General features: G+C 42.9%; 2 protein-coding genes across 5 annotated transcripts; both read right to left on the bottom strand.

Moving 5' to 3' along the window:
• Window positions 1-9254: 9254 nt before the first annotated feature.
• Window positions 9255-24922, bottom strand: REELD1 (reeler domain containing 1; the record flags this gene model as incomplete). Of its 2 annotated transcripts, XM_084625486.1 has the most annotated exons (7): window positions 9255-10157; window positions 15522-15585; window positions 16325-16664; window positions 17810-17982; window positions 20580-20802; window positions 22692-22911; window positions 24914-24922. In XM_084625486.1, the coding sequence occupies 6 exons, from the start codon at window positions 22897-22899 to the stop codon at window positions 9522-9524; spliced, it is 1644 nt and encodes a 547-aa protein (XP_084481612.1). In that variant the 3' UTR covers window positions 9255-9521. The 2 variants fall into 2 exon arrangements, with proteins under 2 accessions (XP_084481612.1, XP_084481611.1); XM_084625485.1 differs by lacking the exon at window positions 24914-24922 and having other exon boundaries at window positions 22692-22935.
• A 15991-nt stretch (window positions 24923-40913) lies between these two features.
• Window positions 40914-53843, bottom strand: LSM6 (LSM6 homolog, U6 small nuclear RNA and mRNA degradation associated). Of its 3 annotated transcripts, none has more exons than XM_084625823.1 (4): window positions 53729-53843; window positions 50079-50190; window positions 43204-43317; window positions 40914-41221 (listed from the first exon to the last, which is right to left on the bottom strand). In XM_084625823.1, the coding sequence occupies exons 2-4, from the start codon at window positions 50170-50172 to the stop codon at window positions 41187-41189; spliced, it is 243 nt and encodes an 80-aa protein (XP_084481949.1). In that variant the 5' UTR covers window positions 50173-50190; window positions 53729-53843; the 3' UTR covers window positions 40914-41186. The 3 variants fall into 3 exon arrangements, with proteins under 3 accessions (XP_084481949.1, XP_084481950.1, XP_084481948.1); XM_084625824.1 differs by having other exon boundaries at window positions 53742-53843; XM_084625822.1 differs by lacking the exon at window positions 53729-53843 and adding an exon at window positions 52871-53005.
• Window positions 53844-56136: the final 2293 nt, after the last annotated feature.

Raw genomic sequence — 56136 nt, 5'->3', positions numbered from 1 at the left:
GCTTGCTGTGAGCTATCTACAACCTCAACATCATCATCTTTCTCGTCCCCAAAACCTGCTTCCGTGTTGCCTCCATCTCCACTGAAGAAGTCAAACAACACGGCTGGGATAGTGGTGGCCGAACCCCCTAAAATGGCATGCAGCTCATCAAAAAAGCGGCATGTTTTGGGCTCTGACCCGGAGCAGCCGTTCACCTCTCTGGTTTTCTGGTAGGCTTGCCTCAGCTCCTTAAGTTTCACACGGCACTGCTTCGGGTCCCTGTTATGGCCTCTGTCCTTCATGCCCTGGGAGATTTTGACAAAGGTTTTGGCATTTCAAAAACTGGAACGTAGTTCTGATAGTACGGATTTCTCTCCCCATACAGCAATCAGATCCTGTACCTCCCATTCGGTCCATGCTGGAGCTCTTTTGCGATTCTGGAACTCCATCATGGTCACCTCTGCTGATGAGCTCTGCATGGTCACCTCAAGCTTGCCACGCTGGCCAAACAGGAAATTGAAATTCAAAAGTTCGCGGGCCTTTTCCTGTCTACCTGGCCAGTGCATCTGAGATGAGAGTGCTGTCCAGAGCAGTTACAATGGAGCACTCTGGGATAGCTCCCGGAGGCCAATACCATCTAATTGTGTCCACAGTACCCCAAATTCGATCCAGCAAGGTCGATTTCAGCTCTAATCCCCTTGTCGGGGGTGGAGTAAGGAAATCGATTTTAAGAGCCCTTTAAGTTGAAAAAAAGGGCTTCGTCATGTGGACGGGTGCAGGGTTAAATGGATTTAACACTGCTAAATTCGACCTCAACTCCTAGTGTAGACCAGGGCTGAGAGCAGATTCTGACCCAGTGACTTTCATCTCTGGGGACCTGGGTACAAAGACTAGCTGAGGTCCTGCCAGGGAATGAATGGTCTTGGCAGGTGCTAACTGCCTTCAACTCCCACTCCTTTCAACTGGAGATGCTCAGTGCCTTGAAAAGATGTGTCCTTGTGTTGCAAGTGAGAATTAGTTTGAGACTCTCAAATCATACTCCATAATGGACACTTGGACAGTATTATAAAATCACAGCATAATTTTATGCTTGACAGACACTCGCAGGACTGAAATAGCCAAGTGGTTACAGGCTAGCATTGAGATGCAGAAGCCACTCAAAGCAATCTGTCGCCCTAGGCAACACTTTAGTGTGCTGCTCCCCCCCGCACCTCCACCACCACCACTTAAATTTGGCCCATGACAGAGGAGCAGCTGCCTAGCTTGCCTACAGCTAGAACAGCCCCTGCTGAGGTTTACCACGTGGCACAGCCTTGTGAGCAAACTTACATGTCTTTCTCAGTGCCATTAGTCTCTCACCTCCAGGTTGGGCATTACATTCACACCCAGATTAAATACATACAATGGAATTCTGTCAGAAGCTCGTTAGTTTGTCTTTGGTTTTAAGGATACTGTCTGTGTATTGTAAATACAACATAGCATATTTTGGCACTTCGCACATCGTCAGATCTGTGTCAGAGCACTTTCTGCCACAGGATAGTCTGCCTCAGTTTCCCTGTTTGTCAAGTGGGGATTTAATTCTTATTTACTTTGGTAAAGCACTTTGAGAGCTAGTGGTGAAAAATGCCATCCAAGCTCTAAGTATTATTTATTAGACAACTTTATTAAAGCCTCATATCTTTGCTAAGATTACCACGGAGTATTTCTGATAAACTACTCAAATGAGGCCAAATTGTTACAGTAGCTAACAAACTAGCACTTCAACTCTGAAGACAAGAGTTCAAATGTTGCCTGGTTAACATGACTTTAGTCATGTAAATTATGTGTATCCTCCACATCACAAACCAGCTGCACAAGTGACCGTCTCTGTTCAGGAAAGGCAGAAGACTGGACCAGCCCAGCATGTTGCAGGTAAGAACTGAAGTGCAGTATGGTGTCAAGAATCTTTCAGAACGCTATCTGTACTATTCCTGGTGTCAGCCCCTCACTTTCAGCTGTATTAAATTTTATCCCACACCTACCACAGGGCATCTGATTACTCTCCCTTCACTAGTGAGGGGATATTTCACAAAACGTTTGTGCTCTACTTGATCTCATAGATACAGGACACCCCCAAACCAAATAATCTGTGTATCTTTTTCTTTCTTTGTAATACACTTTTTAAAATGTAATTGATATATGTAGAGCTAGAACCTGTGTATCATCAACCGTTCTTTAGGGGAAATGTTATCCACATTTGCAGTTCAATGAGGTTCATCTAGAATTCCAACATACGTAACCTGTGGCAGGCTTGTTTCAAATGACAGAAGGGCTAAGAAACCACCTTTTGGCCTGTATAGCAGATGTCCTAGGGAGATGACTGTCAAGCAGGCATTTATTATTATTTATTATGTGTATTATGGTAGTGCCTGGAAGCTCCAACTGAGAGCAGGGCCCCGCTGTGCTAGGGCTGTAGCTGGAGATAGGCGAATGTACATTATCATCAATGCTTTCAGTTTGTCACAGCAGATTGCACTAATATGTGTATGAAAATCTATCTAGGTTATTTCTACCTCTTCCTTCGGATTAAATAACAGATAATTATATAGCATTGCAACTCCATATTTGTATATTTCAACTTGGAAAGAGATACACAAAAAATGTTGTTTGTTAAACACCTTCGTAAAGATTTAGGAGCTGATTCTTAGGTCTTTAGGTCTCTTTACACCACTCTGGACAGGTAAAGTGAGTGTAAATTACATTTACATCCACGTTTAGGCTGGTAAGCTTGGAGGAGGATGCTCACTCCAGATGGAACAAAACCTTCAGATCTCATCCAGAGTTTCTTTGGGATCTCTGGCCTACACGCCTTTGACCATATCTTATCTACAATTCATAGCTGCGTTGATCATAAGAGATGAATATGCTGCACTTTTCCCACAGGAGAGCTTCTCATATTTTTGTTGTTGTACATTTATCCCTTCCACACATATTTCTACAGAAAGGGTTGGGCTGTGGCTAAAGGAGAAGATCACAGATAATGGAGTGCAAATGATACTTGTAAGACAAGTTAAGTGTTGGGAACTACTGGTGACATTTCACTTGACTGGGTTAATTATTTTTCCACTTTAGGCTATGTGTTTGCATAATAAAGATCAGCAAGTCACATTTTTTACATATCCCTTTACATCAAGAGCTTACCGTCCTTGGTACCTGGATGCCACTTCCTAACGTACATCAGTGTACATTGATATTCAGTGATTCTGATCTTTGACTTGCCTTTGAAATAGAAACACATTTCAGAACAACAAATTATGCTTTGACATTAGAAGATGCAATCTGTAATGGATATTACAAGCTGAAGATTAAGAGAGACCATCTGTGATATTTGACCTTAGCTTGATAAACTGGAGTCTCTCCTTCCTCCTACACATTATTTGATTGTAGAACAGAACCTTGGAACATACTAATAATAATTACTCAGAGCTGATATATCCTTTATGTACCCCAAATGGTAAGAAAGGGAGATGTTCACTAGAGCAACTGTAAATCAGCAAAGCATACACAGAAATATACAATAGAGTGTACTTTGAGATAGAGTCCTTCATACACTATCAAGCAGCATGCTTTGTAGAGAGAGTCAAACATAAGGAATGAGAAAAGAGCATTCTGGAAATGAGATCTGAAGAGGGGAAGTGATTCAGTGACTGAAAGGGAGGTGGGGGGAAAGTCCAGATAGGCAGGGAGTATTGTGAAACCCCAACTGAACAGAGCAGAGGTGGGCAAACTATGGCCCCCGGGACCATCCTGCCCAGCCCCTGAGCTCCCGGCAGGGGAGGCTAGCTCCCAGTCCCACCCCTGCTGTCCCCCCTCCCCTGCAGCCTCACCTCGCCACGCCGCCAGCGCTCTGGCCCACTGCTCCTGTCGGGCAGCGTGGCGGCATGGCTGGCTCTGGGATGGTAAGGGGGCAGGGAGGGGACAGGGAGCAGGGGATGGTTGGATGGGGCGGAGGTTCGGGGGGGGAAGTCAGGGGAAGTTGGATGGGAGCGGTTAAGGGCGGGGGTATGGATAGGGGTCGTGGCAGTCAGGGGTTAGGAAGCGAGGGGAGTTGGATGGGTCGGGGATTTTGAGGGGGGCAGTCAGTGGAAGGGGGTGGATAGGGGGCAGGGGGCAGGCTGTTCGCGGAGGCACAGCCTTCCCTACCTGGCCCTCCATACAGTTGCGCAACCCCGATGTGGCCCTCAAGCCAAAAAGTTTGCCCCGCCCTGGAATAGAGGGAACTAGCAAGATTAAAAGGTGCTTCTCTGCTGCTGTGTGACAAGACAAGACTTCACAGCATGGCACATCAGGGAGGGGGTTAAGGAATTGAAATGGGGCTGCACATAGGTCTTTACTCATTAACAGCCCAAATTCAATAACCTTCTGAACATGCTGCAAAAGCCATTTATCTGATAGGGCTCTGGGGGAAGGTTGAGGGTCTGGGGTTTTTTTGGGGGGGGAGGGGGCTAAAGGGGCTGTTTTTGCTGCTTCAATTTATTGGCTGGTTGGGTTGCTTTAGTTGTATACAATTCGGTTTTGCTGTTGGGTAGTTAGTTGTGATTGTAGATCTAAAGAATTGTTAGGGCACCTGGAGCTCTTTGCATGGGCATTTTTAAATGTCTGTGTGTAAATAAAGGCAACTCCTCAGCACAACATCCAGACCAAGTAGCTGGATTGGGCACTAGGCAGATTGGCAGAGGAATAGGAGGAGAGGAAATCTCACCCCCAGGTTACTCAGCCCATATTTTCTTCTGGACTTGCATGGCATGAACACATTGAATGCTTTCGTCTTCAGTATGTGTCCTCTTTTGCATCTGAGGTCCCATAAGAATAACATGGCTGCTTCACCTCAGCTGGCCTGTGTTGTAATGAGTAGCCTGGAGAACTGAGTCAATCCCGGGCTGGCAGAGTCTTCCAGCCAGATCTCAGTGGATATTTCTACACAGAAAAAAAAAAAAACAACAACACAGCAGCGAGTCTGAAATCCTGGGCTCAGGCTCATGGGGTTCATGCTGCAGTGCTAAAAATAGCAATGTCAGCATTTGGCTTGGGCTGGAGCCCAGGCTCAGAGACCCTCTTCCCTCCTGGGGTTTCAGAGCCCAGGCTCCAGCCCAAGCCTACACTGCTAGTTTGAACAGTGCAATACGAGCCCCATCAGGCTTTGTCAGTTGATCCGGACTCAGACTCTCTGCTGCAAGTCTGGTTTTTTTGCCATGTAGACATACCCAGTGACAGAGGCAAAATCTGGGGGGGGGGAGCTCATTCAAAATCAGTTTGTGAATAACCCTGCTTTTGTTGATGACTGCATTCATCAGCACGAACTTGTGAAGCCTTGTTGTACCAGCCACTAGAATTATGGTTGTAGCTGAGGTCAAGGGGACTGGCAGTACATTTTGACCATTGGGGGTGAAATCCTGGCTCCACTGAAGTCAATGGCAAAAATCCCATTGATGTCAGTGGGTCCAGGATTTCACCCTGGATTCTTTCCTGTAGGGTTGGTCTCCCAGATAGTCTCCCCAGGCGTGTTTTCACTGAAATGGTGAGGCTAGGATGCACTTGCATCCTTGACCTCAGATGTTTTCTCCAATTCAACAACTTCCCAAAAAACAACATGACTGCACTATGTTCTTGGAGCCGGAGTCTTTACCCTGCACTACATTAGTAAAGCTGAGCCAACAGGGTAGCCAAGAGTTCTGTGGATGCTGGAGAGCCCCCCGGTGGAGCAGAGGTAGCATAGCATGAAGATCCAATGTCAAACAGTCAGGGGCAGAATTATCCAAAGTCTTGAAGGTGAGCTGCAGTTGAGGTTAGACCGTGACACTGGAAAAAAGTGAGCCAATGAAGGGATTCAAAAATAGTCAGATCACCATGCCAGAAAGGTGATCTGAGCAGCAGTGGTTTGTATGGGCAGGAGAAGGATGGCACGGGAGGTGTCAGGGAAGAGACATTTACAGTAAGCAGGTGAGGAGAAGAATGGGTGTATTTGTTCAGAGGTTAGCTTGAAAGAATTTTTTATTGCCAAAGCTTTGATTTTTTTTAAATGTAGACCAGATAAGGTCAGAGGATTGTTGCAAAAGCTTTGGACAACCAATACAGGTGGCACCGGAATCGTGTTTGTTGTCCTCTAGTTGTGTAGCCCAGCACGACAACTTGGAATGGATACTTATTATTAGAACTGAACTTCTGCTTTTTGTTGCTCTTCCACCAATGATACTCATGCAAACACCATCACTTTGCTGCATGATGCCAGCATAAAACAACATACAGACCATCTTCTGCCAACTTGTGGTTTAAGCATTGGGATCCTGTAGTAAAAATAAAGTCAAAGGCATACATTCAAGTTTTTTGCCACCCCCCATGTTAATATCAGCAGTTTGTTGAGAGAGGGGAAAATAAATTTTCACTTATTAAAATTCAAATCACATTTTGATTAAGAAGTTAATGTACTGATATTTGTAGATGACAGAAGAAAAGCACTGTATGTAGGTATTAAATATTAGAGATTCAATTATTAATAATCATACTAACACCCTTTTTCACAGAAATTATATTAAAAGAAACATTCAGAAGCACAAAAACAATGGGCTCCTCAGGGGCCTAGCAAAATGCGCATATTCACATTAGTCATTCCCAGTATCCGTTTAGATGAACTCTTGGTGTGCAAATCTCACCACCAACCATCGCAGTGGACAACCAGTGGGGAGGGTGACAGTTGCTTCGTTTGCAAGCTCTGTGGGACAGGGACCATCTTTTTGGTCTGTGTTTGTAAAGTGCCTAACGCAGTGGGATCGTGGTCCATAACTAGGATTCCTAGGCACTACCAAAATGCAAGTATTACTACAATACTAATAAAAAATGGATTTGCGTGACTGTAACAAAGTAGGATTTGGCCCAGGTCTCCACCAAATCTTTCCCAACTCTGGTGTCCTTCGCCTTCACCAATTAACCTGCTAAAAGGTGGGGGTGGGAAGGTTAAGCTTCCTAAGCTATAACTATCTGCTAATGTAAAACATAGACAGGCAGAGAAATGGTGAGAGAGGACATAAGCATTTGTAATTTATTCATAAACTGCTAAGCCGTCATAGGAAACTTTTTAAATAAAATGTGATAGTTGTTTAAATATTTACTAGCTTGTTGACCTATTTTCTCAGTTAATTAGGACTTTTTTGGATGCATTAACAATGATTTGGATACAGTCAGCTTTAGAAACTACAGTTCACCTATATTGGGTTATATAAAGTTGTAGGGTTTTTTTAAAGGGTGACATAGGACAGAACCTCCATTGGATATACCAGAAAAAGTGTTCTGCATGTGGGACAAATGAACTTTTCCCCCTAATAGATAATGTATAATCATCCTGCTCATCTAACACAATGAAGGTAAGAACATTCACTTCACAATGAGTGCTGTTTAATAACAGCTTTTACTGAGTTTTGCAACAAAAATATTTCACAATAAGTGTTTTATACCCAAGATTTGCTTATTCTGCAGCGAAAGGATGCAGGCATTGTCATTAGAATAATTTCCTTGTAATAATAAAGAACGATTCAGCCTATCAAGAACAGGAGTACTTGTGGCACCTTAGAGACTAACAAATTTATTTGAGCATAAGCTTTCGTGAGCTACAGCTCACTTCATCGGATGCATCTTCTCTTTTTGCGAATACAGACTAACACTGCTGCTACTCTGAAATCAGCCTATCAAGTTTACCTTTATAAGTTTTTGTGTATTTGGATAGTTCCACAGAGCTAGACCTTTCTCCACCCACTGTGTCTCTAGTTCACTGTGCGTGTGAAGTTGGTTTCAGAAGAATTTGGCCACCTATGGACTGCAACGTTTAACACCACTGATCATAATATTGCAAAAATCAAACTCCTTCTGCATAGAGAAGCAGGATACGAATGTATAGGCAAACAAACTAAATCCATTATGCTCATCACATTTCAAGAATAGGGATAGTTGGGAAACCACATGCTGGACCAATTTCTGGGCTGACTTACCCCCCCCCCAGGCATCAATGTTGAAGACAGTGTGCAAAGCAAAATGAAACTGTACAAAGTGTAAGTCAGAGTATAATCAGTCTCATGGTCACTATCAAAGATAAGATGGTACAGTTAGTCTTGGGCTGATCCATTGAGTTCTAGGTGACACCCTGCCTGCGTCCTCATCTTTCAATAAAGAGGTGTGGCCCATACAGGTCCTGGCAGAGTCTGCTTAGGTTAAGATGGAGCATTGCATGCTGTGACATGGCCTCTTCACGGGCTGTTCCTTCATGTAAATGGGCTTCATTTAATGCAAATTAAACATGTCTCTGATAAGCTCCCAACATGGCCCTAAGTAAGGGAACAGTTGGGCACCTCTACATTAGAAGCATAGGCAGGAGGGGACTCTTACTGGCAAAATTACGTAAGCATGCTCTAAAATTTGCATTCTTCCAGGGTATTGTTACTGCTTGCTTATTCAAAGCTTCATTATACAAATAATTTGCTGTTGCTCATGTAGCTGTTCTACCTACATCTTATTCTGAAAATGTTAAGAGCATAATGCTGTCCAAGTGCCCATTCTGTTAGCTGCCTGCACCTAACTGCACCTAACTGCCTGCACAATCCGAATCAGAGAAAAGTTTTGCTAAAGTTCAGAGTACAAAGATGGGGTTCCCTGGAAAGACCTGAGGAGGATACTCAATAGCAGCACTGAACTGAATTGAGGGGGGTGGAAAGGGAAATGCTGGCTGTTAGCCTTAAACATGTCTCCTCATCAGGTGTAAATGGACAAGAAAGGTTTTCTTTCCATTTACACCTGCAAGGAGACATGTTTCTCCCCAAAAGCTAGTATTTACTTCTGTGTGTTTCATTCCTTTAGATCTCTTCAATAATGCCAGCCAGCTGCTGCCTTCTTCAGATCAATTTTCTCAACTGACATGTCATCTCTTTGTATTTTTGAATAGGAACTTGAATTCAAGTGTCAAATATTTTACTGATTTGAGAAGTCTCTCTCACACAGTCAAAATATATGAAGTTTTAAGTGAGAACTGAGGTTAAGATCACCTTTGTCTGTTTTCTAGAAGAAGAAAATAAGACACCAGAAACTTTTGCCGAGAATAAATAAGAGACGACACCAAAGTGCAGTGGAATAATTTCTATTTTTGATTATACCTTAAGGCAACAAAGGAAATGTAATGGCTACAATAGCACAGTTAATGAGTAGCTATACAATATTTATTGTGTTAAGTGTAACACTTTAAACAATACGTCTACTTATATTTTCGTAGCATCTGTAATTTAGAACATCTGATTTTCATAACATCTGTAACTGAGTTGCATGCATTTGTACTGTGATCAGAACATGCATCTACTTCCATCATTTTTCAGTTCGAGTATATTTACTGAGATGGTTTTATATATAGGAGCTACACTACAACAGCTTCCTGTATTCACATTAGACATTCTGATTAATTTTTACCATTTGCCCTACATATGACGCTACCTAATCTATAAAGCACTATGTGGGATTTTCAGGTATTTTTAGATGACTGTCTTTTTTCCACTGCCTGATGGGCTGATCCAGTTGTACTCGGCCTGCACCAGGACAAAACTGTTTTCCCGTATCTTCCTGAATTGCATCATCTCCCCACCTTCTCTCATTGTGATGACATCATTGTCTGGTTCACTAAAGGACACTTCTGTTCGCTTGTGACAATACTGGGCATGGATGCAGCGCAGCCCAGCAGCCAGGGCCATGCCGAGGGCAGCCGTACAGCCAAGGAGAATGCCAAGTTGGGCTGCTATGAATTGTGTCCCTCTTCTAGGGTGTTCTGCTCCTTTCCCAGGAACAGCAGCGTCAGGTATGGGTCTGGTCACCCATGGAAGTGTATTCCCAGCAACCTCCTCTTGGTTCTCCTCCTCCCCTCCGGAAACTGCTTGTTCTGACTGCAGCAAGAAGTTTGCTGAAGCCTTCTCTGTCACTGACCGCCTCTCTGTCATCCGCCTCAAAGCTGATGATAAACTGCTGGAGACATCCAAGTCAGCCTCCCTGTCTCTATGCTGTGACACTGTCCCTGGAACTGCAAGCAGGTAAGTGTACCAAAGCTGGGTGGAAAGTGAAGCTGTAGCATGCAACACAGGTTTTGTCATCTCCTGGTTGGAGTTCACAGCAATCTCCTTAAAAGCAAAAATGTGACAAAACATCTGATGAGAGTCTAAATAGCTTGTGGGATTTAACTGGCTCTTTCAGCTCCTTGCCACTGGTTCAAGGACAAGGACTCCTTGCCGCCTAGTTTGGGAATAACCAAGGACAATAGCCAATGGTTGTTTGTTGGTCTTTGTGAAACGAGTTGGTGCATTCAGCAGAGTTCCTAATGGACACAACTGACACCCTTGCTTGATATCTCATCAGAGAATGCCATAGATGGAATAGACACTCTCAGCTGGTCCCATTGCTCAGAGAGGAAGCAAGTTGGTAGGGCAGAGTAGGAAACTTACCCCATCAAGGTGCCAGTCTCTGTATAAAGGACTCCAATTTCTGGGGCTGGTACCTGGCACCTTTCACCAGGCCTACAGTCACTTAACTTATCTTGCTCAAAAATGTAAAATAGGCACCTGAGCGCACCGAATGATTACATTTTGCTAATGCCAGGATCATGCTGCCACATCAACAGAAAGATGCCCATTAACTTTCCTGGGCTTTGGATCAGGCCTTTGGGGCAGGGGAGTCACGGAAGAATTTAGTTTACCTCCCCCTTTGCTACTGTTTAAATAAAAGGAAAAGGCCCCATAGGATTTTAAAGTTCAATAACCCAGCCCTGGCCTAAAATTGCCTGCTTTCCCATGCTGCACTGTCAGTTGGAAAACTACCACCTGTAAATAATGCTGAACCATCCCAAACAATGTGAATTAGTATTTTGTTAACACTCTTGTTTCTCAGTTTCTTCTTGTTTCAAAGCACCTTGTTTTAGCAGTCACAAAATGAGACCCCAGGCTAGACTTTAGCCTAGACTTCACTATAGATCTTAATCAAGACTGACTGCAGAGGCAATCTGAGGATTTTAGAGATGCCCCTGAAAGAAATGAATCTGAGACCTACACTGAACTCTTACCTTCACATTGCACAGTTGCTGCCTGATCCAGAACCAGTGGTGTCTATGGGTGACCAGTTTGAGTTTGGATCAGGCCCTTACTAGCTGGTTTCTATGGAACTTGAGCAGTCCAGCAGGCTCTTTAGCACATCCATCAATTACACCAGAAAAGCTCTTGGCCTCTGATGTCATTAGTGGATGTTTAAACAGCTTGCTGGGTAGCCAGTCTGGCAGGAGTCCTGGTGAGCTGTGAGGCAAAGTAGGGGATAGACAGCAATAGTTCAGATTGTGGGAGAGGTTACCACTGAAGAAGGTAAATATGACAGTAAAATGTAGACAGCAAACGAGAATTTCAGTGATTAAACTGCAGAATCGAGAGTCGCTAACTAGCAGTTTCAATACAGCACAGATACTTGGAACAGCCAGCCCAGTCCTTTCCCCCAAATGGAAAAAGGGCTATCTACCTGGAAAATACTATGGGATGCAGAGACTTCTTTACTACAGAGGAGTAGCCGTGTTAGCCTGGATCTGTAAAAGCAGCAGAGAGTCCTGTGGCACCTTATAGACTAACAGACGTATTAGAGCATAAGCTTTCGTGGGTGAATACCCACATCCGACGAAGTGGGTATTCATCCATGTAAGCGTATGCTCCAATACGTCTGTTAGTCCATAAGGTGCCACAGGTCTCTTTGCCGCTTCTTCACTACAATTAACTAACCTGAAAACATGTCTTTTCCTGCAGATTCCTACCTCAATTATTTCACCCTTCGTTTCTCTCCTTCCATTTTGGATTCATTCTGTCCTTTCTTTCCTGATTTGTAAAATTCTCTTCTCCTTTGTTCTCCTTTTCTTTCTTTCTCTCTCCTTTCATTTTTTCTTGCCCATCCCCTTTGCCCAAATGATCCACATTATCTCACCTTTGACTCCACTGCACCTGTTCTCTTGTCCAATTTCTCACTGCTCTCTCCTCTATTTCCCTCTCTTCTCCTTTTTCTCTTCTGGATTCTCCTAAATACTTCTCATTTGTTCTCTCCCTTGATTCTCTGGGTTCCCATGTTTCTCTCTCCTTATGGCATCCTCTTACCTCCAAGACCCGGGACTTTATTGTCCCTTGTTGCTCCCCTTCTCTGTATTCTGCGTAGTGTTCTCCCTCTTACCACATAACCTCTCTATTCCCTTTGTCCCCCACTCGAATCCACTCTCCCTCTCCATCTCCTGCCCTAGTTCCCATCCAGGTCCCCAGTTCATCTATCCTCCTCAACCTCAGGCTCCACCTGTTTATCTCCCGACAGTTCTTCTTTCCCCAGCATCTCCCAACAGCCTCTTTCCTTCCTAGTTAATCTCCCGTTTGTCCCCTTCCAAGTCATTGCTCCAGCCACCCAGCCCCAGTTGATCTCTCCAGGCCTTCCTTTTCCCAGTTCATACCTCTCCAAGTCTCTGTCAGTTCATCCCTTCAGCCCTCACTGCCACCACCTCAGTTCAGGCCCTGCCCTCACCTCACCCCCCATTCATGCAGGACCCCTCAGTTCATCCACCACCCATAACTTTCCTAGTTTATCCAAACCCCCAATTCAGACGCTGTCTCCAATTACACACACACACACACACACACACACACTTGTTCTCAGTGTATCGTCCCTAAATCCTACCATCTCTGAAACACGGGAGAGGAGGAAACATGCTGCTACTTGTATGGGATGGGACAAGCGCTGTACCTAGAATCAGCTCTTCTCCCTGCTGCTTGCTTTCTGCCTCCCCTAAAGCACAGAGACACCAGGGAGACAGCAGGAAGCAGCAGGCACAAAACAAAGCAAAAGCTGCGTCCGGCGGCACCACTGCAAACCCTGGCTGCCGAAGGAGGATGCTGCACCTGAAGTAACAAGCTGCAGTTGGAGGCCTCCTGCAGCAGTGCATTTCACAAATTGGCTAGGGTGACCCCAGCTGTCTGGTCAAAGCAGGAACAGGCCAGATACCCATAAACACAATGGGTTTGAATCCAGTCTCGCCCACAATGCTTTTACATTAGTGTAAATGCTTTGACTTCAATGGAGTTGATCCTGTTTTACATCAAAGTAAGCGATAACAGAATCAGCCCCACTGCCTGGGTCTGTACACCTCATTCAGGCTAAAGAGGATTTCAGGATGTTGACTGCCCTCTAAGAGGTACAGCTCAGAATAACAGCTCATACAATCTCATCACTATGTCTGAACATATACTGAAAGGAGAGAGCGGAAATGACCTGAAATGTTTCTAGCTGGTGTACTTTGCTTTAAAACAAGATGTAGGGCATTTAGCTGCCTAAACAAAGCCAAGTTGTCCTTGTACATTCAGAAGCGCTACATTCCCATGCCAGAGTGCCTGTTTAAGCTTACTGTACTTCCTGATAAATTTATGTGAGCACTTTATATATTATGATTTATTTTTGTTGTTTCAGAGTTCAAAGGAATAGTAAATTGCTGTGCATGTGCTATATGTTATGTGGGTCAATGAGCCAGACCATGGGATATGTTCTGAAGTCAGTATTTACAGCGGGGTAAACTAGAACCCTTTTAAAGAGTTTTAGGTTTTGCAAATTGTTTAAAGCTAAGCAGGAAAACAAAGCAGTAAACTCATCCATTTCTGCAAGAAAAGATCACTGCGAGAAGTGGTGTGCAATGAAAACACAGGTAGTGCTCAGCGGTAATACAGATTAACATAGCTCCATCTCTGGGCCATGCTTGGATATGGGGCTTTGGGTCAGGCTTGTTTCATTAATTCATTCATATATAGAGAGATAGATAGTGTGATACAGAAGGGCCAGGGAGCAGTGGGAGAGGGGAAATATATAAGCCCTAGGCTAATTAAGGCGTGGTTCCCTGTAGACTAGGAAGGGTTGTTGCAGGTTAATCGGAGCACCTGTAGTCAATTAAGGCCCTGTCAGGAACCTAATAAAACCCCCTGCTTCAGGCAGTCAGGTTGTGTGAGGAAGGAGAGAGGACTGGAGCTTGGAGGTGTGTTGCTGAGACTTGAAAGACCAGAGAACTGAAGTAAGGGAGACTCCCTCCCCCAGCCTCTAAGGACCGAGGGTAACCCTACCCAAGGGGGAAGAGGGTAAGAAACCCGCAGGGGTTGAGAGGGGCTGGGGCTCAGGCTCAGAATGTAGAGTAAACCCAGACCCCTCCCCTGCTTCCCTCCTTTACTACTTTCCTGGGCCACTAGCGGGGTCCTCACCACCCCAAGAGCTGCGGCAAGGGGTGATGTCTTAGCCCCCTGCCAAGAAAAGCACGGGGCCCACCATACCAACATAAGCCGTTTTGTCACAATAGATAGAGAGAGATAGTGGCATCTCCCCCAAAAGAATACAACTGCCTGATTTCAGAGTAGCAGCTGTGTTAGTCTGTATCCGCAAAAAGAAAAGGAGGACTTGTGGCACCTTAGAGACTAACCAATTTATTTGAGCATAAGCTTTTGTGAGATACATTAATGTATCCGATGAAGTGAGCTGTAGCTCACAAAAGCTTATGCTCAAATAAATTGGTTAGTCTCTAAGGTGCCACAACTGCCTAAGACTCAGAACAGACCATATTAAGTCTTAGACACTGACAGCTTTAATATGTCAGCCTTTCAGGGCTAGAAACAGGATCACTGGAAAAAGGAGCTTTCCAGCTTCCCCATGGCAACCAATGCAGGGTTCTAAACCAAAAACATCTCAAATTGTTGCACTTTAAAATCATGTCATTGCTATGCAGTGAAAAGGTTTTTTAGATCATTTTACAGTTGAACTCCTAGTAATCAAGGCACATGACTCTACTGGTAGTGAAAACATTCAAAACTCTAACAGTGTTAAAATAGCTTTAGTAACATGTGGCATATTCAGAACACATGTTGCTGTTAAGATGCAAAAGGTTTTATTGTCATCTGCTGCTAAAACTTCCACCTGCTTCCAATAATTTTCCATTTCAGCAGATGCAGGCCTGGTTTGATGTGAGTAATTGGACATGGGTGAGGCCTCGTTTCTTGGGAGATGGGATTAGGGAGGTAAATGGATCAGCAGGCTGGAAACAGAACGTCTGTACTAAGCTAAAATAAGGGGAAACATCCAGGGAATCACTTAAATGGCCAAGATAAAAATGGATCAGATAAGCCTAGAATGTAAAATGAGCTTAAGAGTAAGTTGTCCATGGACAGCGTGTAGGTAGAGCATGCTGTACAGGGATTGGTTCCTACAAAAAGACAACGCCAATCCCAAATCATGTGATGCACTGTAAGTGTATATAAAGGAATAGGGTTGGATGTGTGGCATACCCTGTACCCAACCCCTATGCTTAAGCCCGGTCAACTCAAATGTAATTTGATTCTATGCTGATAAAGGAAGCTGAGTGATGAGACTAGAGCCAAACTTAGTTTTTAGGGAACTGAAGAGGTCTTAGGGGAACCCGAACAATAGAAAACACCCCACGCAGTTCTTACCTGTATATCTTCCTTACATGTCAAACACAACTGTGATGTGGAAGCACCTGAGATGCTTGGTGGTCTAAAATATTGGAAAAGGAAGGATAAGTTTAATATATTTGGTCTAGCTGTACAAATTGCAATGAAAAAACAGAGTCTGTACTTTATTAAAAATGTTGCCCGCTAGAATAGCCTCATGAGATGCACATTTATTGTGATGAGAGGGGCCCATAGAGACAGCAGTCATGCAATCCGACCCAAGTACTGTACAGATAAGATAATGCAGAATGTTCAGTACCAAATTTATCTTCCTCCCCACCCCAATTATATAGACGCCTATTGGACCCAATCCTGCCCAAGTCCCATTGAATCCAAACTTTTGCAATCCACTAGTTCAGTTCTCCTTTTCCTTCTCCACAGTGATGGAAGGATAGCCCTGCTAGATTTGTAATTTCTTTGATTATTTTTAGAAAAATCTAAATATAAGTTGATTTTTTTATTACATCTTGAGCCTTGTAAGTCTAAACACTCTTCAGTCTAGTCTGTCCATCTAGGCATTTGTACTGTGCTTATCACTGTGGTGTCTGAATAACTTCTCCACAGCTCTATTTAAAGAGAGTCCGATTGTTGCATTAGCTTCAGTTTACATCACACCCAGCCCCAAAAGGGGCTGAGTAATTTTCAAAATCTCAATATGCAAATACCTAATAGGAATGCACAGCTTGCCACATGGGCACCACTTGCCCCATGGAGAAACAGGTGCTAATTTACTCCTTCCATAACTTTTGGAGAAGTAGTTGTATTCAGATTCAGTACGTTACCCATCAGGTGTGCTGGGGCTGGAGGTATAATCTTGTAAAATGAAACTTCGCAAGATGTTCGCCATGTCCAGCCCTTGAAATTCAAGTGATGGCTCCAGGCTTTGATCACTGTGGATGCTGCTTCTGTTGGCTTGCCCTCCTCCATGTCTGCTGCTGACCCTCAAGGCTACTGAATCCACAGAGGTCTCAGGGTGTTGCTTTCCCTTATCAAGTTGCTCTGTGTCTTGTCCGCTTCCAAAAGCAGGCTCCAGTACTTTTGTCACTGCAATTCTAGTCAGTCCGGCAGGCATAAATTTTGCAGACTGAGTAAAGATAGTAATACTGTTGGGTGTAGTAGAACCTTAAGAAACACAGAAAAGTGAACAAGTATATTTTCGTTGTATTGTTTGTTTCAAACGTTGATTTGTAATGACATTGATTAATATATTATCTGCATTCATATACTAAAAAATAATAACTTTGATTTCTACAGCACAAAGCTAAAATAGAAATCTAGGCATCTCATGGAAACTGGAGAGTAAATCAATAAAGCCCTCCCCAAATTAAGTTCAGATAAAATAATTAAAGTCAAGGTGCCATGCTGAATACTTTCAGAAACAAGGCTCATTTTTTAAGTCTAGATCCATGGTTTACTCCATCTTGGAAGGAAGGTATTTTCACTCACCTGAGACGGCTGAAGCAATGATAAAATTGTTATCTGCTCTTCCTAGATGTTCATTCACTTTGAAAAAGCCCTGCTCAGTCCAAACTGAGAGAAACGACATCTGACCTGCCTTTTGTCCAATACACATAGTTGAGGTCATGCAAACAGTCACACTGACGATAAATATAGAACTTTCTCTTATTTAGACAAGAACACCACACCCAAGCATCCAAAAACCATGAGTCAGGCCTCCAAAATCATGAGACTGGCTTGAAGTTTTGAGATTTAAAAAAAAAGTACATTTTGAGTTCTTTTTCTTTTCATTTGAATCTACAGAGTGTACTCAGGTCATGTTTTCATGCTGTTCTTTGCAACTGTGAAGGCTAGAAACTCTCTTGTTTTAAATGAAAGCTGAAATTCTCATGAACTCATGTCTCCAGGAGCTGGGGCTTTAAGTAAAACATCAACTGTAGCAAGACTCAAGATAAAATCATGGAAGTTGGCAACACGCTTTGCATCCGACGAAGTGAGCCGTAGCTCACGAAAGCTCAGGCTCAAATAAATTTTAGTCTCTAAGGTGCCACAAGTCCTCCTTTTCTTTTTGCAGATACGGACTAACACAGCTGCTACTCTGAAACCACTCTTTAAACTGTATATCGCCACCATCATTCAGACGAAAGCCCGGACCCTGAATGGTGATGAGTGCTGTCACTTCAATCAGCCCCCAGTAACTATGTAAGTGAACCCCTGAGGTTAATTTATGTCACTTGTGTTAGGTGGATGAAGGAATATACCATAAAAATATTCTACTGGAACTAAGTTGTCAGTAAAATAACACATACCTTTGCTTGCTGTAACAGTTACTTTTAGATCAGTAGGTTTTTGCAGTGGTGTTGGCATTATAATGCTGGATTTCTTGCTACTATCAACAGGTGTTCTGTTCTGTATTTGGTGGGATATAATAGCAGACTCAATCCTTACCCAGTAAACAAAATATGACTGGACTACCGATAAACTGTCAAAAATAACATATGTTAGTCAAGAATTTAGTCACCCTGTACCATTAATAGAATATCATAATATTCTGCTAATCAGAAGGCCTTTAAAAAAAACCCTAAAAACAAACAATGCAAAAAATATTAATAAATTAGCCCGTCACACTTTTTATATTAAAAACAAAACACACTAAAAACCATAGGGAAAATGTAGTGTAATTATAATTAGGGCTGGTGAAAAACTGAAAGAGAAAACTTTTACTAGCTCTGCTTCCATGGGCAAGGAGGCAAGTGGGAGTTACTGATTAAAAAGTCTCATTAGTTAAATTGGATATGATGGGGATCAATAGGAAAATTGATAGGTGGATAAGGAATTGGTTAAAGGGGAGACTACAATGGGTCCTACTGAAAGGTGAACTGTCAGGCTGGAGGGAGGTTACCAGTGGAGTTCCTCAAGGATCGGTTTTGGGACCAATCTTATTTAATCTTTTTATTACTGACCTCAGCACAAAAAGTGGGAGTGTGCTAATAAAGTTTGCAGATGATACAAAGCTGGGAGGTATTGCCAATTTAGAGAAGGACAGATATCCTACAGGAGGATCTGGATGACCTTGTAAACTGGACTAATAGTAATAGGATGAAATTTAATAGTGAGAAGTGTTAGGTCATGCATTTAGGGATTAATAACAAGAATTTTAGTTATAAACTAGGGACGCATCAATTAGAAGTAACGGAGGAGGAAAAGGACCTTGGAGTATTGGTTGATCACAGGATGACTATGAGCCGCCAATGTGATATGGCCATGAAAAAAGCTAATGCGGTCTTGGGATGCATCAGGAGAGGTATTTCCAGTAGGGATAAGGAGGTTTTAGTACCATTATACAAGGCACTGGTGAGCCCTCACCTGGAATACTGTGTGCAGTTCTGGTCTCCCATGTTTAAGAAGGATGAATTCAAACTGGAACAGGTACAGAGAAGGGCTACTAGGATGATCCGAGGAATCGAAAATTTGTCTTATGAAAGGAGACTCAAGGAGCTTGGCTTGTTTAGTCTAACCAAAAGAAGGTTGAGGGGAGATATGATTGCTCTCTATAAATATATCAGAGGGATAAGTACCGGAGAGGGAGAGGAATTATTTAAGGTCAGTACCAATGTGGACACAAGAACAAATGGATATAAACTGGCCACCAGGAAATTTAGACTAGAAATTAGACAAAGGTTTCTAACCATCAGAGGAGTGAAGTTCTGGAATAGCCTTCCAAGAGAAGCAGTGGGGGCAAAAGATCTATCTGGCTTTAAGATTAAACTCGATAAGTTTATGGAGGAGATGGTATGATGAAATAACATGGTTTTGGTAATTAAATATTCATGGTAAATAGGCCCAATGGCCTGTGATGGGATATTAGATGGGGTGGGATCTGAGTTACCCAGGAAAGAATTTTCTGTAGTATCTGGCTGATGAATCTTGCCCATATGCTCAGGGTTTAGCTGATCGCCATATTTGGGGTCGGGCAGGAATTTTCCTCCAGGGCAGATTGGAAGAGGCCGTGGAGGTTTTTTGCCTTCCTCTGTAGCATGGGGCACGGGTCACTTGCTGGAGGATTCTCTGCTCCTTGAAGTCTTTAGACTACGATTTGAGGACTCCAATAGCACAGATATAGGTGTGAGGTTTTTTGCAGGAGTGGTGGGTGAAATTCTGTGGCCTGCGTTGTGCAGGAGGTCAGACTAGATGATCATAATAGTCCCTTCTGACTTAAATATCTATGAATCAGTTTTACTTTTATAATAGTATTCTAGCAGGGCTGGCAGCACCACCTACAACTGAGACTGTTAGACATTTTCTATTGTAAGTCCCTCTATTCAGTTGTTTATAACTTTGCCATGCTTTAATCATTCAAGTTCATATTTTCCATGCTGCTTTTCTGCCAGAGGAGGACAGACAAGCTTGGGGATGGACAAGAAAGGTCTAAAACTACTAAAAACGCTCTCCTACAGACCCTGAAATTGAACCTAGGAGTCCTCAGTCTCTTGGGGTGTGGCTACACAGCAATTAAACACCTGTGGCAGCAACAGATCAGCTGCCATTTCCTAATTCTGGAGTATTTCACTTTGCAACTTTAGCGTTCTTTTAATGACTGTATTTTTGGATGCAATATGTATTAGTGTAACTCATAACTTATACTGCCTAAACTGAGCTATATTATCTTATCTTGGCTATCTGGTGTCCTCTCTGTTACTATCTGATGCAAGACAATAACTTGTTCTGTGAACAATTCTATCTATATTTAACTTTTTAAAGGAGGTAAATAAAAATCAGTGAAATCATATACAACGCTACTGATTTCCAAAGTATTTAGGCTGTCATTTTTTCATCTGCAGAATTGTTTAACAGTAGGAGAAAGCTATGTAAATACAAAGGAGCAGTAAATTGCCACTGAAGACAATAAATCTGACAATTTACAGCAGCTGAGAAATTACTCCAATATTTGGTGAATTTCAAGCAATATCTAACCCCTGTTCCCTGCCCCTCCCCAACTGAACATGGCAAACAAACTGTAAGGGCATTGGGACTCCTTTCCATAGATATGAACTAAGGTTAGGAACCATATATTCTTACAAGAACTTGATGTCTCCAATGGGCTGGGCAGGTGCCTTCCACACAAATGACAGGTTTCTTTTCAGTGATTTGTCGGAATGGGTTACAGAATCACCATCTTCAAAACAAGTCAGCAGTTTGGAACCCGGAGGAATGAAAACAAAAGTGCCAGCAACTTGATCATTAGATACCCTGCGAGCTTGAAGTAAAAAGCCCATGAAATCACGAGTGCTCCTCACTGTCACTGCAAAACAAACCATGGTACAGAAAGAAATTTGTCCACAGCATCCACTTGCATTTCTGACATGAATCATTTTCAATGGAATTTTCATTGGAATTGATTAATTTAGGAGGAATCCGTATGGAACCAAGCTTGCCATTTTGCCTCTACATTTCTCTCTTAACATAAGAACGGCCCCACTGGGTCAGACCAAAGGTCCATCCAGCTCAGTATCCTGTCTGCCGACGGTGGCCAATGCCAGGTGCCCCAGAGGGAGTGAACCTAACAGGTAATGATCAAGTGATCTCTCTCCTGCCATCCATCTCCACCCTCTGACAAACAGAGGCTAAGGACACCATTCCTTACCCATCCTGGCTAAAAGCATTCTGAAAATATCAGAACATTCTTTAATGTTGACTTTTTTTTTTCCCATGAAAGTTACATGGAAATTTTGGCTGAGTCATTTTTTTAATTATGAACTAATCATCAGTTGATACTTGGAAAAATACAGCTATCTATACACTAGTAATATATACATCATATTGATTGATTTTGAAAAGAACTCTTGTATAAGAACTAAACTGTCCTGTTGAACAAAAGAGTGCATGCTCCATTTCTGTTTAAGACCTAGTCTTTTGAATAGGAATGAGTAGGTAGGATGGATGATATGTTTACAGGCCAGGTTCCTCTTCATTGCCATTTAAAATACGTAGGGCCCGGTCCTACAAAGTTCTCTGTGTGAGAATTTCCCATTATATCTATGGGTCTGATTGACTTTAGTGGGGATTATCTCAGGCCCAGCATCTGTAATATGGGGACAATCTGAAGAAGACCCCATTGAAATGTACAATTTCATTCTCTGAATTTACCGAAGTGTAACTGATTGCAGAATATAATCCTTTCAGTCTTGATGAACAATGAGGAAAAAAGAATGCATATTTTACATAGCAACCTCCATTTATGGTATGTATCTGTAATTACATTTATTCCTTGTGAGGAGAGCTGCTATAACTCATTCATGGCATTTCCATGTGTAGATTATCCCTCTTCTCCTTAACTCACAGATGAATGTCTTAACTGAGATTAGCTATCAGGTATTTTTTATAGATATGAAAGTTTCCTCTTAAATAATTACTCCTTATGAGTCAAAAGTGCAGTCTAGAAAACTTCCCTGCTAGGTACACAGTAATCACAATCCGTGCTGCTGTGCTTTGTATTTTTCTGCTTGACCCACAACAGGAGAGAACGACTAGCAGCACTGTGACTTTTTCATGAATGTTCTATGTCAGGTGTGGGCCAACTTTTTTGCCTGAGGGGCACATCGAGGTTTAGAAACTGTATGGAGGGCCGGGTAGGGAAGGCTGTGCCTCCCCAAACAACCTAGCCCCCGCCCCCCATCCGCCCCTTCCCACTTCCCACCCCTGACTGCCCCCCTCAGAACCTCCAGCCATCCAACCCCCCCGCTCCTTCTCACTTCCCCTGAGTGCCCCATCCTAGGACCCCCTGCACCTATCCAACCCTCCCCCCACCCCAGCTCCCTGTCCCCTGACTGCCCTCACCCCTATCCACACCTTTGCCCCCTGACAGGCCCCCCGGGACTCCCACGCCTATCCAACCATCCGTTCCTCGTCCCCTGACTGCCCCCAGGACCCCCTGCCCCTTACAACCCCCCGCTCCCCACCCCCTTACCGTGCCACTCAGACCAGCAGGACTGGCAGCCGCGCTCCCAGCAGAAGCTCACGGCCCCGCTGCCCAGGGCACTGGCGGCACAGCGAGCTGAGGCTGCAGGGGAGGGGGGATAGCATGGCAGGAGCTGGGAGAAGCCAGGAGCTCAAGGGCTGGGCAGGACAATCCCATGGGCCGTAATTTGCCCACCTCTGTTCTATGTTGTAAAGTTAATGAATACTCCTTACCTGGTACCTTATCACCTGGAAAGTAGAAGGACATATTGGTGTGGACAGTGATATAGTTGTTCCGGGGGTTCTGAAGCTGAGCTCTTATATGTTTGGGTGTCATGTCACCACAGGCAGAAAGACTCGCACCATGGGAGAAGGCAGCAGTGTACGAAAGCGAGCACAAGATTGTGCATGCCCATCCAATGATAACTACTTGGACTTTCATTCCATCCTCCACCTTGTTATTCAAAATAACAGGCATTACACTCCAGGTTAAGTTCAAAGTAATAATCTCTAGGAAGATACAATCAGTAAGCACGGCACATGTGTCATCTTTGAATTCACTGAGACACGCAATAATACTTCCCTTTCAATTAATTAATTAATTCCCTTTCAATTAATTAAAAAAAAAAGTTATCCATGACTCATGGAGCCCTTCCTAGTAACCCACAAAAAAGGAACATTTTAAGAAGTGGTTTGGGAGGTGGGGGATGATCCATAAGAGGATTCTTTTTCTTGTGAAGTTGTCCACAGAGCAAAAAAGCTGGAAAACCATCGCTGTACCGAGTCTTGTTACCATTAGTGTCAGCAGAAAGGATTCTGCAAGTTCTCATTCATCTACACAGAGTATAAAATCCTCAAGTAACAGTGCAGTACGCAAGATGGAAACATCTATCTCGCAAGTCTGTAGAGCTGCTCCATGGAAACTACTTCAGGTCCATCCCAGTGAAAGATTCCATGTAGCAGCAGATCTTCTGTCCCTGCTCCACCTGCACTCTGATACCTGGAGCCCACACCAAGCTGGACTCTGAATCAGTGGCAGTGGGTGTGGGAAGAGCACATACATACCCTGACTCCACTGTGCACAACAGAACCACAACAATTTTGCTGAGAGCAAACCCTTCAAGGCACTGGAAGTATGGGTTGTATTGACCCCAGAATGTCTATGCTAACTATGTCCATCAACGTTTAATATTTAACTATTTTTCTAAATTTTCCTCTTCTGTTGACATTGTTTGGTGATAGTGAAACATACAAGATGCAAAATCTGAAATCAACATTTGAAGCCCAAGATAAATCCCTATTTATTTTTGGTTAAAGATCAAGATTTCATCTTTAAACCCTAATATAAATATGAGGAAGCACTATTCACAAAGTTAACGCCTGCTATCTATCCAGGAACGTATAGCTCTCTTTGCCCAGAGTCTACAGTAACGGGCATTAAATAAATGCCTAAAACAGACAGAATATACTTATTCCTGTTTCTTATCATCGGTGCTGTCTCCATGTAGTAGTGTGCAGGTTTGAAACGTAATAACAGAGAATGTGTACACAAATATTTATCGCACATGTGAATGAATGTGTACATGAAAGCAGGCTAGCCCTATTTTAATGTATATCTTCAAATACCTCCTTTTCAACATGTAAATTATATTGGCTTCGCTTTCTTTGGCTCATGAATCAGTAAGTGGATGTATAAAAGACAGAGGGAGTCTGAGACTAAAGAAATCTCGGTTACATCACCTCAGAAGTTGCCACAGATTCTGAAAAATTGCCACTGAACGTGGAACAGTTTGTTCCCAGCCTCAAGCAGAAAGCAGCTCGGCAGTTTAGCCTTCTCTAGAGCTCCATCACTCCAATCACTTAAGTGCCATAAGGAGCTTGTGGCAGCGAGTAGGAGCCCCTCTTAAAATTCCAACCCCCAAACTGAAGAGAAAGTTGGTGTGATACCCCTGGCTGGGATGCCACTCTCCCACTCCCTGAGTACGCTTCAATCAGCAGTTCTCAAACTGTGGGTCGGAACCTCAAAGTGGGTTGTGACCCCATTTTAATGGGGTCGCCAGGGCCAGCGTTAAATTTGCTGGGGCCCGGGCCTGAAGCTGAAGCCAAGGAGCTTCAGCCTGGGGTGGCAGGGCTCAGGCTCCACCCTTTTGCCTCCCGCCCAGAGTCCTGTAGTAATTTTTGTTGTCGGAAGGGAATCGCGGTGCAATGAAGTTTGAGAACCCCCTGGCTTAAATCATCTTTACAAGAGATGGTTTCTCCCTGGGCCTCAAAAAATACTGCTGAACTGCAACTTTTTGCCTTTGGAATTCACCAGATTCTACTCTCTGCTTTTTAACCCTGGGGTGTTTGTTCCCCATGTATCTCGCCCCTTTACAAGCGTCTGTCACTATCAGCCAGGGAGGCCTTAGTCCCCAGTACCATTTCAGCTCTGTTCCCTGCCATTGACATTCACTTACCTTGGGATACATTCCTTCAGGCTCACTGTAACTGTTCCCCCTCAGCCTGCCAGAGACGCATCCTTTAAGGCAAGTTCTTCACTTTCTCCTCTAATGGGAAGTGCACCAGCTGTTACTCTAATGCCGACAGGAGCTCTCTGCCAGTGCCCAAATCAGCTTTAATCGTATTAGTTTTCCTCCTCCTCTCCCACTCACTCATTTTATTTATTAATTCATTTTATCATCAAGTCTCTGGGATGAAAATAAAAACAAAGCAAGAGGGACAAAGTAGTATGTTCTGTACAGGATCACCCTAGAACTCCGTTACTGATGCTTAGCCGGATGGGGCCCTTGTTCTTTTTAATTAGCATGGTAAAGATTTGTAAAACAAAGACATCAGCTTCCTTTAGTCCTTAAGGCCCTGGGAGCTGGATTTTTTTTTCTCTCGCGTGTTTACATGGAAGCAAAAGCAATACCTTGCTAGAAATAAGCAGAACAATTCTCATACATATTAGAGTAACCACAAGCAGCTGACTTAAATGTACCAGAGCCAAAACATTGAAAGTTAAGTCTCCCGCTCCATTTGTAAGTCTCACTTCATTGTCTTTAGTTCCTGGGTATTAGTAAATAACATAGGTGACACCCAATTCGCAGCATGAAAGCAAACTAAGTAGTATGTATGCTGCAGCTGGGTGCTGTGTAAAATTTGTTCCATAATCTTAGACACCCCTCCCCCCCCCACACCCCACAAACCCACCACCAAAACTAACTTCATTAGAGTTAATGGTGACGCTATATTGTCCTTTAAAACAACGTTAATAAAATATATTTTTAAGGCTAAGATTTCAGGAAATGGGTTTTTACCCCTTTCCTCTCAGTAAAATGGAGAGGTATTAGATTAGAGGTAGACAGCTGTACTATGAATTTTAGGTCTGGAGATCATCAAGACCTCCTTAAGATCATTAGATTTTCAATTCTTTGCTCAAGAAACACTCACTTGATTCTGAGAATATCACCCAGTCTAATCTCCCTCTTTTATGAAACATTATGCAGAAGGTGATGGCAATACCTGGAGTTCTCAGATTTCCTCGATTTGTCACTCCAGCTTTAAGCCTGTGTTTGGGATAGAGACTACACTGTTTTCATCAGTCGGTGACTTCTTCCTAGCAATAGATTAAGATTAGCAGGCAAATTCTCTACTTTGATACAGCACTTTTGTACCATTAGTTTACAGATATATGAAGAAACTTTGATACCATTTGTATGCTGCAGACCCTGGCAGGGTTAGCCAGAATCATAGAATCATAGAATATCAGGGTTGGAAGGGACCCCAGAAGGTCATCTAGTCCAACCCCCTGCTCGAAGCAGGACCAATTCCCAGTTAAATCATCCCAGCCAGGGCTTTGTCAAGCCTGACCTTAAAAACCTCGAAGGAAGGAGATTCTACCACCTCCCTAGGTAACGCATTCCAGTGTTTCACCACCCTCATAGTGAAAAAGTATTTCCTAATATCCAATCTAAACCTCCCCCACTGCAACTTGAGACCATTACTCCTCGTTCTGTCATCTGCTACCATTGAGAACAGTCTAGAGCCATCCTCTTTGGAACCCCCTTTCAGGTAGTTGAAAGCAGCTATCAAATCCCCCCTCATTCTTCTCTTCTGCAGACTAAACAATCCCAGCTCCCTCAGCCTCTCCTCATAAATCATGTGTTCTAGACCCCTAATCATTTTTGTTGCCCTTCGCTGGACTCTCTCCAATTTATCCACATCCTTCTTGTAGTGTGGGGCCCAAAACTGGACACAGTACTCCAGATGAGGCCTCACCAATGTCGAATAGAGGTGAACGATCACGTCCCTCGATCTGCTCGCTATGTCCCTACTTATACATCCCAAAATGCCATTGGCCTTCTTGGCAACAAGGGCACACTGCTGACTCATATCCAGCTTCTCATCCACTGTCACCCCTAGGTCCTTTTCCGCAGAACTGCTGCCTAGCCATTCGGCCCCTAGTCTGTAGCAGTGCATTGGATTCTTCCGTCCTAAGTGCAGGACCCTGCACTTATCCTTACTGAACCTCATCAGATTTCTTTTCGCCCAATCCTCCAATTTGTCTAGGTCCTTCTGTATCCTATCCCTCCCCTTCAGCGTATCTACCACTCCTCCCAGTTTAGTATCATCCTCAAATTTGCTGAGAGTGCAATCTACACCATCCTCCAGATCATTTATGAAGATATTGAACAAAACCGGGCCCAGGACCGACCCCTGGGGCACTCCACTTGACACCGGCTGCCAACTAGACATGGAGCCATTGATCACTACCCATTGAGCCCGACAATCTAGCCAGCTTTCTACCCACCTTATAGTGCATTCATCCAGCCCATACTTCCTTAACTTGCTGACAAGAATACTGTGGGAGACCGTGTCAAAAGCTTTGCTAAAGTCAAGAAACAATACATCCACTGCTTTCCCTTCATCCACAGAACCAGTAATCTCATCATAAAAGGCGATTAGATTAGTCAGGCATGACCTTCCCTTGGTGAATCCATGCTGGCTGTTCCTGATCACTTTCCTCTCATGCAAGTGCTTCAGGATTGATTCTTTGAGGACCTGCTCCATGATTTTTCCAGGGACTGAGGTGAGGCTGACTGGCCTGTAGTTCCCAGGATCCTCCTCCTTCCCTTTTTTAAAGATTGGCACTACATTAGCCTTTTTCCAGTCATCTGGGACTTCCCCCGTTCGCCACGAGTTTTCAAAGATAATGGCCAATGGCTCTGCAATCACAGCCGCCAATTCCTTCAGCACTCTTGGATGCAACTCGTCCGGCCCCATGGACTTGTGCACGTCCAGCTTTTCTAAATAGTCCCTAACCACCTCTTTCTCCACAGAGGGCTGGCCATCTCTTCCCCATTTTGTGATGCCCAGCGCAGCAGTCTGGGAGCTCACCTTGTTAGTGAAGACAGAGGCAAAAAAAGCATTGAGTACATTCGCTTTTTCCACATCCTCTGTCACTAGGTTGCCTCCCTCATTCAGTAAGGGGCCCACACTTTCCTTGGCTTTCTTCTTGTTGCCAACATACCTGAAGAAACCCTTCTTGTTACTCTTGACATCTCTTGCTAGCTGCAGCTCCAGGTGTGATTTGGCCCTCCTGATATCATTCCTACATGCCCGAGCAATATTTTTATACTCTTCCCTGGTCATATGTCCAACCTTCCACTTCTTGTAAGCTTCTTTTTTATGTTTAAGATCCGCTAGGATTTCACCATTAAGCCAAGCTGGTCGCCTGCCATATTTACTATTCTTTCGACTCATCGGGATGGTTTGTCCCTGTAACCTCAACAGGGATTCCTTGAAATACAGCCAGCTCTCCTGGACTCCTTTTCCCCTTCATGTTAGTCCCCCAGGGGATCCTGGCCATCCGTTCCCTGAGGGAGTCGAAGTCTGCTTTCCTGAAGTCCAGGGTCCGTATCCTGCTGCTTACCTTTCTTCCCTGCATCAGGATCCTGAACTCAACCAACTCATGGTCACTGCCTCCCAGATTCCCATCCACTTTTGCTTCCCCCACTAATTCTACCCGGTTTGTGAGCAGCAGGTCAAGAAAAGCGCCCCCCCTAGTTGGCTCCTCTAGCACTTGCGCCAGGAAATTGTCCCCTACGCTTTCCAAAAACTTCCTGGATTGTCTATGCACTGCTGTATTGCTCTCCCAGCAGATATCAGGAAAATTAAAGTCACCCATGAGAATCAGAGCATGCGATCTAGTAGCTTTCGTGAGCTGCCGGAAGAAAGCCTCATCTACCTCATCCCCCTGGTCTGGTGGTCTATAGCAGACTCCCACCACTACATCACTCTTGTTGCACACACTTCTAAACTTAATCCAGAGACACTCAGGTTTTTCTACAGTTTCGTACCGGAGCTCTGAGCAGTCATACTGCTCCCTTACATACAGTGCTACACCCCCACCTTTTCTGCCCTGCCTGTCCTTCCTGAACAGTTTATAACCATCCATGACAGTACTCCAGTCATGTGAGTTATCCCACCAAGTCTCTGTTATTCCAATCACGCATAGTTTCTTGACATCACCAGGACCTCCAGTTCTCCCTGCTTGTTTCCAAGGCTTTGTGCATTCGTATATAAGCACTTGAGATAACCTGTTGATCGCCCCTCATTCCCAGTATGAGGCAGGAGCCCTCCCCTCACAGACATTCCTGCCTGTGCTTCCTCCTGGTATCCCGCTTTCCCACTTACCTCAGGGCTTTGGTCTCCTTCCCCCGGCGAACCTAGTTTAAAGCCCTCCTCACTAGGTTAGCCAGCCTGCTGGCAAAGATGCTCTTCCCTCTCTTCGTAAGATGGAGCCCGTCTCTGCCCAGCACTCCTCCTTCATGGAACACCATCCCATGGTCAAAGAATCCAAAGCCTTCTCTCCGACACCACCTGCGTAGCCATTCGTTGACTTCGACGGTCCCTACCCAGGCCTTTTCCTTCCACGGGAAGGATGGACAAGAACACCACTTGCGCCTCCAACTCCTTTATCCTTCTTCCCAGAGCCACGTAGTCCGCAGTGATCCGCTCAAGGTCATTCTTGGCAGTATCATTGGTGCCCACGTGGAGAAGCAGGAAGCAATCCGAGGGCTTGATGAGTCTCAGCAGTCTCTCCGTCACATCGCGAATCCTAGCCCCTGGCAAGCAGCAGACTTCTCGGTTTTCCCGGTCAGGACTTGGCTGGTCCGTTTTTGTCTGTTTGTGAGATTCCCAAAAGAATAGTTTTGGATGATTTCTCATTAGTGCCTACAGCTCTCTCATCACAGAGTTCTGTTCTGTCACATCTCTTTATTCAATGGGTATGGGAGGTCATTAAGCTACATAACGAGGCACTGTAGACTGAGTTGTCTTCTCGATGTGGATGACACTCAGTTGTACATCTCAGTTTCACGAGCCCCAGATAAGTACGTGTATTTGATTTTTCCCAGCGCTTAGAGGCTTGAATGAAAGCTAGTTAGCCGAGACTAAACATGCATTGAAAGGAGGTAATGCTAGTAGGCTGGGGGGACTAACCAGAGGAAATGAGCAAGGTCATATTGGCTCCCTCAGTTGAAGGAGTGTGTTAACCTATTGTTACTCAGGTTCATACATTGGGGGCATTATTGACTCCTGGGCTGATTCTGGATGTCCAGATAGCCCCAGTAGCCAAAAGTGCATTTTTCTATGGCTAGGAGATTGTGACCTTTTCTCTCACACATACATCTAGTCACTGTTATTCATGTCACTTCCAGCTTAGATTATTATAATGGACTGTTTGAGGCTTAGCCTGAAAATCATTTGGAATTCTCAGCTGAGGCAGACTACAGAACCCCTCTTACTTAACAGTGGCACCCAGTGCTCAGAAGTCAGCACTGACTTCTAGTCTGTTCCCAGGTGTTGATTTTGATCAATAAAGCTCTAAAAGCTTTGAACACTGACTACCATAAAGAGCACCTGCTGCCCCACTTGAGGTCAGTAGATGTGGTAAGCTAAGAGAGGAGAGTCTTAGGAAAGGTTAGAGGAGGCAGCAGTAGCTTGTTCAGCTTCTGTTGTTCCAACCTGTAACTGCCTCTATTTTGTACACAAATGAATACATGTATCTAATGCTAGGATGTATTCATTTTAAATAAATCAGTTTGCAGATCGGAAAAAGTGCTATTTTCCCTGTGAACTTTCAGCCCGCTGGGCTCAGCGGAATAGCTACACACTAGTTCACCTCAGAAATGAGTGAACCAGTCCAAATAAATAAGAACCAATATGAACCTGAATTTAGTTTGAATCCTTCAAACTAAATTTTATTTGAGGTTTGAAATAATTTTGTTGCCATTCTAAAGTTAAATCCTCACTGGTATTTTAAACACGCTTGTTTTTAATTGTAATGCACTTTAAGATGAGCATAAAATTGTGTATAAATAATACTACATCACATAAAAATCTGTTAGTAGGATAGAGCACAGATAAGTCACTGCCCAGAGGAAAAGCAGCAGCACTTGTTAACGGGTTTCTATTTTCCTTACTCCCATAATAAAATGTATAGGAGGTTTACATACCTGAATGCACTGAGACTTTCCATATTAATGATATACACATATATATTACCACATAATATTCAGTGCTGGCTGGTGTATCTAATGTGCAGGGCCCCAGGTACTTCACAATTCTTGCCATAGAATTCTACTCCAGAATCTAAGCATTCATTGCAGTAAAAAAATTCCAGCCTCTGGGGTTGCAAAGAAAAAATCAAGTGCAAACTGATGCAGTGTGCAGAGAGGATGAAGCAGTAGCTCTTAGAAGCATGAATTCTCACTCCAGTCATCTCGATGGATTAACTCTGAAGCCTAATGCTAACACTTAAAATGTCAATATGTTTCAGAATTACAGAAATCTTCTACTAATGCATTTATCCCATACTCACAGCTGTTCCCGGCAAAATACTTATTTTTCATGAAATACAGGAACATGGGAATTACCATACTGGATCAGACCAGTGGTCAACTAGTCCAGTATCTGGCCTCTGATAATGGCCTATACCAGCTGCTTCAGAGAAGATTGCATTATGAAACTTCCTAACGGATATATATGGAAAAAGCCTGCCCACAGAGGAAATTTCTTCCTAACTCCCATCAGTTACTAGCAGACATGCCTTGAAGAATTACTGTTTATATCAATTCAAAAATTTTGTTTTAAATCCTTTCTAAAGTAACTACAGATGTTCTCATTGTCCATATGACCAAGCTTTCCTTAACCTTACCAATCTCTTGGCTTTAGTGATGTCACGGGCAATGAGTCCTGTAGGTTCATTGTACAATATTTCCTGTAATCAGTTTTAATTTTTTTACTTTTCTGTTTCACTGATTGCCCTTGTTCTTGTTACATGAGAGGATAAATCGGACAGCCCAATTTACCTTTTCTGTACCATTATTATTTTGTATATTCCTGTCATATCCCCTTTTGTCTCTAAACTAAACTGTCCCAGTCTTTTTACTCTTATCATGGAAGTAGATTCATGCCTTTGATTATCTTTATGGCTAACATTAGATCTTCTCTGGGTCAAAGTGACCAGAACTGCATACAATATTCCAGATGAGCACATGCCATTGATTCATATCATAGCAATTTATTTTCCATATTTTCTATCCCGTTCCTTCTGCACCCAAATATTTTTTGTTCTCTTTTTTCATTGTTCTTACACACATAAGAAACCAGTAGGAAGACCATGCAGAACACAAAGCAGTGGTGTCATATGCTACCAGCAAGACCAATTGTTTAAGAATCAGGCTGCAGCATTTTAAACTACCTTAGTTTCTGGACTGATTTCAAGCATATTTCTCTGTAAAGTACATCACAGTACTCTGCTCTTTGTTGTCAAACGCCTGGTTTACAAGCTACAAGGTCTGCATCCAAATGAAAGATTCACAATCTAATCAAACAGAAATGGAAAAAAACCCATCATGATCAGTACTGCTATATGACCACTCAACAGCAACCTCCAAGTGTGAGCTTGAACAACAGAACAACAACTGGCAGGCATACACATTCAGTGAAAAGAAGATACAGTCCTCACCATATCTTCTGGTTGCAACTCCCAAGTGAGCAACATTGCCTTTTCTGGATTCACCTTCAGACTGCTAAACCTCATCAATGCCCCAGTCTCAACCAGACACTGGATAAGGCACTTGACAGCACTCGCTCTTATTACCCTGATAATGTGACACACAAAATACCACATTACATTTCTGTCAACAGGGAAATAATTTCCTTTTTGATTCTGCTGTGACTTGCTTTGCAGGGGCCAAGACAACCTGTGTCCCTATTTATTCTTTTTTTATCAGTAGTCTCTGTAAAGAAGCTATTCAGAAACCTCATTTCGGACATAAAAATATCAGCCATAATTCTATAGCAGCTTGATAACTTATATAGAGAAACCACTAATTCACAACTTTAAATTTCAACAAATTTAGGGAGTCAGATTCAACATCAACCCAATAATACTCTTGTTCCAGGCTTTTACGCAGCACATTTCTTCTACTCGCAATCTACACTCAACATTTACTCTTTTAGCTTACACTAGAAATTCCATGCATGTTGCAGAGAGAGACCCCTACTTTCAGTTCAAGGAACTGAAAAGCATTTTACCTGCCATGGTCAGAAATCGGGGGGCTGTGTTCCACCTTCAAAAGCTGATGTCAACACTACTGTCAGGGTTCCTTCCCCACTCTGAACTTTAGGGTACGGATGTGGGGACCCACATGAAAGACCCCCTAAGCTTATTTTTACCATCTTAGGTTAAAAACTTCCCCAAGGTACAAACTTTGCCTTGTCCTTGAACAGTATGCTGCCACCACCAAGCGTTTTAAACAAAGAACAGGGAAAGAGACCACTTGGAGATGTCTTCCCCCAAAATATCCCCCCAAGCCTACACACCCCCTTTCCTGTGGAGGCTTGAGAATAATATCCTAACCGATTGGTTACAAAATCATCAAAGACCCAAATCCCTGGATCTTGGAACAATGGAAAAATCAGTCAGGTTCTTAAAAGAAGGATTTTATTTAAAAAAAAAAAAGAGAGAGGTAAAAATCAACTCTGTAAAATCAGGATGGAAAATACTTTACAGGGTATTCAGATTCAAAACACAGAGGATCCTCCTCTGGGCAAAACCTTAAAGTTACAGAAAACAGGAATAAACCTCCCTCTTAACACAGGGAAAATTCACATAAAACAAAAGATAAACTAATCTGCCTTGCCTGGCTTACCTATACTGGTTGCAATATTGGAGACTTGGATTAGGATGGGTTGGAGAAGATGGATTTCTGTCTGGCCTCTCTCAGTCCTAAGAGAAAACCACATAAACAAAGAGCACAACAAAAGTGTTCCCCTTCCCCCCCAAGATTTGAAAGTATCTTGTCCCCTTATTGGTCCTTTGGGTCAGGTGCCAGCCAGGTTAGCTGAGCTTCTTAACTCTTTACAGGTAACAGGATGTTGCCTCTGGCCAGGAGGGATTTTATAGCACTGTATACAGAAAGGTGGTTACCCTTCCCTTTACATTTATGACCACTACCATCTAAAATGGTGCAGGGAGCAGCATTCGCTTTAGGTGTTAGCACTGTAGTAGGAGAAAAAACCCGAGGAGAAATGTTCAGATATTTTACTTTAAAATGCATTGGTAAATGTGTGCAAGTATATCTGGCCCAATTGGGGCCCTGCACTATGGGCACAATGTTAGCAATGGCAGTGCCACATGTCGAGTTACAGTAACGGGCTCTTAAATAATTGAGATCAAAGCAGAACTTTATTTTTTTTAAAAGCACTTTAATTCATCTTTAAAACAGACAGCAATGGCCTACATCTAAAGGAGGCTGGGGATGAAGAAGAGAACACTTAAAAAACCCTTTATTTGGTGAATAGCCACAGCCTGTAAAAACCATGGGAGAAGTTCTGCTCCCACTTAGGCCTATAAATTTCCATTGCCTTCAACAGGGTTGTACAGGTATCACGGAGTACAATTTGGCACTGAAATAACAAAATATCAAGCAATTTGCTGAGCAATTGCTTGCTTTCAAAAATGACAATAGGTCAAAGCTGGTAACAAGCAAAGGGATACAAATTAAAGATGTAAGCACTATTTCTTCCATTGTTCCAATGCTATTAGGCCCAAATCCTGCAGACACACGTTTAATTTTAATTAGGGCTGTTGAGCGATTAAAAATATTAATCATGATTAATCGAGCAATTAATCGCACTTTTACACAATAATAGAATACCATTTATTTAAATATTTCTATATTTTCAAATATATTTTCAGTTACAACACAGAAGATAAAGAATACAATGCTCACTTTATATTTATTTTTATTACAAATATTTTCACTGTAAAAAACAAAAGAAATAGTATTTTTCAATTCACCTAATACAAATACTGTAGTACAATCTCTTTACCATGAAAGTTGAACTTACAAATATAGAATTATGTACAAAAATAACTGCATTCAAAAATAAAACAATGTAAAACTTTAGAGCCTACAAATCCACTCAGTCCTATTTCTTGTTCAGCCAATTGCTCAGACAAACAAGTTTGTTTACATTTGCAGAAGATAATGCTGCCCACTTCTTGTTCACAATGTCACCTGAAAGTGAGAACAGGTGTTCGCATGGCACTGTTGCAGCCGGCGTTGTGAGATATTAACATGCGAGATGCGCTAAAGATTCATACGTCTCTTCATGCCTCATTCTTCCATTCCAGAGGACATGCTGATGACAGGTTCCGCTCGATAACAATCTAAAGCAGTGCAGACCAGTATATGTTTATTTTCCTCATCTGAGTCAGATGCTAACAGCAGAAGGTTGATTTTCTTTTTTGGTGGTTCGGGTTCTGTAGTTTCTGCATCAGAATATTGCTCTTTTAAGACTTTGGAAAGCATGCTCCATACCTCATCCCTCTCAGATTTTGGAAGGTATTTCAGATTCTTAAACCTTGGGTGAACTCCTGTAGCTATCTTCAGAAATCTCACATTGGTACCTTCTTTGCGTTTTGTCAAATCTGCCGCAAAAGTTTCTTAAAATGAACAACACATGCTGGGTCATTGTCTGAGACTGAATGCTACAACATGAACTATATGGCAGAATGTGGGTATAAAAGAGCCAGAGACATACAACTCTCCCCCAAGGAGTTCAGTCAAATTTAATTAATGCATTATTTTTTTTAACGAGGGTCATCAGCATGGAAACTTGTCCTCTGGAATGGTGGCTGAAGCATGAAGGGGCATATGAAGGTTTAGCATGTCTGGCACGTAAATACCTTGCAATGCTGGCTACCAAAGTCCCATGCGAACACCTGTTCTCATTTTCTGGTGACATTGTATGAGGAAAGGAGTACTTGTGGCACCTTAGAGACTAACCAATTTATTTGAGCATAAGCTTTTGTGAGCTACAGCTCACTTCATCGGATGCATTGTAAGAGGGCAGCAGTATCTCCCGTAAATGTAAACAAACTTGTTTGTCTTAGTGATTGGCTGAACAAGAAGTAGAACTGAGGGGACTTGTAGGCTCTAAAGTTCTGCATTGTTTTGTTTTTGAGTGCAGTTATGTGACAAATCTACATTTTATAAGTTGCATTTTCACAATAAAGAGATTGCACTACAGTACTTGTATGAGGTGAACTGAAGACTATTCCTTTTATCATTTTTACAGTGCATATATGCGTAATAAAAAAATAATATAAAGTGAGCAGTGTAGACTTTGTATTTTGTGTTGTAATTTAAAACAATACAGGGAGTCTTTACGTCAGATGCCACTTACCATGTTTTGCCCCTACGATGCTTGTTTTGCCCCTACGATGCTTGTTTTGCCCTTACGATGCTTGATTTGCATAAAGTTGTTTGAAATCACTTTGTGGTTGCGTTATACTGGTATGGAGCTGGAAGGGGGCACTTCTGATTGGTTTTGAGCAGTGTCTGCTCTAGGCACCAGCCTAGCAAGCAGGTGCCTGGGGCGGCAAACAGGGAAAGGGCGGCACTGCGGCGGCTTTCAGCGGCACGCTGGGGGCAGCTCCTCTGCTTCCCTCTTTGGCGACACGCCTGCGGCAGCCCCTCCTCCTGTTTCCTGTTGGCAGCATTTCCCTTCGCCGCTTGGGGTGGCAAAAAAGGTAGAGCCGGCCCTGGTTTTGAGGCAGCAGGGTAGTTTTATTGCTGGGTAGGGTTGCTGCTTGTTTTTGATTGGCTAAGCCCAGGGCCGGGAGCCAAACAGGAAGCTTGAACGGTGACTGTCCGAGGCTCAGCATGTATACCATTCTCCCTGGCTTTCTGAGCCTGTGTTGCCAGTATTCTGAGCAGCATATGAGTTTATATGTTTGTTTGAATGCTGTTTACAAAATATAGTGTACAGTAAATACATTGATGTTGCTACATTAGTCATCTATAATTCATTTTGTACAGAAATCTGGATTAGTGTGGTGAAATCAAGCCTTGGTTCAGGAATCAATCGCCCCTTCATACCATTGATTCCTATGGGAAAAGCGGTTTTGACTTACGACACAATTCTGAGGAACAAATTGTGTCGTAAGTCCAAGGACTTCCTGTATATTTGAAAATGGAGAGAAACATCCAAAAATATTTAATAAATTTCAATTGGTGTTCTATTGTTTAACAGTGCAATTAAAACTATGATTAATCACAATTAATTTGAGTTAATTGCAGGAGTTAACTGTGATTAATTGACACCCCTACTTTTAATCCCATTGAAGTCAATGAGTTATGGTAATAAAGTGGGTTTATTTGCAGGCTTGGGCAGTAGCATGATGACAAATCTCAAGTAAAGGCAGCAACTAAAAAGGGATCTAGACATTTATATGTCAATGTAATGTCATAGCACAGTAAAGATGGACAGAACTTTTAACCCAAATATAAAAAACAGTAGGCCTTCAAAATCCTATGCTAGTTTTCATGAGTCCCTCAGAAATAGGATGTCTGTTCTTTGCCCTTTCCCTAAGAACTGGCTGCATGGCCATTGATTTGGGTTTACATTTTTAAGGGGATTCTTTAAAGGGATCCCAGCACGCTCTTGTAGTAATTAGCCCTTTATATCTGGGGGATACAGCCAGCTGGAGGCCCAGGAGGGTCATTTGCTTTTGACTGACTTCCATTTCTTCAACTATTTAGTTACCTTTAAGATTTTTTTCCCCCCTTTCTTTTCTCATTCTTCATGGTGCCGCGCATCTTCATGTGTATTCACCCTAACCAGGCTATTAGTTAAGATGCTATAGCTAACAATTTAAATGTAGCTAGCCCAAATTTCACATGCTGGTGGGAAATAGTGTTTCTGGCCGGATTTAGGGATCAAGCATAGCCCAGGTCACGACTCTTTCTTGAGTTTATTTTTGGACATATGTGCGGATCGGAGATTAAGTGACACATCCTCTCCTTCCACAGCTAGGAGCTTGGGCTTCAGAACCATCAGAGCTGATTTCTTAATAGGGGGAGATAGTCTCCCCACCCATTAAATACAATGCTTCAATCAAGTGGCACCTTCTTGGGAGCTCTAGAACCAACAGCTCTTTACAGTGACACAGAACAGCCTCTTTAAAACAAGACATGATTGATTAGTCAGCTGGAACAGTGTTTAGGAACATTAGATTAGAATGGTAAAGTAAAGCCTAGATGCACACAACCTCCCTGGGTTGACGCTCTGCACTGAGTCAGGAATCTTACTGCAGTCTGCTCAGACTTCCGTTCTTTGTCTCTAGTACCAATCATGCTGTTGTCACAAGTAGTGCCCCTTGGCCAGCAGTTGTTAAAAGTCAATGGTCCAATCATTAGTCTCCATTCACATACTGACAGTTCTTGATAGACTACGCATACTGACCCTGACATGCCTACTGACTCATGGCCAGTCACTTCCCTGATTATATACTGTGCCTGAGAAGAAATTAATCTCTTCACACCCAGTGGGTAGCAGTACAAAAGTGAATGGAGAAGCCAAGTCACATACATTGCATAAAAATAGGAACGTCCTACATTCTCCACAGTAACTATATTCAGTATCTTATGTCTGTACACTTGACTGGCATGCTATTTTGCTTTTACAGGCTGATGGATTTTACATGACAATCTTCTAAAACTTACAACATATGTTTGGATAACAGGGAACCATCCCTGCCTGATTCACCTGTAGTTGGTTTATTGTGGTACAAACAATGGTGACGCAACAGCCTTTCATTCATCTCTTGAACTAAATCCATGGTGGAAAGTAGCAGACACCCAAAGTGAGCTACATCTAAATGTGGGAATGTTTGGACAAAGACCAGAGTGATGTTCATTAATACCTTCTTAAGATATTTCCCAAAAGTGGCTAAAGGAGCTAAGCACCTAACTCCCTTTGAAAGTCACACATCCTTAGTCACTTTTGGAAGTCTCACCCCCAAAAAACATTTAATTAAAAATAATAATCAAAATCACTGAATGAACATCACAACTGTACATCAGTAACATGGAAATGCTTATCTACGTCACAAGGGGCATAGGGGATTAACCAATATTTTTCCAGAACTCTGAAGATAATTTTAAGTATTTTATTCATTTTTATTCTTAAAGTAAATAAGAAAATCTTAGCACTTGGCAGAAAGTCTACAAGTTCTGGTTCTCAATGTTAAACAACTTGCATGATTACAAACCATGTGTTCTGGTGACATTCCAGAAGTAGCATCTTATATAGCTGTCATGATTACAAAGTTGTTCCATGGCTAAACCTATAGAAATAGAAAAATGGCACTTATGAAGTTGGAGATTCATAATTTTTGTAATAAAATACAAGCTTAACAAAATAATTTGTTCTAGATTTTGGAAAAACCAAATAAAATCAGTTACTTCTAAAACAATTTCAGTGAATGGAGAACACAGTAACCTTCCAACCACACACATACTACAAAACTAATGAGAAACTGCATGCTCCACTTAGAGGCACATCCATTTTCTTCTTAAAAGTCATTTATAGAAGAGTACATTGGTGATCTCTTCTTACATGCTGGATCCTTCTCAAGAAATTATAAGTTATTGAAGCATATTATAATGCGGTATCTCTGTATGTTCTGCAGAGTCCTTCACAATGTTTAATGTAGAAGGTTAACTATTAATTGCAAAATAATTGTTTGGAATTATTCCATCTTTAAAAAAAAAAAAGCCACATGCCATGCATTTCCCTCCCCTGGATAATTGAAATGTTACCATTGCCTACTGACATTGAGAACCTGTTGGTATTTGGGGAGAATGGGCCACTGTAATATTCACACAATTGTTTGGTGCTCATTCATCCACAACTCAGAAGTATTTGTTGTTCCTGAAGACAGCATAAACTGCTCAGAGAATAAAGCAAGGTTTCAGAAAACTCATTAACAAATTGGTTAAACAACCTCAGCATGAGGTACATTACCCAAAGTTGTAACCTTGCACTGAGCAACAGGAAAGCATTAAGTACTGCGTATTAGTGCAATTTTCCATTCTGATTTTGCTTCATAGGTACCCTAAAGCTATTTATTGCAATCAAGCAGAAATTAAAGAGAAAGTATTTTATAAGCTAGTAAGTAGCCATCCAGAACCTAGCTGAGTTTACTCACTGAGCTTTGACTTAATCTCTTAAAGTTGCTGTGGGACACATGCACGGTTTTTTACTTCATTGCTTGTGCAGCAATTCCTCTCTCTCTCTCTCTCCTCCCCCCCCCCCCCCCCCCTGCTGACACACTCTATGCTGAGAGCTTGATATTTGTTCGTATTGCTGGCTAGCACGCAGTTGAAGGATGGAAGGGGCTGAGTGGTATAAGAAAGGGGTGGGAATAATGAAAAAACATGAACAGGACACACAATGTGTTTATGTACATACACAGCACTCAGACTAATAGCCTCACCCGATGAGCAATTTGAAAAAAAGCTTTAGACGTATTTTAAAATAAAACCAATTTTAACTTTTTAAAAACTTAATTATTGTGTTGGTGGGGAGAAGAGACAGAAGGAAAGAAAACAAAGTAACTGCAATCTGGAGGAAAGAAAGTTGCTAGGATTTGAAGTGACCTACTGGTTCTGTTGGCATACCAACGAAAGAGCTGTTCACTTGTGTGACTGACTTCTATAGCTGCCACAGTGTTAATCCCTTGGGCTTTTCTTCCATCTGATTCAATTCTTTCCCTGCCCCCATTGTTGAAGTATCGTTGTTACATCCCCTATTCAAATTGATAATTCAAGGGTTTGGGGCCAATTTTGCCAGTCAGCAGCTGAACTTTTTACCTTGTTGACTCTTAGTGTAATTCAGTATTTAAACTTGGCCCTATTTTTTTCTCATTGGGCCACATTATTTTCAACAAAGCATTTATATAGCTGAGGGAGGGGAGTTACAACTATCACCTGGCCAACGCTATAAAGTTCCAATGTGGGATAATTCTCAAAACCCTCATTTTCCTCTCTGCGGTACCAGAAGTAACCAAACACTGCTTCAAATTTATCTTGTAGCAATACATACATGACATACTTTTCCATTTTTTATTTAATTCTGCACAGTGTAACAAAGCACTTTTTCACAACCCAAGTATTCAGGAAAGTTTACAATTGTATTTTGGTAGTTTGAATTTAAAAAAAACCCTTCTCTCCATAGACACTGCAGTAAATCCAGCTTTACAGCAAATAACAGAAATATTTAAACAGCTGTATTGTTCAACCAAGAATTACTAACTACAAATCAAACAGTTCTCATCATTTAGGAAAAAATGCAGCAGTACAAAACATCTCTCTTTAGGCATCTTCACATCCTCCTCTTCTGTGTGCTTATATACAGAACTGTGAAAAGGAAGAAGTGAAACGTTATAAAATTCCATACATAAGGTGCCTTGTTTACCCTATCAATTAAATCAGGAAATGTAAAAGTTGAAGTTCCAACAGCAATATTACCTGAGTCAAACTACATATACATAGTTTCTATTTCAGTTTTCCTTGTTGAACACTTAGTTTAATATATTACTTTGTCAAATTGTGCCCCATAATAGATAGAGGATGTACAGATAGGTTCTATAATGTGACTGTTTCTAAAACCAATTTAATTGGAACTGCCTTCTGTGATGCCGAGGAGAGTCCTACCGGATTTTCAGGATGCATAGATTAAGGGTGTTAGAAATCAGTCTTGATCTGACAACAAAAGGTTCAGGATCCTCACTCCTTTTCGTTTAAAACTTTTGCAAAGGTCACAGAAACCTATGAAGTAGTCTGTACATTCCACTTACTGGGCCAGTACCAGGGTGTCTTGTGATAAAAGGTTTCCTGCAAGTTTTTAGGAAAGGGTCTCCTTTGGGGCATAGGGAAAGGAGGAGGAAGCCATGATACTTGCAGCTTGGGTGACCAGTGTGTGAAATATTTCAGAATTAACTATGCTCTCAAACTGAGGTGTCTCATTTCTCAGCTCAACCTGTTTTCTAGAGTCTATCACAGCCCACCCAATAATGAGACGTGGGGTAAGACTTCTCGCTACCTCACCATCATCCAGATTCTTCCGAGCCTTTCAAACATGCTCTTATTTCCAAGTCTTTAAAAAAAAAAAAAAAAAAAAGGCGGGGCGGGGGGAAAAGAGGTGAAATGGGGGCAAAAAACCCTTGACTATAGTTGCTTCAACCTCACCTATCCAAATTCTGTAAGAGATGCCTGGCCAACCCTCAAGGTGACTTCTCTATTCTCAGCCTCCTATTAAGACAAAGACTGTCTAATTTCTCTCTTTCTCATGGGCTCTGTGCTCTTCTTGTTTTTCTCTTTCTGTCCTCGCCTGTGGATGTCCACAGAGTTCAGTTCCTGGCCCTCTCCTTTTTTCCTCTTCACATTTTGCTCCTGGGTGACTTCATCCATTCCTGTGCCTTCACTTCCCTTCTCTACACTGATTCTTCTGCACATGTGATCTCTGCCCCTCTGTTCATTCTTGAACCTTTGCCCACAACCACCTCCCAACCTCTCTTCCTGGCATTTCTTGCTACCAGGGTGAAAGGTATGCCTATATTACAAATACCTTCATCTCAAGGGGTTGGGTTACACTACCATTATCCCTCAATACAGTTAATTTTGTAGTGGGGATAGGACCATAACTGTCTTTGAACCACACTAAAATTTATCTATCTAGTTGCTTATACTCCACCTATTTCCATGGTAGCTGAGCCTTGGAAAGTCTCATTATAATGTGTCATGGGTCAGTGTTAACTATTGCAATCTTTTTGAATGAGAGTAAAGTCTTCACCTGTAAGCACAGTCTTAAATTATTAATAAGCTGCATCAGACAGTTAAGTTAGTCAACATTCAGTTTTGGACAATCAAACTGAGTGTATATGACAGTGCAATCAATATCCACAGAACCCTATAAATGTACACACTGCTTTACAGAACAAGACATGATAAGCTCTGTGAAACAAGGGACACCTAGATAGACAAGACAGGTCTGGTGAATGTTATTGATTGGCTGACTAAGAAAAGAAAGGGTCCTGTGATGGGTGGGTTAGAAGGAGGGATAGAAAAAAGAGGGTGCTTGGTAAAAGATAGGGAGAGGGGAAGGAGTCACAGGGATCAATAAGGAAGAGCATAGGACCAGAACAGCGGAGCAGGAGGAATGGTACAGATGGTAGGTAAAAGAAAGATTACGTAAGGCCTCTTGCAAGAGTAAAAAGTTTGAAATGGATGTGGCTGGAGACAGGCAGTCACCTAATTTTATTTTCATACATGCCTCAAATTAAAGATTCCATGCCAAAAAACAAAACCGAATCAAGAGTATTGCAGGGAGGGAGAGTTACCATTATTTCCTCGGATAAATGCATCCCCATATTTGTTCTTTAATTGACCATTTACATATTCTTCTGTCTGCTCCAGAGCTATGTTCATATACCCATCCAGGCAAGCCAGGACACCTGAAGACATTAACAAGTTTTTTAAAATTTAAAAAACAAAACAAAAAATTAGATTTAAAAAATCAGGGTAAACATAAATCTGACAGTTTTTTATTCTTCAAAAACAACTCAAACCTCTCTTTCTAGATAAACTGCTCTGATTAACTGAAACATACAGTCTCCTCTAAGCCAATTAAAAAGCAGGTCAACAATGGTACAATGAAAAATTGTCACCATATCCTCATCATCCATCAGGTAGTGATTAAATCTTCATCAATCGCTCCGTAAATGAAAAATATTGCTTGTGATAAAACAGAACTCTGTCACAAGATCAATGGCTTCTGCTCTGAAAGTTGAAAATGGTGCAATTCATTTATGTATTAGCAAGAGATGAGTGGTCCTTAATATTCTACAGAAGAGCCCCATGTATTAGAAAGGAACTGGGCACACTGAATTTAGCTAGAAAAATGAATGGAAAGTCTATATTAAAGAGGTTGAGTTTTTTATCTAAATGACATGTCAGAGACATCATGGTGTTTAAGGCCAGAAGGGACAACCAGATCATCTAGTCTGACCTTCTGTATATCACAGACCACCAACATTCCCCATCACTGGCACTAAACTGAAATTAGATGAAAGTATTATAGACCACAGGAGATTAGACTATTATGTGCCACAGGCAGAGAACAGAAGGGACTGAGGTGCACCAGAGCCCAAGGTCCCACACAATGGCAGGGAAATGATTAAGTGAGATATATCCAGATAACTGTGGCAAATGATCCACACCCACATGCTGCAGAGAAAAGCAAAAAACCTCCAAAGTCACTGCCAATCTGACCTGGGGGAAAATTCCTTCATGACCCCTCAAACAAAGACCAGTTAAACCCTAAGCAGGTAAGCAAAAACCAGCCAGCCAAGGAGCAGAGAGTAAGCAAGCTCGGTGCCTCTCAGAGCCCTGGTCCCCCTTGTCCAATGTCCCATTTCCAGCCATGCCCATCCCACAAGCTTCAGAGAAAGGAGATTTAAAAACAACAACAAACAGAAGATATGAGGTTTGTGGGGTTTTGAATCCCTTCCTGACTCCTGCAGGTGGCTGGCTGAAATCCTGAAGCATGAGCTTTTATGAACATAAAACAAGCTGGAAATAAGCCTCAGGACTCTTGGGTCCTACCCCCTACCATCACAAGCTACCCCGTCTTACAATCACACTCAAATTTGTCCATCTCTTTCTTAAAACTCATTAAGTCGTTTGGCCCCACAACTCCTATGGGAGGGTGATCCAGAACCTCACTCCTGTGATAGTTACAAGCCTTCTTCTAATTTCCAGCCTGTATTTGTTCACAGCCAGTTTATAGCCATTTGTTCTTGTGCCAACATTCACAGATTCTAAGGCCAGAAAGGACCATTTGTGACAATCTAGTCTGACCTCTGGTATAGCACAGGCCATAGAACTTTCCCAAAATAATTCCTTGAGCAGATCTTTTAGAACATCCAATCTTCATTTAAAAATAGTCAGTGATGGAGACTCCACCATGACCCTTAGTAAATTGTTCCAAAGGTTAATTGCTCTCCCCACTGAAAATTTACACCTTATTTAAAGTCAGGGATAGCGAGGTGTATGGGCCCATGGTGCCTGGCCTCCAGGAATATTCAGGGCTGGGGGCCCTGCTCCACCAATGTTTGGAGCTGGGTCTCTCCCCCTCGGAGCATCCCCCCCACAAGCCCCGGGAGCGTCCCTGCCTGAATGAAAGCGGTGCGGCTCTCCCTTGCCTGCCTGCACTGGTGGCTGCTCCTGCTGCCTAAGGCTACAGCACAAGAGCAGAGCTGGCGGCAGGCTGAGGCAGCTGGCTGTTGCTGAATCTCAGGAGGGGAAGAGGGAGAAGGCATGGAGTGGACCTCACTCACCTCAGCAGCTGCTGTGGCTTCAATGAGTGTTTGATCCTGTTATCAGCACCGCCCTGCCACCATTCCTGCCCAACGCTGGGCAAGGGGCAGCCCCATCCCCCACCCCCAGTGAGGCTATGGTGAGGGGCAGCAGGAGAGGAAGGAAGCCACATGTGATGGCAGTCCCCTCCCTTAAGTGCTGCACCCCACCACCCCCTCCCAGAGCCTGCACCCACACCCCTTTCCCACACCCCCCCTCCAGGCCCCAAACTCCCTCCCAGAACCTGCACCCCCTTCCTAAGCACCCCTCCCACCCCCAAACTCCCTCCCAGAGCCTGCACCCCTCACCCCCTCTTGCATCCCCTGCCCTACCCCAACCCCCATCCCCTTCCCACACACCTTCTCCTACCCCAAAACTCCCTCCAAGAGCCTTCACCCCATACCCACTCCTGCACCCCACCCTCTGCCCCAGCCCAGAGCCTGCACCCAGCACCCAAACTCCATCTGAGAGCCCAACCTCTCAACTGTCCTATGCCCCAATCCCCTGCCCCAGCCAAGGGCCTGTACCTCAGACCTCCTCCCCCGACCCAAACTCCCTCGCAGAGCATTAGGCAGGTGGGGGGGGCGGAGTTAAGGGGGGAGCCCTCTGGGCCTTCTGGGCACCACCAAAATTTCTACAAACCTGACGCCCGTTTCCAGTCTGAATTTGTTCAATTTCAACTTCTAGCCATTGAATCATGTTATACCTTTCTCTGCTAGAGAGAAAAGCCCATTATTAAATATTTGCTCCCTAGGTAGATTCTTATAGACTGTAACCAAGTCATCCCTTAACCTTCTCTTTTCCATGATAAATAGATTGAGCTCTTTTAGTTTATCATTATAAGGCATGTTTTCTAATCCTTTAATCATTCTCCTGGCTCTTCTTCCCCTCCAATTTATCACCATCCTTCCTGAATTGTGGGCATCAGAACTATACACCAGTGCTAAATACAGATGTAAAATAATCTCTTTTATCTTACTCAAGATTCCCATGCTTATGTGTCCCAGGATCACATTAGCTCTTTTGTCCACAGTGGGAGTTCATGTTCAGCTGATTATCCACTAGAATCCCCAAATCTTTTTCAGAGTCAATGCTTCATATGATTGAGTTCTCCATCTGTAAGTATGGCCTACATTCTTTGTTACCAGATGTATACACTTATATTTATCTGTATTAAAACACACTGTCTGCTTGTGCATAGTTTACCAAGTAATCTAGATCGTTCTGACTCAGTGACCTGTCCTCGTCATGATTTACTGTTTCCCCAATTCTTGTCATCTGCAAACTTTATCAGTGATAATTTTATGTTTTTTTCCAAGTCACTGATCAAGATGTTAAATAGTGTAGGGCCAAGAACTGATCCCTGCACGATCCCATGGGAAAAACACCTACATGATGATGATATCCCATCTACAGTTACATTCTGAGACCTATCATTGAGCTAGTTTTTAATCCATTTAATGTGTGCCATGTTAATTTTATATCATTCTAATTTTTTTTAAAACAAAATGTCATGTGGTACCAAGTCTGATGCCTAACAGAAGTCTAAGTATATTATGTCAACACTATTACCTTTGTCAACCAAACTTGTAATCTGATCAAAAAAATATCAACTTAGTTTGACGGGATCAATTTTCCATAAACCCATGTTAATTTGCATTAATTACACTCTTTCTGTTAGGTTTTTTTAAATTAATCAAGCCCTGTATCAGCCTCTCCATTATCTTGGCTGAGACTGATGTCAGGCTGACAGGTCTATAATTACCCGGGTCATCCCAATCACCTTTTTAAAAACGGCATAACATTAGCTTTCTTCCAGCCTTCTGGAACTTCCCCAGTGATCCAAGTCTTATTGAAAAGTAACATTAACGGTCCAGAGGTCACCTCAGACAGCTTAGTCCTTTAGTTTAAATAAATAACTTCAATATCCATGAAGTGATCACCTTAATATAGGATAGCATAATACCCCATAGTATGCCACATTTTATAACAATTTTGATCTACAATATCTTTAAAGAAAAAACTTTTTTGACTGGCAGCTGTTATCTTCATGCTATAAATTACACATTTCAATAAACTTCTCAACATTTTTCTTGAACACAACTCAGCTAAAATTGTAGTAACTGACCTATTTACTTTTAAAAATACTATACATTTTTATTTCAAGATAATTAAGTTTGCAATATTTTAAAATGCACACATTTTTAAACATGCCACAGGCATCGATTTTCCAAAATAGTTATACAGTTTAGTTACTGGATCACGAAGAAAAATTCCCTGCCCTTTAGTACTTTATTTTCTTGAATTTAAACAAATGAATACAAAACCAATGTTGCTTTTAAAAAAATAAATAACCTCTTTTCCCACTTTTCTCTTAGTCCTCTTCTGCACTGCACTCTATATACAGAATGCACTTTCTGAGCTGGTCCACTAAGCCCCTTAAATCCCTCCTCAAGATCTGCTTCTTTTGTGACACCCATGAATCCCAGTTTCTTCAAAAGAGCTCCACCAGCATGGAACTCAAGGCAGGATTAGGATTTTAGCCATCTACTTATGTATTCTGTTTACTTAATAAACAAATTGTTCATTTATGTAGAGGGAAGGGGTTTAATGTTGGGAGGAACAGGTGCTAGGGACACTAGAACTGAAGCTTGAGGATAATTTGAAGAACTATTTAAAAAAAATTTTTTTTTGTTAAAACACACTGAATTTGCAACTAGTAAGATGTGTGCCTTGTCACACTGGCCTTTTTGTATGTTGTATCCTTTCCCCTACTACTCATCATTTTTGTTGTCTTAGACTGTATTCTTTAGGGTTGGGACTACGCTTTCCTCTGGGATCGGAAAGCATCTGGTACTTTTTGGGTTCTAAATAATTATTATAATTTAACTGTATAACTGTCTGGATTAAAGAACAGCAATGTGGAAAAACAGTCCAGTTTGATTCTCCTCTAGCACATATCCCCACATCTCAGCAGTGCTACTGTAAGATCTTCCATTAAATAACTGGGAATTTGAACTCTCCTGCCAACTTCTATGCTCTTAGGATCACATTTTCCTAAGTGTTTTTCTTTCTTCTCTTTCCACACAAATAGGAGAAATTGACTGACTACACACAAAGTGCTGTTAACTGCACGAAATAAACAAAATGAAAGGTTTTCCCCCCTCTGATCTCTGTTTTAGTAATCTCAGGAATTACTTTTAACAATAGCAGGTAAAAAATAATTTCACACAAGTGAGACTAAAGTTGACTACATACCCTTTAAAAATATCACTCAGTATGCCTTAAATGGCAGTGTTTTCACAGCCTTTTTTGTTACTAGTATGCGTTCAGGCTTATTTCATTCTCTCTTCTTCCCCCTTGTATTTTTCCACTCTACTAACAGGACTGGCATAAAATGTTATCATTACCCAACCTCCTATTTACATTTTAAATGTATATATACACACACAGAGGCAAGCAAGTCACACACTGTAATTTACCAAATATGGTTTGTGCTTTTTCATGGCCTCTTTCCTTAAATGTGGCATTCACTTGGCACAGAATTGAGACATTTTTTATATACAGTCATATCTGCATTAGGTGATATTTGTCAAAAAAGTACAATTAGCAACATGGCCTAGAAACAGAAGTAGATAAATTTGTTGACAAATTTGTAACAAGAGTTTGGAATCCTTTTTGAACAAAAAGTTTTAAGGAATTTCACAAATCTAGCTTACATTATAGTTTCATGTACTATAATAAATCCCTAAGTAAATTTTCCTCACCACAACACATGCGCTATTCTCTCAAACAGTGTACAATGAAGTCAGCTGAGTTATACCTATGTAAAAACTGGTGTGATCAGTATCTGGCCCATAACATTTAAATATTTGAAGCACTCAGTAAAATAGTTTTGGGCCAGATACTGATCACACCAGTTTTTACATAGGTATAACTCAGCTGACTTCACTTTACAGCCAGTCCCCTCTTCCTCACTGAAAGCAAGCAGTGAGATATAAACCTCTGATGACACTGCTTTAAAAAAAAAAAAAAAAAAAATCAGGGAGCCAACAGACCTATTCTGGTTGAAGTCACGCTGGTACACTCGACCTGTAAGAGAAGATTCTCCTTGATAATCCTATGAGAGGATAAGTCCATGACTAACTTGGATTTTCAAAAGCATTTAAGGGATGTTAGAACAAGAATCCCACTTAGAGCCATTAGAACTTTTGCTCCTACATTACTTAGGTTCTTTTAAAAAAAAATCCCACTCTGAGGCCTCAATCCAACATTTAAACATATGCATAACTCAAGGGGATTCGAAATTTCTATCCTGGAAGCCTACACTGCTTCTTTCAAGACCACTGACCTAGACAAATTGTTTTAATCAAAAAAACACGTTTTTTTTTCCCCCATCAGCAATTTGTCCAGACTTATTTATTTAACATTATGCCACCCTTTCCCAAATCTAAAATTGGCTATTCTAACACTTCAGATCACTGCACTACTAACTGGGATCCCCAGTTCAAGATTCCCAACCAAAATTCTCTCTGGAGCTTACGTAAATCACTAAAATGAACATGTCACTCTGGGGCCACAGTATACAGGAATTGCACCAGTCACAACATGAACTTGAGAATCCAACTTAAGCTATTATTACTATAGAAATAATTCCTGATACATGCAAGCCACCATATGAACACAGCCTCAGAAAGCAAATACAGGTACCAAGAAATTAACATTCCTGCAAAGTTCTCTTGCTTTTATTAGTTATGGAACAGTCATTGTTTTAAAGTTAAGCATTGGGGGAGGAAGGGACAAATACAAACAGTGAGAATGTAGACATTCATTATGAGAGAGAGTGGGGAGAACTTACCTCGATAATCAACTCCAGAATTTAACTTTACAACAACAGGCCTTCCTATAATTTGTTTTAAGAAGTCACTAGGGGTTTGCTTCCGGAGACTCATTGTGATAGTCCTGGTGGGCTGGGAGGGAAAAAATATTTAGATAAATAACCCAAATACAGATCTTAAAACATATATTCAACTAAGACAGGCAGTCTTGTGGCTCTCAAAGTGTTCAGCAGGGGAAAAATATCAAAATGGATAAACGTGAAATCTGCAGAAAAAGAGGACAGACTTAAAACTGCAGTTCCACAGCCATAGCATGAAACATTCCATTTAACTTTTTGCAGTTTCTGAAATTCTTAATAGGAATCCTCATATGTTTTTCTGTTAAACATCTGTTCACCATGCTGTGCCTCTTGCAAACTTCCAATGTAGCCAGCAAAGGCTTTTCTTTTCCATAACACCTTTCGTTACAGCAGCTTTACTTGAATTATGGAATCAAGAATAGTTAATGAGTGTTTCATATCTAAAAAAAAAAAATACAGTTATATGCAGACTGCTATGTTAAAATGGAAAGAGCAAGGAGACTGTGTTAAAAGTAAAATTCTGGCCACGATTCTGATCTTAGTTACACTAATGAAAGTCAAGAATAATTTGGCTGAAGTCATTCTCTCAAACTTAATGAAGTTACACACTGGTGTGAGAGTTCAGAATAGAGCCACTGTATATCATGTACACAACATATAGAAATAATCTGTACATGAGTATGTATTGTGCATGCTTTAGATTCAGTTAAAAACATACTGAGAACTGATCTGTATTATCAACTCATCTACAAAGTTTCACTTTTAGAAACAAAGCTAACAGCAGCAAATAAAACTACTAAAACAAAACTCTAAACATATTTTAACAAAACTAAAAACAGAAGAAACATTTTAAAGACGTTTTTATACAAAAGACCAAAGTAGTATCTGAACATGACTATTCACTTTACTGACTTTTACTTTAAAAATAAATAAATAAAAAGCAAAAGTAGTTTCTAAAACTAATGTCTAGCATCACACACAGCCTACATGAACCACCTAGCTCCCCCCACAAAGGCTCAGGTTTAGTATACTAGTTTTTCCAATATAAAGACTTCCACAGAATGGGGAGCAAGAAGGAAGAGAGAATGCAAAAGTTAGCATGTCAGAGTCCTGGATGTGCAGAAGCTTTTCTTAATGGATTTAATATTACTGCAATGGGCACAATGGTAAAATCAGTATGGTGTGTCTGCAAATGCATGTATATATCTTTTATTAGAGGAAAGGCCACAATTTTAGGTCTACCAGCATGTTATTTTACTTGCTGACATTAAGTTCACTGCTAATTTTCAGTATGATGTAAATTCAACAATCAAGTTTTAGAACTCATTAAAAATATTACATAAGTTTACACTGGAAAGTCTACTCAGGAACACTCCCACATTATTATTTGTAAAAAGAAAAGGAGTACTTGTGGCACCTTAGAGACTAACAAATTTATTTGAGCATAAGCTTTCGTGAGCTACAGCTCACTTCATTGGAGCTGTAGCTCACGAAAGCTTATGCTCAAATAAATGGGTTAGTCTCTAAGGTGCCACAAGTACTCCTTTTCTTTTTGCGAATACAGACTAACAAGGCTGCTACTCTGAAACCTATTATTATTTGTATTATACTAGCATCTAGAGATCCCAACTGAATTTGGAGCTCCATTATGCTATGCACGGTACAAACTATACTGTAAGGGAAAGTCCCCGAAAACTTACAATCTAAATATACAAGACAGCCAATTTGTATTAACACCATAAGCAATCTGATCATTTTTAGGGAAGTAATCAGAAAAGACAGCTGTTCATTCTGGTTCAGCATGATTTCTAAATGTAGATTACAGGTCCTTCTATCACAGTGTAACAGCATCTTGCCATACTATTTTCAATTACCCACATTAACCATTGGACAGCCATACTCAGAAAAACTTACCACTTTCACATGTTTTAAACGTAGTAGTCAATTAAAAGTATGAATTGTCCTGGGTCATTGTACTTCTTCAGTAGTCAGAATACATATTATCCAGTCTATTCTTATATCTGGGCTAGGTTTTTGTATGTGAATTCTAATATCCCTTTTCTACTTCTCAACTTCTAAATGAGTTAAGACATGACCAGCAACTCTGTAAAACTGTTTCTCAGCTTCCAGGGCAGAAGGATAGGACTAGTAAGCCATAGAACCTTGACTGAAGCCAATGGTGTAAAATGACTTTATTGATCGAAGATGAAGGCCGAACACCTTAATTTTAATTCCTAGGTCTTTGAGATAACACTTCTCTATTAGATGGGGGGGTGGAGGGGAGATGTCAAACTTTTGTACCATGTGGACTGCATAGTGTTTCATGAACCACTTCCCTTTCTGTTGCGATTACACACCATCATCTGTGTGTCAACTAAAGCAAAAGATAAAGAAAAAAATACTGAGTGTATTTAATGTATTTTAACAGTCTAAGGGCTGGTGTGCACTTGAAAGTAAGGTTGACTTAACTATGTTACTCAGTTCTGTGTGGCTCAGGGACACAGAATCTTTAAATGTGTAGATTTGTCAACATCAAGCAAACTCTGTGATATACAAATAAATACAAATAAGATAAAGATCCAACAAAACTTCCTTACTTTATATAAAAATGCATAACAGCATCACAAGGGAAGCAGTAGAGACCCCATTGATTAAAAGATTTTAAAAGTTCTTAAGAATATTGCCGAGGTAACAATTTTGCATTACATGAATAGGCACATGTATTGGCTTACTTTTTCATCTCTCATTTAGGATACTTCAGATCAGAAATGGTAATGCAGATTTTAATGGGACTTTACACATTGTCACTCATCTAGTAACAGTTACATTGAATTTAGGTGCACCACATAGAAAACTCCCAGCAAATGGAACAAGCTATGAAAAATAAAGACTATATGTAAAAATACCAGCCAAAGGCTGACACCGCAACAGCTCAGAAATAGAGAAGAGAATCCCAAGCGAGAACAGCCGCCCCTGGTGGGCACGGGGTGGTGATGGACTTGGGCAGGCTCTACTACCCACTATCCACCCTGCTTCGTGGGCTGCTCCACCCCACTTAGTTAGATCCTTTCTGGGCTTCACAATGGAGGGGAGCAAAGGGGCCTGTGCAAAGCCAAACGCTATGACGGGATGCAGCTACCGTCCAACCCTCCCTGGAAGTTACTGGGGCTCCCCTCGCTGTTAGTGCGCCCAGCCCTACACCCTACACCCCTCGCTCGGGACACGCAGCTCCCTCCAACCCAACAGGGCTGCAAGCAGCGGTAGCAGGCCCGGGGCGTTGAATTCAGCTGTGGAACCGCTGCCCAATCAGCCCCGCCGCGCCCCCCAAGCTGGGATTTTACTCCCAGCCCCAGCGGCTGCTCGGGCCGTCTTCGGGCAAGGGCCCGGCGCGGAGCCGCACGCGCCTTTCGCTGCAGCAAGATCCTCCCGCCCCCCGGACCGCGCGGGGCCCCGGCGCACGCAGGGAGCGAGGGGCAGAGGAGCCGCGCCCCGGCTGCGCGCGGCGGCCCCGACCACGTGGAGCCCGTGCGGACACAGCGGCCTGGCGCGCGGCGGCCACCCCCCCGCTGCCCCGAGCTCCGCGCACCCACCTCGCTCGCTCACCCGCGCCCTGCCCGCCGGCGGCCACTCACTCGGCCAGTTCCCAAGCGAAGCGAGGGACTAGCAGCGCTCGCAACCAATCAACGCCCCCTCCCAGACTTCCGGCTCCGCTACGGTCAGGTGGCTGAGCCAAAACACCCAACAAACTGAGCGCGCGTTTGGCGAGGGGCGGGGGAGCGTTTGGTGCTGGGGGTTGCTGGCCAGTGCTTGGGTTTGAAGGGTCCTCTGCCCTTCAGCCGCCGCGGCCAAGTCTCTGCGGCAGGTACCCGTCCCTCCAGCTCCCCACCTGCCCTGCTGCCACTGCCAGCCTGGGGCGAGCTCAGTACTGACCAGGGCCTAGCCAGAGACCAGACCAGGTCAGCTGTCTGTCCGATTTGCTCAAACTAGGTATGAGTCTTGTAAGAGTGCAGGTTTCAGAGTAGCAGCCGTGTTAGTCTGTGTTCGCAAAAAGAACAGGAGGACTTGTGGCACCGTAGAGACTAACCCATTTATTTGAGCATAAGCTTTCGTGAGCTACAGCTCACTTCTGCTTCGAGTCTGGTGTCCCTAACCTCTGTTTGCCAAAAGCTGGGAATGGGTGACGGGGTGGATCCCTTAATGATTCCCTGTTCTGCTCCTTCCCACGGGAGCACCTGGCACTGGCCACTGTCGGCAGACAGGATACTGGGCTAGATGGACCCTTGGTCTGACCCAGTAGGGCCGTTCTTATGTTCTTATGACTCTATGAAATGCTTGTACGAGGGGGGCATGTGACTACCCCACGTGTCTTCTCTGGCCCCTTTCCCACTCCCCCTGTGTCTCCCACACCTGCTTCAAGCCACACCCACCTTGCCCCCACTCTCCTCACAGCTCCTTCCCCTCTTACTTCTCCCATCGCCTCCCCGCTGTGGGCATGGCGTGGGCCAGAGCAGGTAACTGCGGCTGCAGGCGAGGAAGGGATGGGATTCGGCTTCCCTGTGCTATCTCTGGCAGAGCTGCTGCCAGCCCCATCTCTGGTACCTGCTCTGGATACCTCCTAGTGGGGCTCAGCTAGGGTGACCAGGTGTCTGGTTTTCGACCTGGACAAAAAGGGACCCTAGTGGCTCCGGTCAGCACAGCCGACCGGGCCGTTAAAAGTCCGATCAGTGATGCTGCAGCGCTAAGGCAGGCTAGTCCCTACCTGTCCTGGGGCACTACACTGCACCCCAGAAGCGGCCAGCAGGTCCGACTCCTATTCGGGGGGACCACGGGGCTCCACATGACCTTGCCCCTAGCACTGGCTCCACACTCCCATTGGCCAGGAACCACAGCCAATGGGAGTTGCGGGGCGGTGCCTGTGGGCTAGAGCAGCGCGCAGAGCTGCCTGATGAGCCTCTGCCTAGGAGCCAGACCTGCTGGCCACTTCCAGGGTGCAGCGCAGAGTCAGGACAGGCAGGAAGCCTGCCTTACCGCCTTCCCCCTCCCCCCGCCGCCGCTGCCACTGCATCGCTGACTGGGAGCCGCCAGAGGTAAGCCTCCACCCAGCCCTGAGCCCAAATCCAGAGCCCTCTCCTGCATCCCAAACCCTTCATCCCTAGCCCTATCCCAGAGCCTGCACCTCCAGATGGAGCCCTCACCCCCCCACACACCCAAACCCCCTGCCCAAGCCCAGAGCCCCCTCCCACACCCTTAACCCTTCTGCCCCACCCCCTGAGCCTGGAACCCCCTCCTGCACCCCAAACCCCTCATCCCGGCCCCTCCCCAGAGCCTGCACCCCTTCCCGCACTCTAAACCCCTGCCCCAGCCCAGTGAAAGTGAGTGAGGGTGCAGGAGAGTGAGCCACCGAGGGAAGGGGAATGTAGTGAGTTGAGGGCAGGGCCTTGGGGAAGGGGGCATGGCCTCAGTGAAGGGGTGGGACTAGGGTGTTCGGTTTGTGTGATTAGAAAGTTGGCAACCCTAGTCTCAGAGGGAGCACAAGATGCCTTTTCCAGGCACATCTCCATCAGCGGCACTCAGCTCGACTCCTGCCCTGACAGAAATCTGGAAGGGGGCACATGAACCCATGTGTCCTCCCCTATGTGTCACCTCTGTCTCCTGCTACATGATGACAGGGCCAAAGGATCAGTCCATCCTAACACAGGAGGTCTGTGAGAGCTGATGGGTGTCATGTCATGCAGTTTGCTGGTGTTTCAGATATGTTTTGTTGCAATGCTATTAATTTTAGAGCCATGTGAAAAGTTCTCCCTGGCCTTCACTTCTCTTTTCAGAGGATATCATTTAAAGGGTTAATGGTAGAATCTTTCAAATACACTCACTCCTTTGTCTTGTTTCTCCCACTAAGAAAGCTGTTAACTAGTCAAGTCTGAGGAGCTGGAATGTATGAAGAAGCGGTAGTGGCAAGTCGTGGTGTGAATGCCTTCCAGCCATGCTCTAACTTCTT

The sequence above is a fragment of the Lepidochelys olivacea genome (assembly GCF_965140295.1).
Source record: "Lepidochelys olivacea isolate rLepOli2 genome assembly, chromosome: 4".
NCBI classification, from domain to species: domain Eukaryota; kingdom Metazoa; phylum Chordata; order Testudines; family Cheloniidae; genus Lepidochelys; species Lepidochelys olivacea.
This window is presented reverse-complemented; position numbering and strand designations above follow the sequence as displayed.

What these genes read in the sequence shown, in the direction of transcription:
- LSM6 (XM_084625822.1), bottom strand. An exon ending in TTCTGGAGTTGATTATCGAG is followed by an intron (nt 43,318 to 50,078) that starts GTAAGTTCTCCC and finishes TAATGTCTTCAG; the next exon opens with GTGTCCTGGCTTGCCTGGAT. An exon ending in ATTTATCCGAGGAAATAATG is followed by an intron (nt 41,222 to 43,203) that starts GTAACTCTCCCT and finishes TCCTTTTCACAG; the next exon opens with TTCTGTATATAAGCACACAG.